This window comes from Aplidium turbinatum, chromosome 1 (genome assembly GCF_918807975.1).
Source record: "Aplidium turbinatum chromosome 1, kaAplTurb1.1, whole genome shotgun sequence".
NCBI lineage: Eukaryota > Metazoa > Chordata > Ascidiacea > Aplousobranchia > Polyclinidae > Aplidium > Aplidium turbinatum.
Genome location: NC_137472.1, coordinates 51,803,654 through 51,875,742, shown reverse-complemented (window position 1 = coordinate 51,875,742; position 72,089 = coordinate 51,803,654). Strand labels below are relative to the sequence as shown.

Here is a 72,089-nt window from a genome sequence, read left to right as displayed (position 1 = left end):
GTTTTTTATAACTTAATTTGTGTGTTTGTGTAACTTAATTTTTTAATTGTTAAATTTAGCCCTAACATTTAATATGTCTACACTCGGTGGCGACAGGGACTCGACCGCCGTCGACTCGACTGAGTTTAAGCCTGATGATGTTCTTTGCGGTCGGGCAGGCCATTCTGGGGAGGGACCCATTAACGATGAGGCTAAGTCAGTTCGAGAGGCCCGGCATCTTAGACGGGATATTTTGACTCAAATCGGGAAACTTTCTGTAGCCCTAGGTTCTTTGAGTGATAAGCAGGAACTGTTAATTTTTCGATCTAACTTATCTACTTTAGAAGAGGAATTAAGGCATTTCCATGCTCTTTTGAGTAAAATTGTTAACTCTGCAATCTTGGCAGAACTTCGTGATAGGGTAGATCCCGAATTTAACTCGTTAAAAAATAACTTCGAACAAAAAGAAAGTGAGTTCTCAGATAGGTTGGATGCTGACATACATCCTGAGGATAGCGCCTCAAATGTAAGCACTAGGATGTCTGAGAGCTCGTCACGGATAGTTGCACAAATTAACCTACAGTTAAGACGAGAGGAGCTCCAGATCCAAGCTGAGGCCGAAGCTAGAGCTGCTGAGGCCATCGCAAGAGCTGAGGCCATACGAGCTGAGGCCATACGAGCAGAGGCTGCCGCGAGAGCTGAGGCCGAACGAGCAGAGGCTGCCGCGAGAGCTGAGGCCGAACGAGCAGAGGCTGCCGCGAGAGCTGCTGAGGCCGCCGCGAAAGCTGAAGCTAGAGCTGCTGAGTTCGCACTCAAAGACGCTCAGTTGAGGGCCGAACAACGTAAAGAGGTAGTTTTAGCTGAATACCGTTCTGAGTTGGGCTCCCGGCGTAGCTCTAGGAAGGGCTCTTCTAGGCATTCCAGAAGTGAACATCAATCGCAGTTTAATTTACCTAACCTTTTCCAGACGCCTGTTCAATCTGTAAGTGGACCTGTACAATCCACATGTTTTCCAGCTGTTTCAGGAGGTCTCGGGGCCGCGGCTAAGGGTCTTCCCAAGGCTGTAGAGCCAAGGTCTGCAAATTACAACCGAACTCCTCCCCCAGAGCGTACAGGTCACGGGGCCGCCATTAGCAGTAATGCTTTGCCCCCTTCAAAGTTTTCTGCGCCGCTAGTTGCTGATCGCCCAGCTACACGTAATTTGGGTGGTTGTGAGAGGCGTATCGTGTCTCCTGATTTTAACGTGTTTGAGGATCGTGATCGGGCTGTGCATGTGACTGAGCCCACTCAGCCCCTTAAGGGATATAGCTTGTCTTCTCCCGCTAAATCGAGTTCTCAACAGCAGGATTGCTTTTTTGAATACCAAAATAGTAGGACGTTCTTCGATAAGGCGGCCTTGATTGGTTACGATGGTAATAATATGCCATTTGTCTTCTTTAAAAATCGTGTTATGGCCTTGATGGCAGCTTCGCCCTTCAAGGGAACTCGTTTGACTTTGTTGCAAGCAGCTTGTGTTAGAACAGCTGCACAAACGATTGCTAATTTGGTTTCCGACACTCCTGGCTTGTCAGAGGAAGACAGGATAGAAATGTCGTTAGCTCGCTTGTCCCAGCGTTTTGGGGTTCGTGGAGGTCTTTTTGCAGAACCAGAAATTAGAAAGTATCGCTATGGTAGCAAATTGACTTCTATCTCTTCCAGTGATTTGAAAGAGTTTAAAGATGAATTGTCGCAGTGTTTGCTTTACGCGAAAGCTTATGGTCAGCGTGATAAATTAGAAGGACGTTTTGTTTTGGATTTGGCTAAGCGACTCCCGTTTGACGCTAAGCAGCGTTATCTTGACTTTTTAGGTGATCAGTATGGTAGCACTGAGGAACCTACTTTTCAGAGTTTGTTTGAATTTGTAGTACGGGAGGAAACGCGCAAGTCGACTGATTTTAGCATTATGCTAATGGGCGATTCTGGGGAGTCGCAGCAATTTAAAAAGTTTGGCAAAGGAAAATTGCCTTCATGTCCGGTTAGGCAGACGTCTGTAAAACCCCATGATATTGTCATGTCAGGAAGTTCGCAGTACTCGACTGCTGTTGGCGCACCGCGCGGTGGTGAGGCTAGACGTAAAGACCTACCGGCATGTTTTTGTTGTTCGTCACGTGGTCAAGTTGAATATCATTTTTTGTCTAATTGTAAAGAATTTTTGCGCTTGACACCTAAAGATCGGAGAGATGTCATTGTGAAAGCTGGCAAATGCTTGAATTGTTTGCGCCAGCATATGGTTAGAGACTGTAATCATGCAAATAACTGTCGTAAGTGTGGACCCACCAACGATAGGAAACACTATTTTCTTCTGCATGATTTTTATGTGACGTCACGTGATTCTCTGGATTTGGTCGGTAAAGATGAGGCTGGTGCCAGAGTTCCTGTGCGTAATGTTAAGATTGGAAATGTTAAAGCAGCCTTTAACCGCGTTACTGCTGCTCGTGTTTTGAATCCAATGACTGGCAAATCGAAGTTGGTGTATTGTCAGCATGATCCTGGTTCGCAGTTGACCTTTGTTTCGAGTGACTTGGTGTGCGAACTTGGTCTTAAACCGTATGATAAAGCGTCGTTTAAAATGGATACTCTGGCTGGTCAGAAACCTACTTGTGCTGACCTTGTTAAACTCAACATCCAGTCGTTAGAGACTGATGAACTGTTTTGTGATATAACCTCGGTGGTTAACCCAGCTTGGGCTGACGATGTTAAGACTTTACCACATAAGCAGGATTTAAGTAGTTTCCGTCATTTTCATGACGTGAATATGTTTCATTTGAATGATTGTAGTACTGTAGATGTACTGATTGGCAATGACAACGCTTATTTGATGTGGGCAAAAGAAGAACGTGTTGGTGAAAATCGTAGTGAACCGCATGCTTTACTCACTCCTCTCGGTTGGTTGGCTTGTGGTGGTAAGTCACCCTTAGTTGAAAGCGTTGCTAAAGTGTGCAGAGTGCAGACGTCTTCAGAGTCGGATGTCATCTCTGGCTTTCAGCGTAAAATTGAGTCTCGCGATATGGAAATAGCAGACCTGAATAAAGTCATTCAGGATTTGACTTTGCAAAATGAAACCTGTGAATTGTCTCGCAATGATATTTTGGCTAGAGAACTTGTCGAACCGAATATTGAGTTGAAAGATGGTCGATTTGAGATACCTGTTCCGTTGAAGGAAGATATTGATCTACCTAACAATTTTGTGTTGGCGTCAGATAGAGCTGCTGCTTTAAGAAAGAAAGCTTTAAAACAACCTGAACTTCGTGATTTCCTTACTGACACCATGAAAGATCTTAAATCTAATGGCTATATTGAGCGCGCGGGTGAAGCAGGAAATGTCAAGGGATTTGAATGGTATTTACCATACTTTGTGACGTCACAATTAAAAAAACGCATTGTTTACGATGGCAAGTCTGAATTTCGAGGAACTTGTGTTAATGATGTAATGTTTTCGGGTCCTGACTTGTTAAACCCTCTGGTAGATGTCTTGGCTAGATTTCGGCTTGGTAGATTTGGTCTCATGGCTGATGTGACTAAATGCTTCTTTCAAATAAAGTTACCTGAGTCGCAAAGGGATTTGTTTCGTATATTGTGGTTTGAAGATGATGACCTTGAAAATGGTAGGATGGTACCATTTCGTTTTTGTGTACACCCTTGGGGAATAAAGAGTAGCCCGTATATCGCTTGCTTGGCTATAAAGAAAATGATCGAGCAGAATCCCAGCAGTGCTGGTGAATTGACTCTCTGCAATATTGCAAATAATATGTACATGGATGATTTTATATTTTCGGCTGATAGCTTAGAGGAAGCTCAGCAAATCACTCATGAATCAATTGCTTTGTTTGATAGCCGTGGGTTTAAACTTGTTAAGTGGAGTGCTAACAAGGAGTCTATGATTGTCTTGTCAAATTTGGAAAATGAGATGCTTTCACCTTTGATTCGTGACATTGACTTTCAGACTGAAAATATGACTTTGCCATCAGCGAAGACATTGGGTTGTGTGTGGCAAACCGAGTCTGACGAGATGCGTATCGCATGTTCCTTAAAGCCCTTAGCTAAACACACGCGCCGAAGTATGCTCAGTCAGCTTGGACAAAATTTTGATCCGCTAGGCTTTGGAGCGCCATTTTTTCTAAAAGCACGCCTTATACTTCAGCAATTGGCGATAGACAAGTTTGATTGGGACACCGAGGTCCCTGATAGCTTTGTTAAAGAGTGGGAGTCGTGGCTTCGCTCTTTGGACCTGCTTAAGGATTTTTCGTTACCGAGATGGTATTTTGCAAACTCTGGTGTGTGCAGTCCGGATGATATTGTCTCATATCAATTGCATGGGTTTAGTGATGCTTCGAATCAAGCTTTCTCTTCTGTTGTTTACTTACGTAGACTGGTTAATGGAGTTCCGAGTGTGTCTTTCGTTCTGGGTAAATCTACCATTGTTGTAAAAAATCAGTTTTCTTGGCCGATAGCTAGGAAAGAGCTTGTTGCCGCTTTAAATACAGCAAGACTCGTGAAGCAGGCCTACGAGGCATTGAAGATGCCCGACTGCAGTAAGTATTTTTGGTGTGATTCTCGGACTGTGTTGCAGTGGGTTAAGAACCCTGATTTACGTTTGAATAAGTTTATTACGCGTCGAGTTGAGCATATTTTATTGTTGTCTGGAGCCCAGGATTGGCGTTTTTGCCCTACCGATATGAACCCAGCTGATGTTGGCACAAGGCCAAATCTTATTACAAAGAAAGAGTTTCGAGAGTTGTGGTTAAATGGTTCTAGTCTTCTCTATCAGTGTGAAGAAATTCCATCTGTAGAAAACCCCACTCCAGTACCTGTCCATAGCCTATATCTTCGTGACGAAGAGGGGTCGCTTGACGTTGCACAGGGTGGCCTTCACAGATTGATCGAGGCCGCACCTTCTTTGTATGTTATGAAAAAGAGAATTGCTTATTTGGTTGCTTTTGTTGAATTTTTGTGCTGTAAAACGAGAAAGCGTAGCTTTATGAAGCCAAAACTGGACGCCTCTTATCTTAATAGAGCCTTAGACTTAACTGTGAAGTTTGTTCAGAAGAGCGTGTATGGCGATGTGTTACATTTAATGACCAAACGATCGCCGGATGCACTTGAGGAAGTGATAAAGCGGGGTAGTGTTGGCGCTTCGCAACGTGAGAAGGAACGCTTGAAGGAATTACGTTCACTTAAAAAGTACAGACCTTGTGTAGATGATGCTGGTGTAATCCGCATTGAAGGGCGCTTAAGTAATTCTCCCGAGATTTCTCTAGAAGCAAAGCATCCGATTGTTTTGCCTTCGAAGCACCCCTTCACTAGGCTTGTTGTACTGTCGCATCATAATCGAAATGCGCACTGTGGAGTACAGCACACTTTGTTGTCTACGCGACAGAAGTTTTGGATCGCTAATGGTAATGCTTCCGTGAAGAGGTATCTTAATGATTGTGGTGTATGTGCGATTGAGAAAGCTCGGCCTATAAGGCAGCTCATGTCTGATTTACCTTTGTCTCGCACAACTGCCCATAGGAAACCCTTTTTTGATTGCGGCTTAGACTATCTTGGACCATTGACCTTTGTTGAAGGTAGGAGTCACAAAAAAGCTTGGGGACTCTTATTCACATGTATGGCATCTCGCGCTATTCATGTTGAGCTGGTTACGTCATTGTCGCTGAGTGATTTTTTACTTGCCTTTACAAGGTTTACAGATTTACGTGGGCAGGTTAATGCTATCTATTCCGATAATGGAAGTACCTTTCAGGCAGCATCTAAGAAGTTACCCGAGTTGATAGAATCAGCTGAATTTCACAACGCCCTGAGACAGAGAGAGATAAACTGGGAATTTATACCTCCGTATGCTCCGGCGCAAGGTGGCGCCTGGGAGGCAATGGTAAAACAATTTAAAATCGCATTTTTTCACATTTTGGACTCTTCAATACGTAAGCCCAGTTTTATTGAACTGCTTACGTACACAGGTAGTGCCGTTCGGATCGTGAACGAACGCCCTTTGGTACCTTTGAGTGACGACCCTAGGGATTTTACTGTCATCACCCCTGCCTCACTTTTGACCCCATACTTAGACCCATACTGTGCTGTTGGGCAACCACATGATCGTGACCAATTAAGAAGGGATTATCGGTTCAATTTGTCACTTTCTCAGCAGTTTTGGAATAAATGGATCGATTTTTACTTGCCAGGTCTTCAGGGCCGGAAAAAATGGCTAAAAATGGCCGAGAATTTGGAGCCTGGTCAACTTGTAGTGGTAGGTTCTCTCCAAGACATTGGTAAACGTGGGAAGTATCAACTTGGGAGGGTGCATGAGGTAGTTCCACAAATTAGGAAAGGGAAGCCTGTGGTTCGTAGAGCCAAAGTTGCCGTCTGCAACTATGATGAGAGTACGGGGAAAGTGAAAGTAGACTACGTGTTGAGGGATATTTCGTGCCTCGCCCCCGTAAAGAACACCTAAGTGTTAGGGTTTGAGCCTGGTTTGTCTGCGGCGGCCGATACTTGTCTGAGCCCGGAACAGTCGGTTATTATCGCAACTATTGTATATAGCGTCATTTAGCGTGTACCTATGGTACCAATTTCATGTATCGTCGTGTTTATTCTTATTGCTGTTCATTCTTTGCATGCCCTTTGTATTTGCGTATTAACTTAAACGTGAGTGATTCAAAAAATTTGTGTATCGTGTGTTTTATTCATTGGCTCACGATTGTCCTTCAATTCTTTTTTAGTTATGCCATGTTAGACTGTCATAACTAGGGGCCGCTATGTTACGGCCAATCTCTGTACAAATCAAACGTCATATAAAACCGTTCAAGTCTACTGAATATTACGTCATGGAAGTTGCTAGAAAATGTGCCAAAATTGCACCATCGTTCATAGACTTGTGTCAAACTTGTTAGGACTTGTTTGGGCCTGTTTAAACATGAATGCATTGGTTCACTAGCTTTGGACACCTGTTTTGAATTGCGTGACAATTGATTTCACTATTGCGTCACAGTTACTTTCTACGTGAATTTGAGATATTGATATCTTTTCTGATTCATTCGTAAAATGATTGCTTGAAAGTTGGCCGCTCATTTAACTGTTGGCTTAGTGCTTGCTAGCTGGACAAAGGTTCCGTCTTTTATCCAATTAATCTGTATTGTAGTGACAGTTTTTTTAGAGGTGTAGGCGTTACACCTATTTTCGATAGCCTCGGGCTAATTTTACTGGAATACACTGTTTGAATAGACGTTTCGAAAGTGTGTTTATTTTTGGGTCATTGCATGCAGACGAACGGATTTGGGAATCTTACGTTACAATTTTCCCACGAAGAGATTATGGTTTACCGCTGTGACCAACTAGCAATAGTCAACATGGGTGGTGGGCATTTGAAAGGAACATTAACCTAAACCTTTTCTGACAAATGCACTTACTTTTGAGAGCTAAAAATATCAGTGATAAGATCTCTTGCATTATGTCACAAATGATCTGCAAGAAGCATCAATGACAAAGTGTCTAAGACCTTACAACACACGAAAAGAATACTTCTGTTAAGCTATCAATTAAAAAACATGTTTAAACAAGCTATTGGCAATAGCTTGCATTAGTAAATCACCACAAACAAGGTAATGTGTGTTCTGAATAGAGATGTAAATGCAAAAAAAACGAACCGTTTTTTTTTAAAAAAAAAACGTGTTTTTTTTCAAAAAAAAACTTGAGCCAAAAAAAACACTCGTTTTTTGTTTTTTTCATATTTTTCTGAAAAGGTTGCAATTTTTTTGCAATTTACAGCTTAGTTTCATTATAGTGCTCTTGAAAAACATTAAATTACTAAAAATAGTTTTATTGGTGTGCTGAAATTCCTAAGTGTTTGTGTTTGGCAGCATATGTTCTTGCATAGTCCTATGAGAACCTATGTTGTTTCGTTTTCTTCTTCATTCTCTGGCATGTTTGTGGCAGTAGACCTGACAAACATTGAATTAATGAAATTTGATACATGACATAATGTAGATGAGTTAATTTCTTTTTCCTTTTATGGAAGTTAGCCTATGATGTTAGTATACTGTGGTACTGGTTATTCTTGTACACACTCAATGGGTTGACGAAATTTTGACAAAACAAGGTGGCAGTATTCAGTACACACATTTACCTTGTTTGTGGACGTGGTAATTTACTAATGCAAGCTATTGCCAATAGCTTGTTTAAACATGTTTTGTAACTGATAGCTTGCCAACGATGTATATGCTTTATAAATGTTGACACAGAAGTATTCTTTTCGTGTGTTGTAAGATCTTGGATTGGACACTTCGTCATTGATGCTTCTTGCAGATTATTTGGGACATATAATGCAAGAGACCTTATCACTGATATTTTTAGCTGTCAAAAGTTAGTGCATTTGTCAGAAAAGGTTTAGGTTAATGTTCCTTTCAAATGCCCACCACCCATGTTGACTATTGCTAGTAACTACCATTCTACCAACCTTGAATGAAGAAATTTTTCCTTTAAAGTGGAGTTTTTTAGCACTGCTCAGTGTTCACATAGTGAATAAATGCTTTATAATGCTTTTCCTGACAAGAATAAAGTTTTACCCATATTCCCACAATGCAGGATAAAGATACAAAACAAACATCAAAGATGAAAACTTATTTTATTTGAGAACTAGGCCTACTGTTTTTTGAGATAAAAGAAATTGACCTCTTGTCGTTACGCACCAATAAAACCATGATGCAAACTTTAATTTTTTTTATTGGGCAGAGGAAAGATTGACGAAAAGTTAGGCAAAAACAAAAAAAGTGCTAAAGTCTCAAAGTTCTGCAAACTAGTTCAAATTGGATGGATTAAGTGCAACCAATAACCATAGCCTACTTCTTTTAAACATGTCTATGACTAGGGTTACCATATGTCCTCTTTTAGGAGGATTTGTCCTCTTTTTTCATAAAAAATGAATTGTCCTCCGAGGACACTTGAAAATGCTCAAATGTCCTCTTTTTTCCATTGCTATCATTTTCAACAATGTTTTATTTTTATGTGACCTTGGCGAAAGCTAAATAAGGCTAAGCAACAATAGCCTACCAAAAGGAAAAGATGTTTTCTGTGAGCTGTGGCAGAAGTAGGCTATCCTTGTTTAAGAAAAGTGTTTACTGACTTTGAAGTTGACAATACATTGCTTGGTGGATAGGCTACATTTATTTCTGTGGCAAACGAAGAAAGTGTTACTCGATGACCATGTCAGATGTATTATGATTGTTTGACTCTTGCGTTGCCTATTTGGATGAATAGACCACTAATTTCATTTTCCGTGTTCACATCCTTTGATTGGATGCTTATTCTGTCTTACACCAAAGAATAGGATAACGCCTTTCAGCGGTGTGTGAAGTATCTGTCAGAGAAAAATGTTGGCATTGATGATGCTGAACTGTTCGATCTATATCAAAGCTAGTGCAAATGTGTCTTTAAACCTGATAGTTAGCTTGCATTAGCTTTTTTTAAATGATGGCACATTAGAAAATGAACAGAATAGTTTAAACACTGAAGAACTTTTTTAATAAATTGTTAAAAATCGAGCAATTCTTCGTCTGCAACCAGACTAAAGCTCAAAATGCAAAACTCTTTTTTCTGTGATGAAAATTGAACGAACAGCAAAATGTTCGTCGACTGAATCTGACAAATAAATATGTTATGTCTTTAGTTGCCACTTTTTCTACATAGGCCTATTATAATCATCTAAGAAAATGTAAAATTTGTTTAAACCTAAAAATCCACTGGCATTTTACTTGCTTACTAAACATGTCCTCTTTTTGGGTGATGAAAATATGGTAGGCCTATCTATGACAGCACAATGGTGTGATTAAGGGAAAACAAACATGACTATGACGTCACAAAGGATTATTGAATCTCTTCAGGGAAAATAAAAAAACATTAAAACGTTTCCATCTTTCACTACATTTAAATGTGATTTGGGCTAAAAGTTGGGACTTTAGCACTACACTGCTTTTGCCAAACTTGTCATCAATCTTTCTTCTACCCAATTATTTATTTTTTAATTTACGCACCATGGTTTTATTGGTGCGTAACGACAAGAGGTTAATTTCTTTTTAGCTCAAAAAGTAGTAGCCAAAACTTGTTTTAATATTCATAAACAGATAGCCCACCCCATAAAACATGGGGGTAGAGCTAAAACTTATGTAAATATGTTGAGCGGTTCTTGAGATATGGCCGTTTTTCTATTGCTCCTTATCTATAAAGCCACTTAGTGGCTAAGGTTATTTCACTTATAACTCGAGAACCGCTTGTGTGATTTTCATCACGTTTGCACCAAATGCACATCAACTGGAACAATCTCTTGACGTTGTAGATACTGGTAATGGTGTGGTGTACTGGTGAAAAGTGCCTTTGTGAAGTAGAGAAACAGGACCCTGACCACCTGGTCCTAACTAGAGATGTAAAAAAACGGTTTTTTTTTGTTTTAAAAAAAAACGAGCTCGTTTTTTTTGTTTTTTATCGTTATTTTTGTTTTTTATTCGTTTTTTTTGTTTTTTTTATCTAGTTTGACATTAAATGTCACAATATGCAGCAATTAGGGTAAACTCATTGCAATAGCGTCTCTTTCAACAAAGAAACAGTCTCATAACTCGTATAACTTACTTTAAATCAGACTATATGTCTGGTATTGGCCTATTTTTTCATTGCAATTTTGTAGATCTCAAGTCTCGAGTCGACACACGAGCCATAAAGATTTCTCACCGTCTCAAATAGCAGTAACAGTGTCCTATGGTTGGCACATCTCAAGTATTGTCTGTAATTTGGTCGAGCCAGTTGTTAAATGCAGTACCACACTCGTGTACAGTTTTGAAGCCACCTGGGATTTTGGTTAATGGGCATGTTAGGACCAGGTGGTCAGTGTCCTGTTTTTTTACTTAACAAAGGCACTTTTGACCAGCACTCCACACCTTTTCCAGTACAACGTCAAGAGGTTGTTCCAGTTGATGTGCATTTGGTGCAAACTTGATGAAAATCACACAAACGGTTCTCGAGTTATAAGTGAAGTAACCTTGGCCACTAGGTGGCTTCATAGATAAGGAGCAATAGAAAATGGCAATATCTCAAGAACCGCTCAACATATTTGGATAATTTTTAGCTCTACCCCATGTTTTCTGGGGTGGGCTATTTGTTTATCAACATTAAAACAAGTTTTGGCAACTATCTTTTCAGATAAAAAGAAATTAACCTCTTGTCGTTATGCACCAATAAAACCATGATGCGTAACTTTAAAAAATAAATTTTTTTTAATCGGGTAGAGGAAAAATTGATAAAAAGTTTGGCAAAAGCAGTGTAGTGCTAAAGCCCAACTTTTAGCCCAAATCACATTTAAATGTAGTGAAAGATGGAAAAATTTTGATGTATTTTATTTTCCCTGAAGAGGTTCAATACTCCATTGTGATGTCATAGTCATGTTTGTTTTCCCTTAATCACACCATTGTGCTGTCACAGACATTTTTAAAAGAAGTATGGTTGCACTTATCCATCCAAATTGAACTACTGTAGTTTTCAGGACTTTGAGACTTTAGCACTTTTCTGTTTTTGCCAAACTTTTCATCAATTTTTCCTCTACCCAATTAAAAAAAAAAAAAAATTAAAGTTACGCATCATGGCTTTATTGGTGCGTAACGACAAGAGGTCAATTCTCACTCCTTTTTACTCCAGCGTAGTTCCCAAATAAAATAAGTTTTCATCTTTGATGTTTGTTTTGTATCTTTATCCTGCATTGCGGTAGCCTAATATGGGTAAAACTTTATTCTTGTCAGGAAAAGTATTATGAAGCATTTATTCACTATGTGAACACTGAGCAGTGCTGAAAAACTTCACTTTAAAGGGAAATTTTCTTCATGGTTGGTAGTTACTAGCAATAGTTAACATGGGTGGTGGGCATTTGAAAGGAACATTAACCTAAACCTTTTCTGACAAATTCACTTACTTTTGACAGCTAAAAATATCAGTGATAAGATCTCTTGCATTATGTCACAAATGATCTGCAGAAAGCATCAATGACAAAGTGTCTAAGACCTTACAACACACGAAAAGAATACTTCTGTTTCAACGTTTATAAAGCATATTCATCGTTGTTAAGGTGCACGGTCGTTTGGTCGACAGGACGTTTGGTCGACAAGACATTTGGTCGACAGAACGTTAGGTCGACAGAACGATTCATTTTTGGGTTAGGGTCAGGGTTAGATTAGGGTTATGGTTAGTTAACTAACCCTAACCCTAAAATAAATCGTTCTGTCGACCTAACGTCCTGTCGACCAAATGACCGGGTACCGTTGTTAAGCTATCAGTTAAAAAACATGTTTAAACAAGCTATTGGCAATAGCTTGCATTAGTAAATTACCACAAACAAGGTAATGTGTGTTCTGAATACTGCCATCTTGTTTTTGCCAAAATTTCGTCAACCCATTGAGTGTGTACAAGAATAACCAGTAGGCCTACCGGTATACTAACATCGTAGGCTACCTTCCATAAAAGGCACTTCCATAAAAGGAAAAAGAAATTAACTCATCTACATTATGTCATGTATCAAATTGCATTAATTCAATGTTTGTCAGGTCTACTGCCACAAACATGCCTGAGAATGAAAAAGAAAGTGAAACAACGTAGGCTATAGGGCTATGCAAAAAACATATGCTGCTGTCAAGCACACACACTTAGGAATTTCAGCACACCAATAAAACCAATTTTACTAGTTTAATGTTTTTCAAGAGCACTATAATGAAACTAAGCTGCAAATTGTAAAAAATTTGCAACTTTTCCAGAAAAATATGAAAAAAAACAAAAAAAAACCAAAAAACGCGTGTTTTTTTTGGCCCAAGTTTTTTTTGAAAAAAAACACGTTTTTTTTAAAAAAAAACGGTTCGTTTTTTTTGCATTTACAACTCTAGTCCTAACGTAACATGCCCATTAACCAAAATCCCAGGTGGCTTCGAAACTGTACACGAGTGTAGTACTGCATTTAACAACTGGCTGAACCAAATTACAGACAATATTTGAAGACAATACTTGAGATGTGCCAACCATAGGACACTGTGTTACTATTTGAGACGATGAGAAACCTTTATGGCTCGTGTGTTGAGACTTGAGAGACATATTGTCTCATTTGAAAGATGTTATACGAGTTATGAGACTATTTTTTTGTTGAAAGAGACGCTATTGCAATGAGTTTACCCTAATTGCTGCATATTGTGACATTTAATAAAAAAATAGGTAAAAAAAAAACAAAAAAAACGAATAAAAAACAAAAAAAACGATAAAAAACTAAAAAAACGAGCTCGTTTTTTTTAAAAACAAAAAAAAACCGTTTTTTTACATCTCTAGTTCTGAATACTGCCATCTTGTTTTTGCCAAAATGTCGTCAACCCATTGAGTGTGTACAAGAATAACCAGTAGGCTACTGGTATACTAACATCTGAGGCTAACTTCCATAAAAGGAAAAAGAAATTAACTCATCTATATTATGTCATGTATCAAATTGCATTAACTCAATGTTTGTCAGGTCTACTGCCACAAACATGCCTGAGAATGAAGAAGAAAGTGAAACAACGTAGGACTATGCAAAAACCATATGCTGCCAAGCACAAACACTTAGGAATTTCAGCACACTAATAAAACCATTTTTACTAGTTTGATGTTTTTCAAGAGCACTATAATGAAACTAAGCTGCAAATTGTAAAAAATTTGCAACTTTTCCAGAAAAATATGAAAAAAAAACAAAAAACGCGTGTTTTTTTGGCCCAGTTCTTTTTTTTGAAAAAAAACGGTTCGTTTTTTTTGCATTTACAACTCTAGTCTTAACACCTTAGTCAAAACAACAATACCGTAATCAACTTTATTTTGTGTCCATTGTTATATCATAGTAGGCTACACACAAGCTTACGCATATACGCATTGCAAAGTTAGAAGCAGCGGAGGGACGTGTTGTCATCGAGTTGTCGTCAGCTGATACCAATTAGTTATTAGGCATAAATGTTTCATTCACGGCAGCAAATCCGCGTGCTCTGGAGCGGTGTCAAACCAACCTCCTTTCGAGCGACATGCAGTCCAATACAAATTTGTGTCAAAAACGAAACGAAATGGAAACAATGTTGGAGTACAGCTTTTGACAGAAAGAACAAACTTGATTGATTACAAATTGAAGGTTATAATGCGCTTGATACCGAAACAAGACAGTCAGTTTAAAATATGGCACGATCGCAACGTCAGAAATAAAATCCATCAATATTTGACATAATATGTACATAATACGAAATTTGAATAAGACCTTCTGATGATCCGTTAGGTGAAACAATTTGTAAAGGCTTCAGATAGTAATAACTATATTTGATTTAATACGAAATTCCGATATAATATCGGAATTTCGTATCCAGTTAGCATCACCAGTCCTTTCTACATTGTTTTAACATCTGCAAACGCAAAACCAACGTAAAAACGATCAGTAATGCAAAATGGACATCAAACCAACTGATCTTAACTTTACGCAAATATTGTAATTCTGATCAGATTTAAAAAAAATGTTGGAATCTCTAAAGTCCGACACAATTTTGAAAAACTTAACATTGCTAGTTATCTATGTCTGAACAGATATAATAGGCCTATCAATTTTACAGAAGTCTTAAAATAAAAGTAAAACACAAGGCATTTTTTGCTTTATTTATAACATCATGTTTTTTTAAAACCACCAAACTGCAAACACAGTGTGTTAAGAGTCTAAATGTTTCTCTGAAATCTTCACGTTCTCTTCTACAATTGAGTTCTGTGGTGGTACAGTATTTATAAAAAAAAACAACTATAGGTCTACAGTGGTTTGTAAGGTACAATAAAATTAAAACGATTATGATAAAAGCCAAAGATCCATTCAGACAAACGCAAGCATAACAAAACCTTTTTTTGTATTTTGAGGTTGTTTGTTATCACAATGTTCTTTGTTATCACAATGTTCTTTGTTATCACAATATAATTCAATCCCTAACGAAAACCTTCAATGGGAAAAGATAGAATAATATGCATGTAGGCTACTACCACAAATCATCGAGGAAAAAATACGAAGTGGTTGGTTTTGAATCTTTATCATCGGACTGCACAAAGCCTTGATAGGTTATTCCTGGTGGTTTCGAATACTTGCATGAGCTTTTGCCGCAGGGCCGGTTACCGAGATTGGCAGAGTGAAGTTTTCGATTATTGTTACGTTGCTGCCGGGGAATTATTTCATCTACATCTGTGTAAGATCAATGTGGCTGAATTGACATGTGTAAAATGAATAGGAAAGTGAAGAGCAGCTACAAATGTAAATACTAAAGGTAGACCACAGATATTCATACTCAAGATAAATTACGCATGCAAATAATAGATTTTCGAGAAACTAAATTGAAGTACTGTAACCTGTTTGTGGTACTGTAAAATCATAGCGATACGCAAAACCTTCACAATCATAAAGAAAAAATGCCTTTTTATGTTTCAATGAAACAGTGACAACAAAATTAACGTTGCATAATATCGAAGCAGCGTCAACATGAAAAGTTTTCGATCTGTTGACTGTATGACGTTTCACCGCGACGCACAAACACAATAAGATATGTACCCTTTGTTGAACGCTTGAATCCAAAAGATAAACCACAGCAGGAATGTATTGAAGTTCTGTTGACACAATGGCCTTGTAATCACAGTGAAATGACAAACACAATTGCCATGTTTGATTTTCGTATTGCTCCACCTTTTCTTGAAGTTTCCACACTGTGACCTCAACGATTCACGTGTGAAGGTGCTGGATGGGAATCAGAAAGATTTTTCGCAGACTTCCGGGCAAGAACGGTCAACTTTTTTCGCAATACATTCACAAGCCGTTCGAGTCTGCACAAATTAAGCCAAGTCACTCCAATTCAGTGATGCTTTTTATTGTGTCACTACATTCAAATATTGCAGTGCCAGTGATTCAACAAAAAAAAACTTCAACGACATTTTAAACTAACAATAACGCTTACAAATGGTGATATCTTGAAGGTTTAGAACAGGGGTGCCAAAAGTTTTTTTCAGCAACATGGTGCATTCCGCGATTCTTGGCGGCCGCATTCAAATTTTCACTCATTTTTTTCATTGAAGTTCTGCCTACACTTTAAGATTGTATATTTTAGAGCCCAGACGGGGCCGCAGATATTGTTTCCGCGGGGCGGAATGCGGCCCCCACTTTGGACATCGCTGATTTAGAATGAAGCAACATCTATTTTCTGCGTTTGATATATTAAGCCTACTATGTTTTGACATCTGTATTTTCTAAGCATGGAAAAACGTTTTCACAGCATTTCAGTGTAGTAGGCTTTGTGATAATTTCTCTATCAATTAATATACTTATAACTTAGTCAAAGTCATGAGGAATATTTAACTAACAGACTGTTGGAAAATCAGAAAGTGCATTTGTACAAAATGTTTTTTTAATCTGGAAAAAAACTACGCAGAATTTCGCTAGCCATGGCTTCCGATTAGACATGTCAAAAATGTGGGACTTTAGATCACTAGTAGGCTAATGCGTAAATTTTGACTACAGTACATGTATCATTTAATTTTAAACTGTAAACTTACCACTTAGTCTGGGAGCCTACGACAGAAGATTTCACCCCATAAGGTACAAAAGGTTTGACCCCTTGAAGTTACCTGGGTCAACCATGTCACTCACAAAAAGTATGGAAGATTGACCGCACCGGGTGGATCTGGTCCCTAGAGCCCCCTAAAAAGCCCAAAAAAGGGGGTTAATTTCACCCCATAAGGTACATGGACCAAACTTGGTCAAAACGAAGTTCTATGTCAGGACATCACAAAAATATCAAATCTAACAATATTTTCGAGTGGAAAGGTGATGTAAGACCCCCCCGAAAGTGACCCCCCGGGGGGTTAATTTCACCCCATAAGGTACATGGACCAAAGTTGGTCAAAACGAAGTCTTATGTCAGGACATCACAAAAATATCAAATCTAACAATATTTTCGGGTGGAAAGGTGATGTAAGATGCCTTCAAAGTGATTTCCCTTAATGTGACCCCCTCGGAAGGTTTATTTCACCCCATAAAGTATACATGGACCAAACTTGGTCAAAATGAAGTCTTATGTCTGGACATCACAAAAATATCAAATCTTACAATATTTTCGGGTGGAAAGGTGATGTAAGATGACTTCAAAGTGACTTCCCATAATGTGACCCCCTCGGAAGGTGTATTTCACCCCATAAAGTACATGGACCAAACTTGGTCAAAACGAAGTCTTATGTCAGGACATCACAAAAATATCAAATCTAACAATAGTTTTTGGAGGAAAAATGATGTAAGACTCCCCCAAAGTGACCCCCCAGGGGATTAATTGCACCCCATAAGGTAGGCTACATGGACTAAAGTAGGTTAAATCGAAGTCTTATTTCACAGCATAACAAAAATATCAAATCTAACAATATTTTCGGGTGAAAAGGTGATGTAAGATGTCATCAAAGTAACCCTAAGAGGGTTTATTTCACCATAGCGTACATGGACCAAACGTGGTCAAAACGAATTCTTATAGGACACCACAAAATATCAAATCTAACAATACTCTCAGTTGGGAAGATGATGAAAGACCTACCCAAAACTGAATCTCCTCCTGTAATTTAATTTACTTCATCCCTTACTCGAACCAACCTTAGTGTAACGGAAGTGCTATGCCAGGACAGTACCAATGGATTAAATCTAAAAATATTTTTATTTAGGTTTTGGTGAAATACATACGTACACAAGCTGTCCCATGATGCATGAAATGGAACTATAGCCTACTTTACAAAAAGTTTTTGTATAAATCATGTTCAGTCAATCGAAAAAAGGCAACAGGACATGACAATACATGGCTTTGTAACACCAAAAACAGAAAGTACATGAGAAGCATATAGGCTACAGTAGCCAGAAAATTGATCGAAGATCTTGATACGACCACTAAATGTTGACTTAATCGAACAACTGACTATCCAAATCAAAACGTTTCGAAATGAATCATTTGGAACGTTAATTCAGGCAGTAATAAACATTTTCCAGCTGCTACAATAAATAACCCAATAAACCCAATGTAGTAAATTTTTGTTTAATGCCATTTGCTTCATGTCTCCAATCAGTTATTGTAACTGTTCATTCATAAACAGAGATTGTTTGTGTAAATGTAAACGGTTGTTTCTTTATTCTTCATTGTCACTGCTGTCGCTTTCACTTTCTTCGTCTTATTCTTCGTCTTATTTGGATAGTCAGTTGTTCAATTAAGTCAACATTTAGTAGTCGTATCAAGATCTTGGATCAATTTTCTGGCTACTGTAGCCACGGGCGCCGATCCCTATAGGACAGTGGGGACATGTCCCCACCATCTTTTTACATGTCCCACCATCTTTTTACATGTCCCCATCATCTTTTTACATTATTTTTGTAACGTAAAAGGGAAAATATTACCCGAATGTCACAATTTTACCAGTCAAACGTTTAAAATATATTGAAAGGAGGGGACAACATTTTTGTTTTATGCGAGGAAGCTCCAACCGTAGTAGAAATGTTTTATTAGGCAGAGAAACCCTGGTGTAACTCGCAAATTGTATTTAATTTGGTTACGCCAGGGCCACACAGTGCAGAGTTTTAGAATTACTTTGAAAGAGTCGTACAAGCATGTAGTGCAGTAAATGTAGCTTGTGTTACTTTTGTATAAGAAAAAAGCTATTTTTTCAGTTATTATTACATTGAGGTTACATTGAAGAGCTGCTGAAATGTCTTTACCGGTTTGGCAAAAAATTGTATATAGGAAAATCAGCAGTTGGAAGGCTGGCAGGCAGCTTTTTTTCAATAATTGAAAAAACTCTTACCCTACCCAATTTTTAAAAGACTTGTCACGTTTCAAATCGTCTTCAGTATGGACATGGCCATGGTCAACCTCCTAAACTTCAAGATCGATCGGTCAGAGTATTTTGCAGTCATTGACAGCTCGCAGCAAAATCTTACTGACTATTTCAAGTCGACCGATCTTGAGTACTACAAAATTCTACAAGAATCACTCTTCAGTGGAAAGCTACAATCACATTTGGTAGACGATTATCTTCAGTTCTTTGACACAGAGTCCCTTGCACAAGATTTTCGAATGATATTCAAGAAGATACCATCCGCTGTTCGGCAAATGTTTCCCCAAGTGGAACTTTTGCTCATATCACCAGCCCGCTCGTGTTCAGCTGAACGCTCATTATCAACTTTGCGACGTATCAAAACTTTGTTACGATCTACCATGACACAGAAACGGCCAAATCATGCAATGGTCTGCTATGTGCACAATAAAGTTTTGAATTCGATCAACCTTCATTACAAGCCAAGGATCAACCAAGGACTTCGTTTTTAATTCGCCGGAGACTCGTTGCCGAGTTGCAGTGTTTGGACTTCTGCTGTCCAATGCTGACACTGACAATTAAAATACATCACATTAGACTTGTAGCCTATCTACTGTAGGCCTATTTGTTTGTTCGTTGAACAGACCCCAATCTTTCAGCTCGCTTCGCTCGTCTGCCCTTTCTTTCCTAGTAAATGTCCCCACCAATCTTAGAGAGCGATCGGCGCCCATGACTGTAGCCTATGTGCTTCTTAAGTACTTTCTGTTTTTGGTGTTACAAAGCCATGTATTGTCATGTCCTGTTGCCTTTTTTCGATTGACTGAATATGATTTATACAAAAACTTTTTGTAAAGTAGGCTATAGTTCCATTTCATGCATCATGGGACAGCTTGTGAATGTATTTCACCAAAACCTATATAAATATATTTTTAGATTTAATCCATTGGTACTGTCCTGGCATAGCACTTCCGTTACACCAAGGTTGGTTCGAGTAAGGAATGAAGTAAATTAAATTACAGGAGGAGATTCAGTTTTGGGTAGGTCTTTCATCATCTTCCCAACTGAGAGTATTGTTAGATTTGATATTTTGTGGTGTCCTAGGACCTATAGGACTTCGTTTTGACCACGTTTGGTCCATGTACTCTATGATAAAATAAACCCTCTGGGGGTTACTTTGATGACATCTTACATCACCTTTCCACCCGAAAATATTGTTAGATTTGATATTTTTGTTATGCTGTGAAATAAGACTTCGATTTAACCTACTTTAGTCCATGTAGCCTACCTTATGGGGTGCAATTAATCCCCTGGGGGTCACTTTGGGGGAGTCTTACATCATCTTTCCTCCCAAAACTATTGTTAGATTTGATAGTTTTGTGATGTCCTGACATAAGACTTCGTTTTGACCAAGTTTGGTCCATGTACTTTATGGGGTGAAATACACCTTCCGAGGGGGTCACATTATGGGAAGTCACTTTGAAGTCATCTTACATCACCTTTCCACCCGAAAATATTGTTAAATTTGATATTTTTGTGATGTCCAGACATAAGACTTCATTTTGACCAAGTTTGGTCCATGTACTTTATGAGGTGAAATAAACCTTCCGAGGGGGTCACATTATGGGAAGTCACTTTGAAGTCATCTTACATCACCTTTCCACCCGAAAATATTGTTAGATTTGATATTTTTGTGATGTCCAGACATAAGACTTCATTTTGACCAAGTTTGGTCCATGTACTTTATGAGGTGAAATAAACCTTCCGAGGGGGTCACATTATGGGAAGTCACTTTGAAGGCATCTTACATCACCTTTCCACCCGAAAATATTGTTAGATTTGATATTTTTGTGATGTCCCGACATAAGACTTCGTTTTGACCAACTTTGGTCCATGTACCTTATGGGGTGAAATTAACCCCCCGGGGGGTCACTTTCGGGGGGGTCTTACATCACCTTTCCACTCGAAAATATTGTTAGATTTGATATTTTTGTGATGTCCTGACATAAAACTTCGTATTCACCAAGTTTGGTCCATGTACCTTATGGGGTGAAATTAACCCCCTTTTTGGGCTTTTTAGGGGGCTCTAGGGTCCAGATCCACCCGGTGCGGTCAATCTTCCATACTTTTTGTGAGTGACATGGTTGACCCCAGTAACTTCAAGGGGTCAAACCTTTTGTACCTTATGGGGTGAAATCTTCTGTCGTAGGCTCTCGGTCTAACTGTAAAGTAAGTTAATCGACACCAATTATGTAACAATTTTGAGTCACAAAATACCCATAAAAGAAATTAAAATAACGCTAAAATTTTTCAAACTTGTTTTTGTGTTTCCGTAGCTGATTGCATTATTATTATTACATTGCTTACTTTTGGATTGTTTTAGCACAAGTTTTTAACAGCTATTAAAAGTGTTTCTATAACTGAATTATTGCTGACATGTTTTTTCTTATGAACCAAGGTTTTCCTTATGATGATTTTGAAGAAGGGCCAATGAACTCCATCAACTTTCTTTTGCAAACGTCAAAGTATAGGGAATTTATGATGAAGACCATTCAAAATCCAATTGTGGACGTAATCGAGGTTCCAGGAATTGGAAAGATTAGCGCAAAAATATTGCGTAACCAAGGCTATGTTGCTGCAAGTCAGCTATATGGTGCTCTATTAATGTTCAATATGAATCAAATAAATTTTGTAAATTGGATGACAAAAATTGGAATACTCCACGGTTATGCTTTCAGAGCTTATTGTGCTTTGATGTTTTGGTACGAAGCCAATATTTCAAACAATGTCAAGACTGAACCTTGTCTTATGTGGAGCCAAGGGCCTCCAATTGGTCCTAAAGTCCCCTTTGGCTGTTTGCTTGATCACAATGATTATATCATTGTGATCAAGCAATTATCAGGGTGTATCAAGCTATTATCAGGGTGTATCCTTTTACCACCCCAGGTGCCCTGTGAGTTGCGGTCTCTGATTGTTGCCATTTGCTTCATTAATTTGAATTACCAGGACTCATCACGAGGAGGTTGGCAACATGAGTCCTGTTCTGTGTAACTACATTACCAACAAACCCTTAATTAATACAGAGTTGATTTTCTCTGACGTTACACAACATTTGGAATTGCTTTCTGCACACTTTAAGAAGTACTTTTTAAAAAAGACATGAGGATTTTGACTGGATTTTAAACCCTTTTGTGGTTACAAAGACTTTTTTTCTGTCAGGACGCGAAGAAGAAGAATTAGCCAAATTATCATCTGATCGAACTTTAATGCTTAGTTTCAATCAAACAGCTATTGCATCTTTCTGGTTGAGTGTCGTGGAGGAATACCCATTGCTATCGCAAAAGGCAACTAAAATTTTATTGCCTTTTGCCACGACCTACATGTGTGAGACAGCATTTTTAGCTCTTACCAACATAAAGACAAAATATAGGTCCAGACTTTCCGTGGACCCTGACTTACGAGTTTGCCTTCCACAAATAACTCCGAGAATTGATGACTTATGCAATCCCATCCGGCCCATTGATGTTGTCAGTTTTTTAAATAAACAAAGTGTGGGTTTTATTCATTTTTACCTTTGTATTGGGGTCCACAAATAAACAGATTCACAAATAGTGGTCCGTGGCCCAAAAAAGGGGAAACCCTGGCTTAAATGACCTTGAAAGGGCACCATTGCCTCCCCTCGCTTCCGGCGCACCTGATTGCCAGTGATCACGTAAGGTCATGTGGTTGTTGCAGATGTCCAGGCAATAAAAAACAGATTTGAAGGCGAGTGAAACGAAAAAACCTGGTTGGTCCAAATTACACAATACACATGGTATCAAATTACACAGGTTTTTGATTATTGCACCACAATAGTTTAATTGTGACACGAACTAGTACGAAAAAAGTATCACGAGAGCCAGAGCGCAGAGATAAAGGAGCCGCAGGTTGCCGACCGCTGCCTATATGACATACATCGAGCCTGGCTATGCTGTCGCGCTTTCAACATGGCAGAATTCATAAAGATACTTGGAAAAGTTAGTATAAAAAGTGATTTTTTGACGTAGCTATATTAGTGTAGGTACCTGTAGGCTGTAGGTGTAGCCATACTAGTGTAGTAATGTAGGCATTGCGTAAATTTTGACTATCATTTAATTTTAAACTGTAAACTTACCACTGTAAAGTAAGTTAATCGACACCAATTATGTAACAATTTTGAGTCACAAAATACCCATAAAAGAAATTAAAATAACGCTAAAATTTTTCAAACTTGTTTTTGTGTTTCCGTAGCTGATTGCATTATTATTATTACATTGCTTACTTTTGGATTGTTTTAGCACAAGTTTTTAACAGCTATTAAAAGTGTTTCTATAACTGAATTATTGCTGACATGTTTTTTCTTATGAACCAAGGTTTTCCTTATGATGATTTTGAAGAAGGGCCAATGAACTCCATCAACTTTCTTTTGCAAACGTCAAAGTATAGGGAATTTATGATGAAGACCATTCAAAATCCAATTGTGGACGTAATCGAGGTTCCAGGAATTGGAAAGATTAGCGCAAAAATATTGCGTAACCAAGGCTATGTTGGTGCACATCAGTTATATGGTGCTCTATTAATGTTCAATATGAATCAAATAAATTTTGTAAATTGGATGACAAAAATTGGAATACTCCATGGTTATGCTTTTAGAGCTTATTGTGCTTTGATGTTTTGGTACGAAGCCAATATTTTAAACAATGTCAAGACTGAACCTTGTCTTATGTGGAGCCAAGGGCCTCCAATTGGTCCTAAAGTCCCCTTTGGCTGTTTGCTTGATCACAATGGTTATTTTATTAAAACCGAAGCTTAGAAAGTTTAATTCTGCGACTGTAAACGCACTTGGCATCGGTGGTAAACCAATTATTGGCATTTGCATTGTTTTGGAAAAAAACTTCATCGAGCGGTTATGTTTGAACGACGATTGCTCAATTTGTACATTAAATATACAGTAGATGTGAAAGTTTCCAGGTGAATAAAGTGCGACATATTTTTCAGTTTGTGTTGATTTGATATTTTTACTGTACAATTTGAATTGCTGAGAATTAGCACAAAATAGAAAAGTTTAAGTTAGCGCTTGATAAACATAATGCATATTTTGGACTTGCAAATATTGAATTCAAGGATGCAGTGTCGTGTTTTCAACAATAGTAAAATTGTGACAATAGTAAAATTGTTGAAATCCAAGCAGAAATGAGCATCAATATCTTGGACTGGATCGTCATGCTATTGCCTGTTTTTTATCTATTTTTCTAACGTAATATGCAGAATTGGATTTTTTTTTACTTTTATTATGGTTTAACGTGTAAAACATACGATAACCCAAATTTCTCATATTACTGTGACATGCCACTACTACATCTCACCTAGCGATGCCTGTCATTTTTGCATTAATTTAAAGTTTGCTAACGTTGGATCGGTGTGGAGGTGACGAGTTTAGCTGACTGGGGTCTAAAATTATCGCTTTATCAACGCAAGTTTATATCAAAGCATGCATGATATCTTCAAGACATAACTTCCCTGGGTATAATTACTTCTGCAAGATGATGATGTTGTTTTTGCTAGTTTGTTTTATTTGTTTTTGTCATTGTTTTCATGTCGTCAAGTTAGCCTATAGCCTATCTATTTTGTGAGTCGTGCGAGGCCTGGTGCGTTGCGCTTGAAATGGCTTTGCCCGTGGTAGGATTTCTTTCGGGGTTTTCTTTGCCTGCCTTGCTCTTCTTTGCTATGAGCTAAACGCATCAAGACGTGTTCCCCTCACGACCATCAACACTCTTGATAACGCACCATGGCCGATCTTCATAGCAACTGTCTATACAAATCTTAAATATATCAACTAAAGTTATGTGGGCTGAAAAAGCTATAGCCTAAATATATGTTTTTTATTTTATTTTTTTGTAACATTTTCTTTTTTTTATTTTCCCTTTATATCTTAAATTTTTCTCAAGGTGTTGCGACCGTGCCAAATTTCTTTCAACTCAATAACTTATTTCGGTCACAAGCACGTTTTAACGTTCGCGTTTTGTCGCTTCTACCTTTTTCTCGACCTTTGCTATGTTGACGTGTATTGTTTTTGATATAATGGTCAGAAACAAAAACAACTGAACTGAACACTATTCACCTATCACAGCAAACGAACACTCGAAATTGATCGCTTTGTATTTGCATTGCCTTGGTAAAAGACTTCGTCGAGCGGTTACGTTTGAACAACAATTGCTCAATTTGCTGATAAGATATAAATGTGAAAGTTTTCAGGTGAATAAAACAAGACACACTCTTTTAATTTGTGTTGGTTTGGTATTTTTATTGTAAAAATTGAATTGGTGAGAATTGGAATAAAATAGTGAAGTTTAAGTTAGCGGTAGATAACTAGGCCTATAATGCATATTTTGGACTTGCAATCAATAGATTCGAGTAGATGCAATATCGTGCGTACAGTTTTCATGGACTTTGTCCGCCCCGTTAGCTCAGTGGTTCGATGGCGATCTGATTGGTCACAGCTGTAAACCATAATTTCTTCGTGGGAAAATTGTAACTTAAAGTTCCCGGATCCTTTCGTCTGCATATAATGACCGAAGAAACACACACTTGAACTTCTTTTCAAAAAGTGTATTTCTGTAAAAATTAGCCCACGGCTACCGAAAACGAGGGGGTGCAACGCGTACACCACTGAAAACTGTCACTACAGAACAGATTACTTGGATAAAAGACGGAACCTTTGTCCAGCTAGCAAGCACTAAGCCAACAGTTAAATGTGCGGCCAACTTTCAAACAATCATTTTACGAATGACCAGAATAGATAGCAATATCTCAAATTCACGTATGCAGTACTGTGACGCAATAATGAAAGACAATTATGAAGTCATTCCAACAGGTGTTTAAAGCTGATGTAATATTTCCTGTTTAAACAGGCCCAAACAGGTTTGACACAATTCTTATGAACGCTGGTGCAATTTTGGCACATGCTTTAGGAATTTCCATGACGTAATATTCAGTAGACTTGAACGGTTTTTATATGACGTTTGATTTGGTGAAAATTGTCGGGAACATAGCGGCCCCTAGTTATGACAGTCTGACATGGCATAACTAAAAAAGAATTGACGACAATTGTGAGCCAATGAATAAAAACACACGATACACAAATTGTTTGAATCATTCACGTTTAAGTTAATACGTAAATACAAAGGGCATGCAAAGAATGAACAACAATACGGAATAAACACGATGATACATGAAATTGGTACCATAGGTATTAGGTACACGCAAAAATGACGCTATATACAATAGTTGCGATAATAACCGACTGTTCCGGGCTCAGACAAGGGTCGGCCATCGCAGACAAAACCAGGCTCAAACCCTAACACTTAGGTGTTCTTTACGGGGGCGAGGCACGAAATATCCCTCAACACGTAGTCTACTTTTACTTTCCCCGTACTCTCATCATAGTTGCAGACGGCAACTTTGGCTCTACGAACCACAGGCTTCCCTTTCCTAATTTGTGGAACTACCTCATGCACCCTCCCAAGTTGATACTTTCCACGTTTACCAATGTCTTGGAGAGAACCTACCACTACAAGTTGACCAGGCTCCATTCTCGGCCATTTTTAGCCATTTTTTCCGGCCCTGAAGACCTGGCAAGTAAAAATCGATCCATTTACTCCAAAACTGCTGAGAAAGTGACAAATTGAACCGATAATCCCTTCTTAATTGGTCACGATCATGTGGTTGCCCAACAGCACAGTATGGGTCTAAGTATGGGGTCAAAAGTGAGGCAGGGGTGATGACAGTAAAATCCCTAGGGTCATCACTCAAAGGTACCAAAGGGCGTTCGTTCACGATCCGAACGGCACTACTGGTGTACGTAAGCAGTTCAATAAAACTGGGCTTACGTATTGAAGAGTCCAAAATGTGAAAGAAGTATTTGGTCATATCGGCCACGAAACCAAATCTTTCAAGCCGAAATCTAGCCAAGACATCTGCCAGAGGGTTTAACAAGTCAGACAAGTCAAGACAAGAAGACATTAAATCATTAACACAAGTTCCTCGAAATTCAGACTTGCCATCGTAAACAATGCGCTTTTTTAATTGTGACGTCACAAAGTATGGTAAATACCATTCAAATCCCTTGACATTTCCTGCTTCACCAGCACGCTCAATATAGCCATGAGATTTAAGATCTTTCATGGTGTCAGTAAGGAAATCACGAAGTTCAGGTTGTTTTAAAGCTTTCTTTCTTAAAGCAGCAGCTCTATCTGACGCCAACACAAAATTGTTAGGTAGATCAATATCTTCCTTCAACGGAACAGGTATCTCAAATCGACCATCTTTCAACTCAATATTCGGTTCGACAAGTTCTCTAGCCAAAATATCATTGCGAGACAATTCACAGGTTTCATTTTGCAAAGTCAAATCCTGAATGACTTTATTCAGGTCTGCTATTTCCATATCACGAGACTCAATTTTACGCTGAAAGCCAGAGATGACATCCGACTCTGAAGACGTCTGCACTCTGCACACTTTAGCAACGCTTTCAACTAAGGGTGACTTACCACCACAAGCCAACCAACCGAGAGGAGTGAGTAAAGCATGCGGTTCACTGCGATTTTCACCAACACGTTCTTCTTTTGCCCACATCAAATAAGCGTTGTCGTTTCCAATCATATTCACGTCATGAAAATGACGGAAACTACTTAAATCCTGCTTATGTGGTAAAGTCTTAACATCGTCAGCCCAAGCTGGGTTAACCACCGAAGTTATATCACAAAACAGTTCATTCGTCTCTAACGACTGAATGTTGAGTTTAACAAGTTCAGCACAAGTAGGTTTCTGACCAGCCAGAGTATCCATTTTAAACGACGCTTTATCATACGGTTTAAGACCAAGTTCGCACACCAAGTCACTCGAAACAAAGGTCAACTGCGAACCAGGATCATGCTGACAATACACCAACTTCGATTTGCCAGTCATTGGATTCAAAACACGAGCAGCAGTAACGCGGTTAAAGGCTGCTTTAACATTTCCAATCTTAACATTACGCACAGGAACTCTGGCACCAGCATCATCTTTACCGACCGAATCCAGAGAATCACGTGACGTCACATAAAAATCATGCAGAAGAAAATAGTGTTTCCTATCGTTGTTAGGCCCACACTTACGACAGTTGTTTGCATGATTACAGTCCTTAACCATATGCTGGCGCAAACAGTTCAAGCATTTTCCAGCTTTCACAATGACATCTCTCCGACCTTTAGGTGTCAAGCGCAAAAATTCTTTACAATTAGACAAAAAATGATATTCAACTTGACCACGTGATGAACAACAAAAACATGCCGGTATGTCACTACGTCTGGCCACACCGCCGCGCGGTGCGCCAACAGCAGTCGAGTACTGCGAACTCCCTGAAATCACATTATCATGGGGTTTTACCGACGTCTGCCTAACCGGACATGAAGGCAATTTTCCTTTGCCAAACTTTTTAAATTGCTGCGACTCACCAGAATCGCCCATTAGCATAATGCTAAAATCAGTCGACTTGCGCGTTTCCTCTCGTACTACAAATTCAAACAAACTCTGAAAGGTAGGTTCCTCAGTGCTACCATACTGATCACCTAAAAAGTCAAGATAACGCTGCTTAGCGTCAAACGGGAGTCGCTTAGCCAAATCCAAAACAAAACGTCCTTCTAATTTATCACGCTGACCATAAGCTTTCGCGTAAAGCAAACACTGCGACAATTCATCTTTAAACTCTTTCAAATCACTGGAAGAGATAGAAGTCAATTTGCTACCATAGCGATACTTTCTAATTTCTGGTTCTGCGAAAAGACCTCCACGAACTCCAAAACGTTGGGACAAGCGAGCTAACGACATTTCTATCCTGTCTTCCTCTGACAAGCCAGGAGTGTCAGAAACCAAATTAGCAATCGTTTGTGCAGCTGTTCTAACACAAGCTGCTTGCAACAAAGTCAAACGAGTTCCCTTAAAGGGCGAAGCTGCCATCAAGGCCATAACACGATTTTTAAAGAAGACAAATGGCATATTATTACCATCGTAACCAATCAAGGCCGCCTTATCGAAGAACGTCCTACTATTTTGGTATTCAAAAAAGCAATCCTGCTGTTGAGAACTCGATTTAGCGGGAGAAGACAAGCTATATCCCTTAAGGGGCTGAGTGGGCTCAGTCACATGCACAGCCCGATCACGATCCTCACACACGTTAAAATCAGGAGACGCGATACGCCTCTCACAACCACCCAAATTACGTGTAGCTGGGCGATCAAAAACTAGCGGCGCTGAAAACTGTGAAGGGGGCAAAGCATTACTGCTAATGGCGGCCCCGTGACCTGTACGCTCTGGGGGAGGAGTTCGGTTGTAATTTGCAGACCTTGGCTCTACAGCCTTCGGAAGACCCTTAGCCGTGGCCCCGAGACCTCCTGAAACAGCTGGAAAACATGTGGATTGTACAGGTCCACTTACGGATTGAACAGGCGTGTGGAAAAGGTTAGGTAAATTAAACTGTGATTGATGTTCACTTCTGGAATGCCTAGAAGAGCCCTTCCTAGAGCTACGCCGGGAGCCCAACTCAGAACGATATTCAGCTAAAACTACCTCTTTACGTTGTTCGGCCCTCAACTGAGCGTCTTTGAGTGCGAACTTAGCAGCTCTCGCTTCGGCCTCAGCTCTCGCGATGGCCTCAGCTCGTATGGCCTCAGCTCTCGCGGCGGCCTCAGCAGCTCTTGCTTCGGCCTCAGCTCTCGCGGCGGCCTCAGCAGCTCTCGCTTCGGCCTCAGCTTGGATCTGGAGCTCCTCTCGTCTTAACTGTAGGTTAATTTGTGCAACTATCCGTGACGAGCTCTCAGACATCCTAGTGCTTACATTTGAGGCGCTATCCTCAGGATGTATGTCAGCATCCAACCTATCTGACAACTCACTTTCTTTTTGTTCGAAGTTATTTTTTAACGAGTTAAATTCGGGATCTACCCTATCACGAAGTTCTGCCAAGATTGCAGAGTTAACAATTTTACTCAAAAGAGCATGGAAATGCCGTAATTCCTCTTCTAAAGTAGATAAGTTAGACCGAAAAATTAACAGTTCCTGCTTATCACTCAAAGAACCTAGGGCCACAGAAAGTTTCCCAATTTGAGTCAAAATATCCCGTCTAAGATGCCGGGCCTCTCGAACTGACTTAGCCTCATCGTTAATGGGTCCCTCCCCAGAATGGCCTGCCCGACCGCAAAGAACATCATCAGGCTTAAACTCAGTCGAGTCGACGGCGGTCGAGTCCCTGTCACCACCGAGTGTAGACATATTAAATGTTAGGGCTAAATTTAACAATTAAAAAATTAAGTTACACAAACACACAAATTACAGTAGTTATAAAAAACTTAACTGCAAAGACCGTAAAAATACAAAAAAGAATTTAAATGCACGATACCGTAGCTGTACGAGTATGTGAAGTCCAAACGTCCACAAAACTTGCTTGGATTCTTCCACTTGAATCTTCAAGCACAGATGGATTGCCTTTAATCTTCTTTCTTGCCAATAAATGTCAAAGTTATTTTTCTTCTGTACCAAACTGAGAAGAAATGTCTTTACTTTTTAGCTTAAAGTTCTTCAGTTGCCTACCGAGAAGAAATGTCTTTAATTTTCTTTGCTTCTTTAGACTACCAACCAATAAGATCTTCTTTTATTATTTCTTTGCTTCTAAGTGCTTCTTGGCCTACCAACTAACTAACTTCGTCTTTTATTTTTTATGGTCACAGCTGTAAACCATAATTTCTTCGTGGGAAAATTGTAACTTAAAGTTCCCGGATCCTTTCGTCTGCATATAATGACCGAAGAAACACACACTTGAACTTCTTTTCAAAAAGTGTATTTCTGTAAAAATTAGCCCACGGCTACCGAAAACGAGGGGGTGCAACGCGTACACCACTGAAAACTGTCACTACAGAACAGATTACTTGGATAAAAGACGGAACCTTTGTCCAGCTAGCAAGCACTAAGCCAACAGTTAAATGTGCGGCCAACTTTCAAACAATCATTTTACGAATGACCAGAAATCCAGAATAGATAGCAATATCTCAAATTCACGTATGCAGTACTGTGACGCAATAATGAAAGACAATTATGAAGTCATTCCAACAGGTGTTTAAAGCTGATGTAATATTTCCTGTTTAAACAGGCCCAAACAGGCCCAAACAGGCCCAAACAGGTTTGACACAATTCTTATGAACGCTGGTGCAATTTTGGCACATGCTTTAGGAATTTCCATGACGTAATATTCAGTAGACTTGAACGGTTTTTATATGACGTTTGATTTGGTGAAAATTGTCGGGAACACTGATAACCCACGAAAAACAGCAGGAACGCTCAATTATCGAAATTTCCAGTGATATTTCGGCCTGTTTTTGTCTGTGAATTATTCTATCCACGAAGTAGCCTAGCACTGGTTAATGGAGAGCAGTGTTTAAGATGGAGGCAGGGCCGTAGCAACAAAGAATGTGGCCCCCTCCGAACATAAGTCCAGGGTCCCTTCCAACGCAGAAACTGGAATGTGTTATTTATTTTACACAACATGCAGGGTTTGTATTATGTAGGCCTATAGCCTACACAGTAGAGGGCACAGTTCCGCTAATTATTGAAGCTAACGCTTTGGTTAGCGGATTAGCATTTTTACTAATATTTAAAAATTTAGCGGACTCGTTAGCGAAAGTAAATTTATTGGAAATCCGCTGATTCCTTTGTTGAAAGCTAACTTTTACATTAGCTGCGCCCACCACTGTGTATACATAAGTCTACAGTGACAGTGTGGACCAAGGCCGTAGCCGGACCACAGAGCAAGGGGGCCAACTTTTTTTAGAGGGGGTGAAAAAATTTAAATGGACAAAATAATTATAATTGTAGCTGTTGCTCGAGAATGTTGGGATTTTTCCAGAGGTGGAATTTTTTTTTTCAGGGGGGGGGCGAGGTTCCTTTGGCCCCCGGCTGGCTACGGGCCTGGTGTGGATAACTGGACATATATTCCATAATAACGCAAAGCGCTTCTTTCGAGCCTTGTTCTGCGCAAATTGTAATGGGTCATAGTCCATAGGGATTTGGCAATCTTGTTTACGATGGTAATTGATGCAAGAGCAGAAAGCCTGCCATCTGCCACGGTTAAACGCAGGATATTCTTGATCAGTTTCATTCTGCTGATGGTCCTTTCAGTTCAGCATTGGCGACAGTAACTGGTGTGGTCAGTCAGAAGAATTCTGGTGCAAATGCAAATATTCGGATATAATCTCCTGAAGGCTGTTTTGTACGTTAAAAAAATGCTTGCGGTGACAAGTCCTCTTTCTTTCTCGATGACATAAATAAAACGATTCAATTCCATTATTAGTTCGTTGGCATCAATGTTTCCCTTTTTTCTTTTAATTTTTTCACAGTGATCAGTTCCATGTCCGCCCCATTAGCTCAGTGGTTACGTGCCCGCTCAAGACCATGCGGCGCAAGTTTTGCTCTCGGTGTGTGCGCTTGAGCAACGCATTTCAGGACTGCTCTCCATTCAGCGGCACCTAGTGAATGGATTAATTTCCTGGCAACAACACTTTAATGATCGGAAAACTCCACTCTGCCAATATCGGTAACCGGCCCTGCGTCAAGAGCCTCTACAAGTAGGCTTATGCGAAACTACCAGGAATAACTAATCAAGGCTTTATCAGCCCAAGGATAAAGATTCAACAACCAACCTACCCAACCATTTTCTCTGAGACACTTCTTCAGGCTGCTAGCGTTGTACAGAAATTCAAACCACTTGTACCACTCCGCGAGTTGGTCAAAGCGCAAAGAAACAGAAGGCGTGGCCTGATGAGAACAAGAGAAAATTGCGATTTGAATTTTTCTTCAGCAAAAAGACGACTCGAATCATCAGCACATTCGTAACCAAACATTCTCTTCCTACGTCGTACCATGTTGTTTGAAAACACCTGCTCAATACCAATAAGCTCTGCTATTTCGCGTGCGTTTGTGACCACGTGGTTAGCCTATATCCTGTATTTCGATAGTCTTCCAAAAAGTTCGGCGGAGGGGCCCTCATTCCTTGCGGGGCCCCCTCCGATCGGAAGGCGGTTGCTACGCCCAGTGTTGTACGCGTCAATGAAATAAATTGACGGCGTCAGCGCTAATTTCTAGCGCTATTTTAGCCAGGGTCTCACAAAACGGAAGTATTGCAACCAAGTTTAGGCGAACAATGGCTATAAATAAAGAGCAAGTTTTATGTTTTGAGACTGTAGGCCAGTGGTTTTCAACCTTTTTGGTGGAACGGAACCCAATGAAACATTCCAAAAGCTCGAGGAACCCCTGTTCATTAATTTAATTGCCTTATGCAAAAAACATCTTTTGATTAATGAAATTAAAATACTCCTGTTCAGATTTATTTATGTACAATAAAAATACAAACTGTAAAAAATTACAATTATTCTCATAAAAAATTCGATGAGAAACTTGAGTCATGTAATAATAAAATGGACTCTCGGATTTGAATGTAAACTTGTGGAACCCTGGTTGAAAACCACTGCTGTACGCCTATTGCAATTAGCTGCTTAGCTTATTAGTTATTTAATTGCAGAAACACAATTAGCATTTCAAAACGTTTGTCTGACAATCTGCTGCGTTTGGGACGCATAATGTCCTTTCCAAGCGAAAACATGTGTTCCACAGCAGCGCTGAATGGTATTGGTGTGTTGTATTTCATAAACAAGTCTTGAAAACGTTTACTCGGAAAGGGATCACTGTTCCAAGCGTGCTGTAATGGCTTATCTGCTTAGCATATATAAATCTTTTAACGAGGTCCACTGCGCCAACGTTGCTGTTTTGAAGGGCATAGAGCTCTTGAAATAATGTATCTTCAACCTCCGCGATGACATTCATTGATTTTCCTCTTTCTCTCTCTGATCCCTCGTTCTCGATACTGCTCACGATATGAGTGATCACCATTTGGCGAACTTCTTCCGCTTGTATTCCAGGTAGCCATTCCAACCAACGCGAAAGCCGGTAATTCGGATGAGTCGCGCTGGCCAGAATACATCGTGAAACTCTGATTGTGAAACGAGATTTTCCATGAAAACAAAAAATGACGCATAGCGCTTGACGCTTAAAATTGGCAAAATATTTGACGGCGCTATCACTTCCGCCAACTAAAAAATAAACTAACGGCGCTAGCCTCAGCGTCAACGTACAACACTGGCTACGCCTCTGGATGTAGGCTATTGCTGAAGCGCAGACATTGAGAATCGAACCAGTGCTGCTTTGTCTGGTGGCTTCTTGCTTTGTGCACAAAGTCGAGCGTTTGATCTGCTGAGGCGGATTGATTTCTCCATCGCTGTTTCAACATTGAAACTATGTTGTGAATAGAGATGTAAAAAAACGTTTTTTTTTGTTTTAAAAAAAAACGAGCTCGCTTTTTTGGTTTTTTATCGTTTTTTTTTGTTTTTTATTCGTTTTTTTGTTTTTGTTACCTATTTTGACATTAAATGTCACAATATGCAGCAATTAGGGTAAACTCATTGCAATAGCGTCTCTTTCAACAAAGAAACAGTCTCATAACTCGTATAATTTACTTTAAATCAGACTATATGTCTGGTATAGGCCTATTTTCTCATTGCAATTTTGTAGATCCCAAGTCTCAACACACGAGCCATAAAGATTTCTCACTGTCTCAAATAGTAGTAACAGTGTTCTGTGGTTGGCACATCTCAAGTATTGTCTGTAATTTGGTCGAGCCAGTTGTTAAATGCAGTACCACACTCGAGTACAGTTTCGAAGCCACCTGGGATTTTGGTTAATGGGCATGTTAGGACCAGGTGGTCACTGGTCAGTGTCCTGTTTTTCTACTTAACAAAGGCACTTTTGAGCAGCACTCCACACCTTTTCCAGTACAACGTCAAGAGGTTGTTCCAGTTGATGTGCATTTGGTGCAAACTTGATGAAAATCACACAAGCGGTTCTCGAGTTATAAGTGAAATAACTTTAGCCACTAGGTGGCTTCATAGATAAGGAGCAATAGAAAAATGACAATATCTCAAGAACCGCTCAACATATTTGGATAATTTTTAGCTCTACCCAGGCCTGGATTAACCATTGTACTAGGGTGTGCTAAAGCACAGGGGCCCCGCAGACAGAGGGCCCCACTTTTCCTAAAAATGAAATAAATAAAATAACAAATTTTTCCTGGAAAAAATTTTCAAGAAAAAAAATTAAGAAAGTGGGGCCCCTCTGTCTAAAAAAGTAACACATTTATCAATAGCTAGAAAAAAGTCGTTCGACTGAATTTCATGTTAGTTTTCTAAATCCTATTTACTTAGTTAGTAGTGAAGGAAAGAACAGTTTAGAATAAAAATTCAGAATAACCTTAATTTCATTTTGATTTGCAGTGTAGTGTGCAATACTAACAGTGGTCCCTTGCTACAATGTTTTCCCTTGCACGGTTTCGTTGATTTAATGTGTGTGATTTTGCATCCATTATAACGTAAACATTGTTGACTTAATTTGCACATGCTTATTTAATCCTCGATCACGTGCTATTTCAAAGTTATCTAACTTACCTAAGCAAGGCTCGGTTTCCTCTGCAAGCAAAACCAGCTTACTTCCATTACGCTCCACGTAAGCTGGTAAGGGCCCCCATAAAATTCATTAGCACAGGGGCCCCATTTGACGTTAATCCGGGCCTGGCTCTACCCCATGTTTTTTGGGGTGGGCTATCTGTTTATGAACATTAAAACAAGTTTTGGCGACTACTTTTTCAGATAAAAAGAAATTAACCTCTTGTCGTTACGCACCAATAAAACCATGATGCGTAATTGCGCAACTTTAAAAAAATTTTTTTTTTTAATTGGATAGAGAAAAGATTTTGAAAAGTTTGGCTAAAGCAGTGTAGTGCTAAAGCCCCAACTTTTAGCCCAAATCACATTTAAATGTAGTGAAAGATGGAAACATTTTGAAGTTTATTTTTTTCCCTGAAGAGGTTCAATACTCCTTTGTGATGTCATAGTCATGTTTGTTTTCCCTTAATCACACCATTGTGCTGTCATAGACATTTTTAAAAGAAGTATGGTTGCACTTATCCATCCAAATTGAACTACTGTAGTTTTCAGGACTTTGAGACTTTAGCACTTTTCTGTTTTTGCCAAACTTTTCATCAATCTTTCCTCTACCCAATAAAAAAAAAATTAATGTTACGCATCATGGTTTTATTGGTGCGTAACGACAAGAGGTCAATTCTCACTCCTTTTTACTCCAGCGTAGCTCCCAAATAAAATAAGTTTTCATCTTTGATGTTTGTTTTGTTTCTTTATCCTGCATTGCAGTAGCCTAATATGGATAAAACTTTATTCTTGTCAGGAAAAGTATTACGAAGCATTTATTCACTATGCGAACACTGAGCAGTGCTGAAAAACTCCACTTTAAAGGGAAATTTTCTTCATTCATGGTTGGTAGTTACTAGCAATAGTTAACATGGGTGGTCGGCATTTGAAAGGAACATTAACCTAAACCTTTTCTGACAAATGCACTTACTTTTGACAGCTAAAAATATCAGTGATAAGATCTCTTGCATTATGTCACAAATGATTTGCAGGAAGCATCAATGACAAAGTGTCTAAGACCTTACAACACACAAAAAGAATACTTCTGTTTCAACATTTATAAAGCATATACATCGTTGTTAAGCTATCAGTTAAAAAACATGTTTAAACAAGCTATTGGCAATAGCTTGCATTAGTAAATTACCGCAAACAAGGTAGCCTAATGTGTGTACTGAATACTGCCATCTTGTTTTTGCCAAAATTTCGTCAACCCATTGAGTGAGTACAAGAATAACCAGTAGGCCTACCGGTATACTAACATCGTATAGGCCAGGGCTTCCCAAACTTTTTTGCTCGCGACCCTTTTTAAAGTCCTAAAATTTTCCGCGACCCTTTACAGTTGACATGATAAACAGTAGGCTACGAAATATGCATTTATGATATTTATTAAAAGGCTTAATTCGAACGAAACTAGAGTAGCATCAAGCTACCGATACTCGAAACCTGCTACTTTACACGTAACCCATTGGAAACAAGACACAACCGAAAACACATTTATTCAGTGTGATGAGTGCGACTGCTTTCTGCTGCAAAGCAAATCCAATCGTTGCTCAATGTTTGTTACTGCTGGTCTCAAGACGGTTTTCATGTTGCTTAGTCTGGAACGGTATTTTCTTGCGATTGTCGTCAACTTTGATAACGTTGACTCGTACAGACGCGTGAACACAAACGGCAAGAGTGCAGTGGCGTAGCCAGAAAAAAAATTTTGGGGGGGGGGGCAAATATTTGATGAATTGAAGAGAACGACAAAGTATTTAATTTAAGACATATGCAGTAGCGTTTCCTGGTGGGTTAAGAAAGAGAAGCAATAAAGCTGATGGGGGGTTAGAGTGTGCCGAAGGCACGCGTATACTAGGGGGGTCCGGGGGCATGCTCCCCCGGAACATTTTTGCAAAATTACACTCAAATAATGGATTATAGCGCTTTCTGGAAACACTTTCAGAGAATATTTGTATGAAATTTATAGACAGATAAACAGCTATTAACTTATTAAAGGTAGCTGTTACACACAAACGGGCAAAAATTGCGGCTAAAATTAGAGAACACAAAAAAACTTAGCTACACAAAAACTACAAAAAAAACCAACAGAGTAAGCGATCCTGAAGTTGCTTCCACAGATTAGTTAAAAGAAGCGTAAATCGCGTAAACTTTGCGCGATTTACGATTTGCAAAACTCATTGGTGTCTTTCTGTGTGTCTAAAACAAGTCCTGGAGGGTGTTAATAGCCAGATGTCTTGGAAAACAATATAAATTTATACAAATTATATTTTCAACAAAGGGTTCAACTTCGGAATCCAAACTTTGAAAATTTGGGGGGGGGCCATGGCCCCTTTCGCACCCCTTGGCTACGCCTATGCAAGAGTGCAGTCACTGCTGAGTGGGATAATTAGGCCTATTATTCCGCTTTACCCAGCCAAGAAGTGTGAAATTTTTTCCAGAAAATTATTGTTTAATTTTGGAAGAAAATACTTTTAAAACTGCTTCAACAGATTTGACAAAGGTTCCATAACCACAGGCTTAAACAGTTGGTTCCATATCACTGTTAGTCAAAAACTCTACAGTAGATGAAAAAATTTCAAATGAATCATTTTCAACTTTTTTCTAGATGTTTAAATTTTTAACGAACGCTTCAAGTTTTGATTTCTTGATTTCAATGTAAAAACATTGGTGTTTTTTCTTTAGATGGATAAATTAAGTTCTTTCTATTTTTCAAGCAAATCTCAAAAATAGCATAATTTTGAAAGTCAGATGTCATTGCAGAAATGATGGATCAAGTTTGATTTTTTTCCGTTGGAAAAACCACGACTTTATTTTTCAACGTTAATAGCATTTTTAAAGTTTTGTTTTTGAGAGCCATCTTACTTCACAATGCAGTAAAAGGGATTTAAACTGAACTCTCATTACATTTCACCATATTAACTTGCAAAAATACGGGTATTGAGTGCGCGACTCAAAGTTAATATGTTTAAAGCATCTTGCACAATAGCATTTCGATGAGGTCATGTTCTTTTTAGCTATAAAGGTCTCGCAATGAATCATAGCCTATAGTGTGTAAATACGATATGTGTTGGCCTATCACTCGCAAATCGCACTTTTGTATGAAACCCAGGTGTAGCCTATGTCCTGTCATTGCAGAAGCTCCCTCAGTAGACATGCCAACACAGTCCTTCCCAAATAGCTCCAGTTCCGTGCAAAAATTGACGAAATTACCGTTACCTTCGACTTTTTTGAAACCAGCTTTCGATTGATTCGATTAGTTTTACTTTTTCAATGTTTAGCTATAGCAGGGGTGGGCACACTTTTTGAATTAGGGGCCAAAATTATTTTGTTCTTAGACTGGCGGGCCAAGTGATCGAGCCGCCACTTACATATAGTTTGTCACACGAATAACAAAGGGACAAAAAAAACGGAAGATTAAATTAACAAATAACTGAAAAATACAACCAAAAAACAAAATCGAATTTAAATACGACGTCTGACAGGATTGTCAAGCTTTATTTTTTGCCAAAGCATCGAAATTTGGCATCATTTTGGTTGTGGCGATAGTCAGGATAGATTTGAGGTGCGCATCACTCAGCTGAGACCTGTGGCTAGATTTGTTAAAATTCATCAAGCTGAACGTCTGTTCACAAATATATGTGGAACCAAACAATACCAGCATTTTTTGTGCCACCTTTCGAATTTCTGGAAATCTGGTGTTGCTTAGCGATGCGTAAAACTCATTTAGCTTCAGGGCTTCGAATTTCTCCTTTAAAACGTAGTCACTCTGAAGATCGATCAATTCCAACTGCAGTTCTTGTGGTGCTGTTGCAGCGACTTGTGAAAGTGGAGCCGAATAATCTGAAATGGTTTTTGGAGTTTTTCGAAATCAAGAAATCTACGGCAAAATTCGTGGTGCAAATCATTTAGTGATTTGCTGTATTTATTTGCATGTTTAGGGGCTTCTTTCATCGTCAGTAATGTGGGGAAATGAACAAAAGAATTGTTGGACATTTGTGCTGAGAATAAAGCCAATTTTGATTTGAAAGCCGTAACGCTTGTGTACATATCGTGAGCGAAGAGTTCTTTCCCTTGCAGCTTTGCATTCAGCTCATTCATATGTGTTAATATATCGACAGAAAAAGCAAAATCACAGAGCTAATCTCTGTCCTCCAGCTCAGGAAATTCATCAGCTTTCCCGATTGACTTCAAAAATGAGGTAATTGCCTCTTTAAGGTTCCAGACTCGTTTACATGCTTTACCCAAGCTTAACCAGCGCACATGAGAATGATAAAGCAAGTCCTGGTGATCAGAATCAATTTCCTCAAGAAACTTGATAAATTGGCGATGGTGAAGTCCTCTCCCTTTTATGTAGTTGATCAGTTTTACTACTGCCTTCACTACATGATTGAGCTGCAGTACAGATTTACACAGGGCTTCCTGATGGATAATGCAGTGCAAAAAAGTTATATCCACCCCAGCATTTTCCTCATTCATCTTATCTTGAAGTCTTTTTAGCAGTCCAACATTTTTTCCTGTCAAATTTGGTGATCCATCAGTGGTGACATTCGTAAGTTTGTTCCATGGTAATTTAAACCTGTCGATCACACTAGTGACTTTAAGAAAAAGGTCCTCTCCTCGAGTAGTCCCTTTTAACGACTCCATTGCTAAAAGTTCTTCTATTATCTCAAACTTGTCATTAATTCCTCTGACGAAAATCAAAAGCTGTGCCGTGTCTCTTACGTCATTACTTTCGTCCAGCGCTAACGAATAAAATACAAAAGAATCTGCTTTTCCTTTCAACTCGTTAGCTAAGTGCTCATCAATTTGTTCTATACGGCGAGTTACAGTTCTGCGTGATAAACTGATTTGTTCATATTTGCTTTTTGCATCTGGACACAAGAGACTTGCTGTCTCTACCATGCACTGCTTGATAAATTCTCCATCGGAAAATGGTTTGCTTGCTTGTGCTATTTTGAAAGCCAGTAAAAAACTTGCCTTGGTGATTGACTCAGAAACTGCACTCTGCTGAAAAAGAGTGCTTTGCTGAATCCGAAAATTTGCCACTAATCTCTGAGAAACGTCCTTTCTTTGCTGAGTTGACAGGCTGCTATGATGGTTTGCATGATTGGTGTCAAAATGGCGGCGGATGTTGTATTCTTTCAAAACAGCAACGTTTTTTTGGCAAATAAGGCATACCGCAGTTGATCCCACTTCGGTAAAAAAGTATTTCGTCGTCCACTCCTTTTTGAACACTCTGCGCTCACTATCGACTTTACGCTTCTTCGCTGCACTCATTTTAACAATATAATTTATTAACAACTTAGCAATGTCTATTTCGCTTAGCATTCCACACTGACGAAACTGTTGATAAAAACACTAAACTAAGAAATATGGTACATTACTGGTTAAATTGACTAATAAAACTTTCTGTTTTTAGTGAACCTCCCAGCAAACTGTCCACTTGAAGCGGTTGACTGTCTCTTATCTATAGTCTCGTTCTGTTGCTCAACACAACAAACAGTTTACCAGCCTCATTTTTTTTAAAAAATGAGGCTGGTAAACTGTTTGTTGTGTTGAGCAACAGAACGAGACATTACTGGTTAAAAGCAGAAAGCACTGTTGCGTCAAGCGACGCACAAATGTACCTGTGACATCATAATGCTCTACATTCTACATTGTATCGCTATTTAGAGACAAGAGGTATCTAATCCTCCTATTGAAACTTCACAATAATAAAACTTGCAACATGTCGATAACATCCGGCGGGCCAGAATACAAGAGCCGGCGGGCCGGATTTGGCCCGCGGGCCGTAGTTTGCCCATGTCTGAGCTATAGGGTACTAGCACGCAGTCCTTAAGCTAGCCTACTACCAGGGCTAGAGGCCTATTTACGTAGAATCTACAACTCGGTTAAAAATAATGTTTTGAACAGTTATATTAGTTTTAACAACTGCGTTATAAAATAAACGTCTAAAATGTACCATAGGATAATATGCACTACTTTATGTAAAATTGGTGTACTCTCTGCGACCCCTGAAGTTCGTTACGCGACCCCTCGCGGGGTCGCGACCCCCAGTTTGGGAAGCCCTGGTATAGGCTACCTTCCATAAAGGGCACTTCAATAAAAGGAAAAAGAAATTAACTCATCTACATTATGTCATGTATCAAATTGCATTAATTCAATGTTTGTCAGGTCTACTGCCCCAAATATGCCTGAGAATGAAGAAGAAAGTGAAACAACGTAGGCTATAGGGCTATGCAAAAAACATATGCTGCTGCCAAGCACACACACTTAGGAATTTCAGCACACCAATAAAACCAATTTTACTAGTTTAATGTTTTTCAAGAGCACTATAATGAAACTAAGCTGCAAATTGTAAAAAATTTGCAACTTTTTCAGAAAAATATGAAAAAAAAACAAAAAAACGCGTGTTGTTTTTGGCTTGTTTTTTTTTAAAAAAAACATGTTTTTAAAAAAAAAAACGGTTTGTTTCTTTTGCATTTACAACTCTAGTTGTGAAGCTATTTTTCTGCTTCAAACATCTCAAGAAAATCGCATGATATCGCCAGCCTCTGCTTCATGTTCATCATCGTTTTTACAATTTGGTATTGCATGGATGCTATTTTGCACCAACTAGTGTAAAATAAATTATTATTATTATGGACAGGGCCGACGGCTTCATTCGCTAGTCCTATGCAATATGTGAAAAACCAATAGTTCATTTATCAGTTCAGTTTGTTTTTATTTCTGACCCTCACAACGAAAAAAAAAAACGGTATGTGCCAAATATAGCAGAGGTCTAGAAAAAAGTAGAAGAGACAAAACGCGGACGTTATAACGTGCATGATACTAAAGGAGGACAATCAGTTTAAATGTGGCACTGTCGCAACACCTTAGTCAAAACAACAATACCGTAATCAACTTTATTTTGAGTTCATTGTTATATTATAGACTACACACAAGCTTACGCAACGCAAAGCTAGAAGCAGCGAAGGCACATGCTGTCATCAGCTGATCCCAATTAATTTAGCCATTAGGCCTGAATGTTTCACAGAAGCAAAGCCGCGTGTTCTGGAGCGATGTCAAACTAACCTCCTTTCGAGCGACATGTGGTTCGATATAAATTTGTGTCGAAAACGAAACAACATGGAAACAATGTTAGAATTCAGTTTTTGGCAGAAAGAAAAAATAAACTTGATTGATTACAAATTGAACGTTATAATGCGCTTGATACCGAAACAAGACAGTCAGTTTATAATATGGCACGATCGCAACGTCAGAAATAAAATCCATCAATCTTTGACATATATCGGAATTTCGTATCCAGTTAGCATCACCAGTCCTTTCTACATTGTTTTAACATCTGCAAACACGTAAAATCAACGTAAAAACGATCAGTAATGCAAAATGGACATCAAACCAACTGATCTTAACTTTACGCAAATATTGTAATTCTGATCAGATTTTAAAAAATGTTGGAATCTCTAAAGTCCGACACAATTTTGAAAAACTTAACATTGCTAGTTATCAATGTCTGGACATATAATAGGCCTATGAATTTTACAGAAATCTTAAAGTAAAAGTAAAAACACAAAGCAATTTTTTGCTTTGTTTATAACATCATGTTTTTTTAAAACCATTAAACTGCAAACACAGTGTGTTAAGAAAGAGTCTAAATGTTTTTCTCAAATCTTCACTTTCTCTTCTACAATTGAGTTCTGTGGTGGTACAGTATTTAAAAAACAAACAAATATAGGTCTACAGTGGTTTAGAAGCTATAATAAAATTAAAACGATTATGATAAAAGCCAAAGATCCATTCAGACAAACGCAAGCATAACAAAACATTTTTTTGTATTCTGAGGTTGTGAGTTCTGTAATTCAATCCCTAACAAAAACCTTCAATGGAAAAAAATATAGGACAAAGCCTTGATAGATTATTCCTGGTGGTTTCGCATACTTGCATGGGTTTTTGACGCAGGGCCGGGTACCGAGATTGGCAGAGTGAAGTTTTCGATTATTGTTACGTTGCTGCCGGGGAATTATTTCATCTACATCTGTGTAAGATCATTAGATCAATGTTGCTGAATTGACATGTGTAAAATGAATAGGAAAGGGAAGAGCAGCTACAAATGTAAATACTAAAGGTAGACCACAGATATTCATACTCAAGATAAATTACGCATGCAAATAATAGATTTTCGAGAAACTAAATTGAAGTACTGTAACCTGTTTGTGGTACTGTAAAATTATAGCGATACGCAAAACCTTCACAATCATAAAGAAAAAATGCCTTTTTATGTTTCAATGAAACAGTGACAACAAAATTAACGTTGCATAATATCGAAGCAGCGTCAACATGAAAAGTTTTCGATCTGTTGACTGTATGACGTTTCACCGCGACGCACAAACACAATAAGATATGTACCCTTTGTTGAACGCTTGAATCCAAAAGATAAACCACAGCAGGAATGTATTGAAGTTCTGTTGACACAATAGCCTTGTAATCACAGTGAAATGACAAACACAATTGCCATGTTTGATTTTCGTATTGCTCCACCTTTTCTTGAAGTTTCCACACTGTGACCTCAACGATTCACGTGTGAAGGTGCTGGATGGGAATCAGAAAGATTTTTCGCAGACTTCCGGGCAAGAACGGTCAACTTTTTTCGCAATACATTCACAAGCCGTTCGAGTCTGCACAAATTAAGCCAAGTCATAAACTGAAAGAAACAGTTTGCAAGCTCGTGACAAGAACCTTGAAGTAACAACCATGGATGGGAAAAAGTTACATGGCACTCCAATTCAGTGATGCTTTTTATTGTGTCACTACATTCAAATATTGCAGTGCCAGTGATTCAACAAAAAATGATTTCAACGACATTTTAAACTAACAATAACGCTTACAAATGGTGATATCTTGAAGGTTTAGAACAGGGGTGCCAAAAGTTTTTTTCAGCAACATGGTGCATTCCGCGATTCTTGGCGGCCGCATTCAAATTTTCACTCATTTTTTTCATTGAAGTTCTGCCTAAACTTTAAGATTGTATATTTTAGAGCCCAGACGGGGGCCGCAGATATTGCTTCCGCGGGCGGCATGCGCTTTGAGCACCGCTGATTTAGAATGAAGCAACAACGATTTTCTAACCTCTCATTTTTATCAGTTAACCTTTGTATTTCTGCTTGGTGTCTGTTGGCATTAGATTCCTGGACTTTATTGTGATCCTGGGCAACTCTGAGAGCCTTGACAAGTCGTTCCGCATCATCCTGTTCTGCCTGTTGCGCCGCCATTTGGCCACTCCGCACCAGAGACTTGTGCAAACTAAAAAGGGAGAGGCCTAACGTAGAAACATGCAGCAATTTCCATCATTACCTTTCAATGAGTCAACGTCATCGACATCAAGTCATTTTATAAATACATATTACACATGAATAGGTCTCAACCCCCACCGGCCATGGTCACACTCACACCATATGACAATATTATCACACACCACAGCACCAGCCCAAGCAAGAAACAGTTACTTATGTTGAATACGACTTTTTAAAATAGAAACATACAGCAAATTCTATCAATACCCTTCATTGAGTCAAGTTTGACTCTAGATCACATAATAATTCAACTTCGTTAATTCCTCAACCTCCTAAATGGTTTTACATAAACATTATAAACAATGACAACACTTTGTCTAACTGCCAAAGTTTTGGATGTTTGCTTTTCCGTGACATTTTTTTGGGCAATTTTGTTTTCGTTATGCGACAACTTGAAAAACAATGCAAATTAATCCAGACACCCAAATTTCTAAACTTTCACAATGGACAAGGAACAATATTCAGCCTTAAAATTGAAACGAAATAATAAATGCCTGTAATAAATGCGAAGAGTTTCCATTTCTTCTTGTACAGCACAGAGTTTCTGGAGGGCAGCATCTCGGTCTTCTTGAAGAGATAAAAGATCCATCTGCATGGAAATAAATTTTTGTTTGTATTTTAATTTTATTAACAGATAGTGGGCAATGGGCAATAGATTGAATACAAAATACAGTGAAGCAAAGATATTGCACCAGTAAATCAAGACAAACGTAATGCCACAGCCCACAATTAACGCAACTACTAATGCGTAAGCTCCACTATGTAGCCTTTCGCCTAGCTTTGAGCACAAATTTGTAGTCAGATTAGTGTCGAGAATTATTGACATGGTAAGCACTAGATCTTGTGCTGACAGCTCTGAAAAAGGCCACGTGTTGCCGCGATCAAAAGCGTTTGGTTGCTTTTTTCCTTCAAAAAGAAGACAAGAAAAAAAGTCCAGAAAGGGACATTGGCAACGACTAGGGATGGGCAATTCAGAATAATTCACTATTCCAGAATTATTCCGGAATACTAAACCGAATCCAGAATCGAATCCAGAATACTGGATCCTATTAACTTCCAGGCTCCAGCAACACAAAAAGTAAAAAATTTCAGACACAAAAGCTACACAATCAAAGTAAATGTTTGTTGCAATGCAACACATTAAGGCATTCTAAATGACTTCCAGCCAAATGGGAGCAGTGTTGCCAGATGATGGAAGCCGCTTGGCAACAAAAAGTAACTAAAATTTCACCAGATATTTAAAACACCCTAAACAGGCCCGTAACCAGCCGGGGCCAGGGGGCATCGCCCCCCGCCCCTGAAAAAAATTCGCCCCCCCTGGCAAAATCCCAACATTCTCGAGCAACAGCTACAATTATAATGATTTTGCCCAAAAAAATTTTTCGCCCCCCCCCCTTGCTCTACGGTCTGGCTACGGCCCTGACCCTAAATAAAGCAATTTCGCTTAAATACAAATAGTTTTTAAGACATAAGACACTGCCATCATCCATATGCAAACCTCTTGCAAAAAGTTTTCTATACGAGCAGGGATTATAGCCTATTGCTAAAAAGTTTAAAAAAATTGAAAAAACTTTCTTGAAAGAAATTGAGTAGGGAAAATTTCACCAGATTTCACCAAAAAGTTATCTGGTTCCAATGTCAAAAAGCTTAGCAGTAAAGACCTGTAAATTTCACCAGAATTTTTTAATTTGATATTCTATTTCCCCATCTGGCAACGCTGAACGGGAGCGCAGCTTAGTTTCCGTCAAGCCGCGGTCGAAAAGAATCGCTCGGAAGATGCTGATGTGGCAGGTATGCTGAGGTGTTTCAGAGCCAACTCCTTTAGCAGGGGGCATCTGCTCAATGTTGTTACGCCCACCGGTCAAACTATCGCAGAGTCGCATACGCAGTACGCACGTGGATTGAAAAAAAGCATTGCACGATTGTGCATTTGTACAAAGCGTGAAGAAAATTGCACGCTTAGCTTCTTTGATTGCTCATGCGAGCGAGTGACGTAGAGTTGCATGCGCCGTGCGCGCACAACGCGTGCACAATGTTTTCGAACGTTTGCGTGGGTAAACCACATTTTTTTTAGTTCACTGTCTCCAGCTGACAGCTTGCACAAGACTTATGCATATCTTTAAAACCGAATCTTATTACCCGGTTTTATTGCCGTTTTGGATTCGGATAGTTTAGGATCCGAATCCTTCTGGATTCGGTATTCTGAATTGCCCATCCCTAGCAACGATCTGGTGAGAAGCGCAGTACTGTACTGATGAGCCACCTTGGCGAAAATAGTATTCTCCAGCGTTTTATTTTCTGAAGTCGACAGAGGATATACTATTACTAACATGCTACCAATAGTCGACCTGATCGGAAACTTTCTTCTTGCTTTCGGAAACAGATTGCATATCAGCTAGTTTTGTTTTGATTGATTTCACTTCTTCATTGAGAAGACGACTCTATAAACAAAGAGATCTAGTTTACATCCAGGGCTGTAAAATCGGAAGAATATTGGCATGCCCGCAGTCGGAGTTGTTAAAAAAGGCCGACTCCGACTTAATACAAAACGATGAACAATAAAACTTTTGTTTGCAACCTTTTTTCAGAATATTTTTTCTTGTTCTCTACATTGCGCTCTTAAACTTTACCAGAAAATAGAAATGTTTGTTCTTGCCAGTTTTTAGAAAAATCGTCCTTTCTATTTCAATCGCAATTTAAGTGAAATTAAATTTAAAAATAAAAAAAATCTGGCAACATTGAAGCAGGAGTCGGCTAGTTGTAAATCGAGGAGTCGGAGTCGTACAAATTTCGCCCGACTCCACAGCCCTGCTTACATCACAAACTATGATAAAACAATGACATAATAACTGCAATAAATATATACATGAAACAACGACATAATGAAGTCCTACAACCATAATCATAAAAAGCTGCTCATGAGCACAATTTTTCTCTATGCGCAATAACATTACTTTATGAAGAGCATTGTCCCTCTCTGTGATAACAGCAGCCATCTCTTCTGAGGTTATCCGGTCACGTTCATGTTTGAGCTTGACGACGCGCTCAATCACATTTGAACCATGCTTCTCAGTCGCTCTGCCAGACTCTGCTTCGCATACAGTATGCAGCAACTCCCCTAGCGTCTTTGCACAAAAACAAGTTTTCTACTCATGATTTAGAAAAGCTAAAGCCAAAGTTGCGTGACTTCTTCTTCGTGGGTCACACGGCCGTAGCCAAGAGAATCAAAAACTTAACCTATGCACATGGTTGTAACATTTTTTATTTTTTTATTAGAACCGATTTACGTTTTACTGCGCATATGGGACACACTGTGCTTAATGTCCATTTTTAAAACAATCAGAACCTTTGTTATTGTCTCAGCTGTTAAGTCACTGGTTCACAAGACACGTATTATAACTACTATACTCAATTTAAAGTTTAGAGTGGACATATAAAAAGTTCTTTTGTTTTTTAATTGTTACCGGTAACAATACGTTTATAACCGAACACATGTATGTTAAAATGACATGTCATAATATAGAGTGTCACTTACAGAATCATCATCTTCATGAATAGTATTGCGTGATATCGGCCCGAATCTAGAGAAAGAAATGAGACGATCAGAAATGTATCAATCGTGAATTTTGAAAAAAGTACTCTGGTTTGAAAGTTATAAAAGAAAACAACCAAAGACGCTGGCAGAAATTGTTTCCAGCTACTGGTGGTACCTTGCATCTTTCGAAATTGCTTTAGCCCTCAGTATGGCTTCATCTCGTTCTTGTACAGCAAGTTTAAGTCGTGCAAGCATCGCGCTTTCCCTTTCTTTCTGTGCGTGGTAGATTTCATCAACAAGACCTGTTAGAATTTAGAGCGTGAAAACACTACTACAAAATCGTTTATGTCAACTTGAAAACGTGCGAAATGCACTGGTGCATTTCTAACTGCTTTCCATCTAGTGGAGACTTTACTGGCAAGCAAAATAGAAGTTTGAAAAGCATTGACAAATCATTTAACATTGAAAACTAACACATGCTTTTAAAATGTTTTTTTACCAAATATATATTAACCGTGTTGCATAATCGTTACAGAAACAGCACACCACCACCAGCCAAAAATGAAAATAAATATAATACACAAATTAAAAACATAAAAAAGCACGAACATACGTTGCACTGAACTTACTAGAAAGCTTGCCAGTTTCAGATTCAGTCTGTTTGAACTGTTCCAAGTCAAATTGGATCTTGGCAGCGGAAACTTCATTTTCTAAACACTTGATACGGTCTTCCAGCTAAACATATCAAAAGCAAACTTTAACCAGATTAAACAATTAACCGAAAAAACTTTAACCGAACTTTAACGAAAAAACTTTAACAAAAAAACTTTAACAAACTTTAACCGAAAAACACTATTGTTGATTTCTTTCTAAACTTAACTGCTGCATTCTTAAACTGACCTACTGAAGATTTTACTATGCCTGTTATAAAGTTGTGCTGAAGAGAATTTATTATTCGAAATCGCGATACACAACAAGATAACTTGACATCAATTGGACTAGTCGTACATTTGTCTTGAATTTTTAACCAGATTGTTGATTATTTTATATAATCAGTGTCAGCAACAAAAATAGGTACACGGCAAGACGTCGGTTGGTACAGTTTTATACTCACTGCTTTCTTTCATTATAAGTTAAAACTTATATATAACAATTTCATATAAAAAAAATTAAATAAAAACTAACAGTTTTCTTCAAATTTTGGCCTGTGGCTTAAAAAAAAAAAAACGATTTTCAAATAATATCCTTCTATATTATGATATACTTGTTAGAACAGTTGATTGGTGTTACAAAGCTTAAAAAATTGCAAGTAGAAGGTTGCACAATGCACATAGCTCGAAGCTGCAGGAGTTAACCTCAGAATAAAATAAATCTAAATGTGATGAAGTAGCCTATTTAAAGTAGAGGAAAAACAAAATGTAAATTTGGCTAATCAGAAGAATTCAAATTAACGAAGGAGCTTAAGCTTAACCTAATTTGAATTCTTCTGATTAGCTAAATTTACATTTCGTTTTTCTTCTACTTAAAATACTCCATCACATTTAGATTTATTTTATTCTGACATTAGCTCCTGAAGAGAGCCAGACAAAACCTGCAGCTTCGAGCTATGAGCAACCTTCTACTCGCAAATTGTTAAAACGTAATCTTCTACCATTTTGTTTTTCCTTTTCTGGTTGTTAAGTTCAGATACAAGCTTTGCTATTGTGTACACAGTGTGAGATTGCGAGCCATCAGAAAGCTCATCATCTTCACATTCAATTTTTCTTCTTCGCGTCTAAGTAAAAACAAATACAACGATTTAACTTCACATCCATCAAACAATGCTGCAGATAGACAATCCACCTACTACACAACAAAGCTTATAGTTATATTTATGTTCTGCAAAATAGCATTAAAACTTCTCTTCCTCTTTAACAATACCACAAAATGATTTTACAACAAAAAAAGTGATTAATTTTCAAAGTAGAAAAAATGTGATCGTTTTCTTTCTTTTAAAAGCATCATAGAGGCAGCATAATAGGTGTGGAAAAATACAAAACTGCCCTTCATGTTAATTTTAGCACATTATAATTATTTTGCAACCACACTCCAAATTGCATACATTTGCAGCTTGTTGAATTTTAGGAAGAACTGCTTCAACATGATGAAAGTCACCAGCACAGCTTTCTTGAGAAACAGCAAATGCAACAGGTCTAAAGAACAAAATTGACATCAGTTGCATAAATGTATAGAAAACAAGAAACATATTATGACATCTTACTCAACAATCAGTTTTTCTTGTTAAATGAATACTTAAATTGTTGCTAGTAGGCTAGCAGTTGCTGGAACCGTTTACCTATTTGTAAAAGAAAGCTGAAATTTCAAATATATAAATTTAAAACTTGCTTGAAAACAGCTAATTTTAATAAACACGATCACTGGCTGTATTATTCATCATCATCGTCATGCACAGCACCCTGAAGCATAGTTTGAACTGTAAACTGGTAGATGTTGTTGTTTTTACTGTAAATTAAGTTCTGCAATGCTTGTTAATGCAGTATTGCTCTGCAGTTGCAATACAATCAAATAGAAAATTAACTTCATGGACCAACTACTAAAAATAAATCTAGATTCATCACGATTGTGGCAATAAAAAAGTTACGGTATCTAAATAGGCCGAATGAATAAACACTACCATGTCTTTGGATAAATTCAAAATTTTCTTAAAAGAACGCAAAATAACAGTTCAATATATACTTGGTTTCTACACTCCACAATTCTTCAGAATCACTATTTTTTCGGAATTTTCCAGGTGATTCCAAGTCAGCATTCCTTTTAAAACTTTGTGCTTTGCGATGTTTTGAAGCAGCATTTGGTGTACTCGTACTGCCAGATGTTTGAGAAGAGAGAAGGTGATGAGAAAACTCAATTTCTTTTAAACCGGGTGTTTCATTCTCAAATAATCTTGTTTCACTTTGAGTATAAGTGTTTTCTGCTAATCTTGTATCATCACCAGCGTGAGCTGGTAGGGCAGCATCAATTCTGAAAGATGCATAATTTATAACTATCGACTAAAAACTATGAACCTAAAATCGCATTAACACCACCGTCCACCAATGGGAAAAAAAATAAATGTGATGCAACATACACTCAAGTTATATAAAATATGTTTTTGCTTTGTCTAAATCAGTGGTTCCCAACCTGGGGGTAAATTACCCCCGGGGGGTAATTTGCCTGTTTTTGGGGGGTAACGAGACCTGATTTAAAATCAGTGAAGGTTGTAAACTTTATAAAAGCGAAGGAATTGAACACCCATCTTGCCAAGGAACTGTGCAAGAAGATGGGAGAAAGATACGAAGCATTACTGTACCACACAGAAGTACGATGACTGTCTCGTGGCGAAGTGATAACCCGCCTGGTCAAACTTCGTGAGGCTGTCCATGTTTTTCTGCGGAATGGCCCGTTTCGGCGAGTCCGATTCGGCGAGTCCGATTCGACTAGTCCGATTCGGCGAGAGCCTTTTTCGGCGAGTGCCCTATTCGGCGAGTTTTTGAAATTTTTAAAAGGAAATTATCGGGTACCGTAGCCTAATTGCAATTGCCGTTTTTACATCGTTTTAACGTCGCTAAACGTTGAAATCGTGCAGAAAGGAATAAAAATAAAATGTTTGAACTATTAAATTAAAATTCGTTATGTCAGTTCAGTTATTTTTATTTTTGACCATCATATCAAAAACAATACACGTCAACATAGCAAAGGTAGAAGCGACAAAACGCGAACGTTAAAACGTGCTTGAATTCGTCATGTCAGTTCAGTTATTTTTATTTTTGACCATCATATCAAAAGCAATACACGTCAACATAGCAAAGGTAGAAGCGACAAAACGCGAACGTTGAAACGTGCTTGAATTCGTCATGTCAGTTCAGTTGTTTATCTTTCTGATCATGGTATCAAAAACAATTCACGTCAACATAGCAAAGGTGTAGAAAAAGGTAAAAGCGACAAAACGCGAACGTTAAACGTGCTTGTGACCGAAGTAAGTTATTGAGTTGAAAGAAATTTGGCAAGGTTGCATCACCTTCAGAAAAATTTAAGATATGAAGGAAAAATAAAACAAAGAAAATGTTACAAAAAAAATAATGTTTTTATATGTCTATAAGTTAGTACTTTTGAATAGTTAAAATCATAGGCGCCTAACTATTTTTTTGGCCGTGGGGGCGAAAGCGTGTTTCATCAGCAGCAACGTAAATTCAGCGAAATGTCACGCAGATGGATGACGCAATTATGTCGCCACACTAGGATTGCTTTTATTGCCACACTCGGAGTTATCGCTACGTTCGACCTACCGTTCAGTGGCGTAGCCAAGGGGGGGGTTTTGGGGGTTACAACCCCCCCCTTAGGCAGGCGTGTGACGTCACGATATTGAGAATGATGCTTTCAGTCTAAAAAAAAATTGCCTAATTTTAAACAAAATTGCATTAAAACAGCGAGTTTTGCCAATACCAAACATTCAAACATCTCAGCCAGGAATTAGCAACAAGAAAACACAGAGACTTAGCTTTTTTTCCGAAAAATGCCGAAGAAAACATGATCTTATCCTTTTGCTATGCTACCGGACAGCACCATTTTACAGGAATATTCGTACCCACATTTTTGTTGAAAATGCTCTCAGAATGCACTAAATTCAAAGTAATTTTTCAAAATTTTCTGGGGGACGCCCCCCAGACCCCCCGCCGTTGGGTGGTCAAAACCCCCCCCTTTCAAAATTCCTGGCTACGCTACTGCTACCGTTAATTATTATAAACAAAGCTCGACCAAAACACATGCTATGCGTCTGCGTTGGCTAGCGGTTGATGGACTGCGACTCTTTAAGCTAAGCGCAACATAAAGTTTAGCAACAAACTAGATTTATTAGCATGAAACAAGAGACGAAAAGGTTTACTAAAAGGTATACTGTAAATGGAATGAAAATACTAACTTGATCATATGCTTGAAAATATACCTGTTGAAAGCAAAATCATTCATGTTTACAGCAATTCAACAGCACGTCACCTTTAATAAATTTAAAAGTTGCTGACATCCGTAAACAGCCCTTGAAAAATAGTTACAGAGAGACGTTTGATTAAGTTTTTGACTTGACATTGCTCCCTTTTCACTACAATATCGCAACTTATGGCTGACCAGCTTTCAAGTTTCAATTCGCTGTAATACGCCCGTTTTCGTGTTGCAGATGAAACAAAAGATGCGCATATTCCCCGCCTTTGATCGGGTTTCTATGGCAACGGACGTGTGTGCGCCATGCAGTTTGCGCGAGGCCGTTGTTGTGTTGATTATGCCGCTTGTGCGACTGTGAGCAGTGCGGTTTGTACCAGCCCTTGTTACGTTGGTTAGTGGTAACCTCGGGCCGAGACTTCAAGTTCATTTTCACAGCAACCGATTCACTGCCGCGACAATTCTCTGCAGAGGTTTCAACTTTTCAAAGCGACAGCGAGGCTGTTTGCAAGCGCATTAAGTTAAACGCACGCTGCGTCAACGTAGCAAATTATGTTGTTTTTGGGTGCATTCAACATCTGATGACATTGAATCGACGCAAAATGGTAGATTTTTGCTATGTCACAGGCAGCAAAATTAGTCATTTTTACATTGATTCAACGTCTGCAGACGTTAAATCAACGTAAAAATGACAGATTTTTTTGTCTGGAGTGGGATTGTAGCATCGCTACTCATTCTAGTGATTATTTACTGCGAAGCTGTTGCGGTTTGCATTTAAAAATGTTTTCCTGCTGCCGATCCCTAGTTCATCTATTGTTTTATGTATCAATGCAGCATAAAAAGTTGCTCCCACGCGGAAATGTGCGTGGGGGCCTGGCCCCCACGGCTTAGGCGCCTATGATTAAAATGATTAGTTTGGATCAACAAATGTGTGACCTACACTCCTACAGCTTAGATTGAAAGGAAATTATCGGGTAGGCTACCGTAGCCTAGTTATCCCAACCAGCAAAAAATTGTTCCAAGAACACAGTTCATTTTTACATTGTAGTAACAGAATGAAAAGGCTAAACAAATGTGTGGCCTATCGTGTTAACGTCGCTAAACGTTGAAATCGTGTAGAAAAGGGAGCTTTTGCTGACTAGGATACTTTGAAACTGAGAAACATTCACAGAAGCCCTACGATTTGTTCCAAGAACCCAGTTAGCCTAACGGTTCATTTTTACATTGTAGTAACAGAATGAAAAGGCTAAACAAATGTGTGGCCTATCGTTTTAACGTCGCTAAACGTTGAAATCGTGTAGAAAAGGGTGCTTTTGCTGACTAGGATACTTTGAAACTGAGAAACATTCACAGAAGCCCTACGATACGTTGCATTTTTAAGATAATGTATTCAGACGTTGATTCAATGTACAAATGAAATGTTATGCTAAATGGGTTCTTGGAACAAATCGTAGGGCTTCTGTGAATGTTTCTCAGTTTCAAAGTATCCTAGTCAGCAAAAGCTCCCTTTTCTACACGATTTCAACGTTTAGCGACGTTAACACGATAGGCCACACATTTGTTTAGCCTTTTCATTCTGTTACTACAATGTAAAAATGAACTGTGTTCTTGGAACAATTTTTTGCTGGTTGGGATAACTAGGCTACGGTACCCGATAATTTCCTTTCAATCCAAGCTGTAGGCCACACATTTGTTGGTCCAAACTAATCATTTTAACTATTCAAAAGTACTAACTTAGTTACGGACATAAACATGATCTTTTTTTTTTTTTTGTAACATTTTCTTTGTTTTATTTTTCCTTCATATCTTAATTTTTTCTGAAAGTGTCGCGACCGTGCCAAATTTCTTTCAACTGAATAACTTACTTCGGTCACAAGCACGTTTTAACGTTCGTGTTTTGTCGCTTTTACTTTTTTCTACACCTTTGCTATGTTGATGTGTATTGTTTTTGATATCATGATCAGAAAGAAAAACAACTGAACTGACATGACGAATTCAAGCACGTTTTAACGTTCGCGTTTTGTCGCTTCTACCTTTGCTATGTTGACGTGTGTTGTTTTTCATGTGATGGTCAGAAATAAAAACAACTGAACTGACATGACGAATTTTAATTTAATAGTTCAAACATTTTCTTTTTATTCCTTTCTGCACGATTTCAACGTTTAGCGACGTTAAAACGATGTAAAAACGGCAATTATAATTAGGCTACGTACCCGATAATTTCCTTTCAAAAATTTCAAAAACTCGCCGAATAGGGCACTCGCCGAAAAGGGCTCTCGCCGAATAGGGAACTCGCCGAATCGGACTAGTCGAATCGGACTCGCCGAATCGGACTCGCCGAATCGGACTCGCCGAATCGGACTCGCCGAATAGTGGCAGACCCGTTTTTCTGATAGAAAAGAGGTCCGACTTGGCTGAATAGCCTACTTCTCTAATCAACAGTGGATTTCCCAGCTGTGCTACCTGGCTGATATCTTTGGTGAAATGAAGAAAGGCAATCTTTTAATTAAAGGCAAGATGGTAACTGTGATCGACACCAAAGTAGCCGTAGCAGCATTTATCGTAAAAGTTAAATTGTGGAACAAGCGAGTTGGAAGAGGCACAGTGGCGCAGTTTCAGACGCTTGACATGTACCTCAAAGGCAATGGACTTGAGTTGAAAGCGACGTTGAAGAAGGACACAGCTAACCACTTAAGGCCAGCAAGCCAAGAAGATCGACATTGGACAACTACTTTCCGACTTTAGACACGGCTAGTCTTCAATGGTGCATTGAGCCCTTCACATGTGATGACAGCCAGGTGGATGATGACGACTTTCCGGCCAAAGTAGAATTTATCACTCTCCGAATGAACGAAACATTGAAACTTGATTTCAAGGGGAAAGCTTGGAACCTTTCTGGATTGGCAGACTACAGGATACACCAACATTAGTGACACGGGCATTAAATATCGTGACATCTTTTTTAAGAACGTATGATTGTGAACAAGGATTTTCAACTGTCTTGGGAATGAAGACAAAGAAGCTCAATCGCCTGGGTGTCAAAAGCGACGAAAAAATCGCCCTCAGTAGCACAAAGCTGGCGGCTGAAGTCCAGGCCCCACCTTCGCATTGAATGTTTACCGCGCATTGTTATCTTGTATTCAGTATTGTATGACATTTTGATTGTCATAGTTAGCCCATTGAAATACATAGCAATAAACACTTTTGTTTTTGAAAATTGATCGTGGGGGTAATTGGCTCACTTCATGGTGGAGATTCGGGTAACAGCCAAAAAAAGGTTGGGAACCACTGGTCTAAATGCTTAGTGGTATTTCCACTCCAAATATTATTAGAACTTGTTTTGTGACATGAAAATTGTTTAAATCCGTTGTTAACCTCAGAACACCGTGTTTGACAAATTTGTCACACAAAGTTGCCATTGGAATTTGGTCAATATGCGCTAGCAAACTTGCTAAACGTCACTTGTGACGAATTTGTTTATTCTTTGTGCATCATATAAATCTCAATTCTGTCATCTAGTGGTAAACATATAGTAGTCAACCATTTTCAAAAATGACTGTTTTTTTGATTTTCACGTGTTGAAGGTCAGCTATTTTTCAAGTGAGAGTTTTTTGAAATATATAATCGCTCAATGCTTTCAAAAACAATGAAAAAGTTATCCAATGTTATCACTTTACACATACCGTACCTGTCATAATTTAGGCTAGTTCCTGGTCACAAGAGGCATTTTTGTTGGTGAACAAATTTGTCACACTGGTCGTTGGCAAAATGCCTGACTCACCTGCTAGCCTAGCCACTAAGTGCAAATCTTAAGAGTCGAACCATCATTGCTTGATTTTATTGCTTCTTTGTTTACAAAATTGTATTATTTAAAAACATCATCTAATTTGGGTTGTGACAATGTGAGATAAACAATCTACGGTTGACGACTGTGACGAATTTGTCACCAACTGTTGGAATAGACAAAGAAATATATAGTACATGGGATTAGTTTTTGCAAGCAAATGATAATGTCGGCGTTAGGAGGTTAAAGTTCAAAATACTTAACTTATGATGAAATATCAGCTTTAAGATTGCCAAAACTACAACAACAAAACTATTTTTAATCTACACACATAAGTGTAAGCTATACCTAAAATCATGCTGAGATACCGTACACAACAGTGAAGACATTTTGGATCACAGGATAGCCTGACTGCAACACAGAATGGCTTAGTGTTGCAGTTTTTAACTTGATTTGTTCACTAAAAAGTTTAACTTATACCAAGGATATTCAAATCAGACCTCAACAAAACATTCCCTTGCTTACTTTTTTTCTTGTGGTATATCATTTATTTTTTCTTTGAGTTCATTTGTGACATCTTGCACAAGATGCAGTAAATTGCTTGATTGATTTTCACACTCATCAATGTTTTCCATAAAGCTAAGATAAAATTTGAGCAGTAACAACTGTTAAATCCTGTTTGGTAAATAAAGAAACAGGTCATAGCTGAGAACTATGATTCGTTTTCTAGAAAATACTTTACGACAGCTTTTGTTTAAAATTATTTGTAGATAATCCTTTCATTTAGGCAAGAGTGACTGCCGAGAAACACATGCTTTTGGAAAAGTCTTGATGGCTGGTGTGGAGGCTACACTGGTTAGTGAAACACAATGCTCGCTGTTTATAGCCTAGTGAGTAGTCAGGGGGCAACACTAAAAGGCGGAAATAATCCGCGCGTGAAATGGCGTATTGTCCGCAGAAGTAGCGATTTAATGCCAATGTAGAAAACGTGGAAATACGATCTTGGCGTCCATATTGTTTAACATAGCGATAACTTCATCATGAAAGAATGAAATGTTGCAACATGGAAAAAGGCGGAAATGAGATTTTTAACAACAACTCACCACCGAACCTACTTTTATGTTGAAATATCATTGAAAGATATTGTTTAGAAGCAATTGTGAGGTCATTAAATACTTTGACTGTTTTAATTCCACAGTTATTGGAGTAAATTTCAAAAATTGAAAGGAATTTATTTAAACAGGAAAAAGGCGGAAATGCGATTTTTAACAACAACTCACCACCGAACCTACTTTTATGTTGAAATATCATTGAAAGATATTGTTAGAAGCAATTGTGAGGTCATTAAATACTTTGACTGTTTTAATTCCACAGTTATTGGAGTAAATTTCGAAATTTAATGGAATTTATTAAAATAGGAAAAAGACGGAAATGCGATTTTTAGCCACAACTCAATACAGAACATTTTCTTATGTTGAAATATCATTGAAAGATATTATTTAGCAATTGTGAGATCATTAAATACTATGACTGTTTTAATTCTAAAGTTATTTCGGCTTATATCCGCGTTTCCGCCTTTTAGTGTTGCCCGTATTCAGGTAGTGCTGACGCCAGGAAGATTGCTCTTTCTCAACAGACTTTTATTTGTTGGAAAAGACAGGCAATAGCCTAACTAAAAAAACAAAACAATTCAGGTTTATTGGCTGCTGCGAAAAAAGATGCACAACGAATCAAAACACAATGTACATAGCAAAAGAAAGAAAATGATGAAAGCATCACAACCGCGGGAGGCTGCAAAGTGACCATTCAAGGTCTTCAAGTCAAGCAGCCACCCCTTAACTCATCAACGATAACTTAATTATAATTGGCTAATTGAGAAAAAGACATACCTACTAATAAATAAATAACGGTGAAGCTGTTTAAGATGATAAGAAATTAAAAAAACAAAACAAAAAAAAGCATGTACTGTAGACCAGGGCTTCTCAAACTTTTTTGCTCTGCGACCCCATTTTGAAAAATATATTTCTATGCGACCCCATTTATTTATTTATTTATTTATTTACATCAGACTCAACATGGTCCATTTTACAATCAAACATAAAATGTAGAAACAAAGCAGATACTCAACTCCGAAGAGCTGAGTTGCATTGTACCACATACAAAGATTGATAGTAACAGTCTGTTGGCATTATTTCATAAATTCATTGATCGGAAAACAAGTTACATCGTGTTACAAACTGGTATAATTTTTACGAATGAGAGCTTGAAAAGTTGTGGAGAGCTGAGTTGCATTGTACCACATACAAAGATTGATAGTAACAGTCTGTTGGCATTATTTCATTAATTCATTGATTGGAAAACAAGTTACATCGTGTTACAAACTCAGGCCTCGAAATTCACGGCGGACACGGCGGTCATGTCCGCCGTCACAGCATGTGATGTCCGCGGGAAGTACCATCTAGATCGGTCATATTTGTCCGCCGAGAAAGAACACAGGAACTAGCGATACAAATCGTCATTGCATACCATGAACAATTGTTGCGAGAATATAATTTCCCTCGCATTCTAGCACGCATCTAGAAAATGTGAATATTGTATCGTATCTCTTAGTTTCCATTCAATCAGGAAAACTTTCGGTTTTTACGTTGCTTCAACGATTGATGACATTGAATCAGCGTAACAAAGGTGAATTCTTCGCCAAGAATCGATGGGAGTACGGTACTTCTACACTATTCACGCGCAACTTAGTTCACGTCTTACGTCACAATCTCTGGCTTTGATCTCCGAGTAATATTGATAAGGCAAGGTTGGTTACAACATTTTTTAAGCTTTGATTGTACAGTAAGAAAGAAAAGGCCTAGGGAAAATTCACTTTCGCTCACATGGCACGCAAAAATAAACCTAAAGAAAAAAGCCTAGTGAAACTTTGCACAGCAGAAAATAGTAGCGTTAGTGTAGAAGTTTTCCGATTCGTGCCCAGAGCATTGTGACGCAAGAACCCACACGACCTCGTTTGGTGGAAGTTAATCAGTTGTGCGGCGTATTAAGCAGCTACAGGGCGCTTTGACTCTTCAAGCGCAGGTCGTTGGTCTGATAAAAGCCTTTCAGAGTGACTTCACTGCAATTTTAACAAGCCTTCTAATCCGTAGCTATAGTTCTCAAATGGTAACGAATTATCAAGATAAAGTGATTAAGCATGACGATCGACGCTAAAACTGGTGTGTCCGCCGTGAGACTTAATTTGTCCGCCGAGATAGCTGCTCAGACCGGACACGTTTGTCCGCCGTCAACAAAAACGAATTTCGAGGCCTGCAAACTGGTATAACTTTTACGAATGAGAGCTTGAAAAGTTGTGGTATTGTTATCAACGAATGCAGAGGTGATGCTGCGTCGTCTCCGCAGATTAAACAACATTCTGCAACAATTATTGTATCCAACACGTAAGCGATTACTATTGGATGAAAGATAGTTGCACCATAGTTGACAGGCATAAAAAGGAATACAATAGGAACGAAACAACACATTTTTAACAGCAATCAAACATTTGGAAAACCTTGCTTTTAACATGTTTCCAGCACAATACAACGACCGTAATTGTCGTTTCGTGTCTTCATCATCGGATAGCAAGTCGTTAATTATTACTCCTAAATATTTCACTAGGTCTCAAAGCAGATACGTTTTTCATTTAAATATATGATCGGATTAAAGTCAAGTTTCAACATCTTGGATTTAAATAAAACACCAACAGTTTTGTTGCAATTAAAGTTTTGTTGCATTATGGGGACATCCACGTTAATGACATTAAAACGGATCATTTTGATCATTATATTTTCTTTTTCTTTCTGACTTATCAATTGTTTTCTTTGTGCTTGCAATTGTTACCGCATGAATCTACGAAACCTAACCACTGATCCATAGTCAATTAATCTTGTAACTGGTTCCTTCAGAAACTAGTTGATAAGCTACTCTGAAATCATAATGCGAGCGGTAAGGTTACTTTTGGTCAGCACGTTACAGCAATGATAGCGTAACAATGCATCAATATTGTTACGATTGATTATATTTTATCGTTTGACAGTTCGCACCGACGGTTGCGGTCAATTGACATCATGGCAAGACTACAACCCACCAGCACTAGAATTCCATTACGACCCCAAAATTTCATTACGCGACCCCATTTGGGGTCGCGACCCATAGTTTGAGAAGCCCTGCAGTGTAGACTATTATTATAAATTAGGCTAAAGTTTATCATCATTTGTCAGGTGCTGGTTAAGCATCGGCCGCCTTGGTTGGTGACGTCATGAAAATGTGTGACGTCATGCAAAAAACGCAACTACTTTTAGGAAGGGTGCAAAAACGCGGAATAGAAGTAAAACCGGAAAGGCTGTTGATTTTTAAATATTTGTAGTGAATAGTGCCTCCTAGCTTTCTCATTTTGGCTCGGATTTTAACAATTTTCCTATCGTTGGAAAGATCGTTGGAAAGCATGATGCCTCATCTACCCGAATGGATTAATTGCCAGTCTAAAGTAGGCATTACATTTATGTAGCGCTAACTTAAACTTTACTATTTTGTACCAATTCTCAGCAATTCATTTTTTACAATAAAAATACCAAACCAACACAAAATAAAAGATTATGTCTTGGTTTATTCATATGTTAACTTTCACATTTATATCTAATCCACAAAACGAGCAATCGTTGTTCAAACGTAACCGCTCGACGAAGCTTTTTTCCAATGCATTTTTCAAGGCGATTCGATCGTGGTTCAGTATAGGCTAAGCCGCCCACAGTTTGCAGTGGTCGGTGAATACTGCCTCCACCAAATGTGTTGTAGCTTTCTCATTTCTGCTCGGACTTTAACAGTTTTACCATCGTTGGAAAGCACGATACTGCATCTATCCGATTTAATTGGTTGCAAGATTAAAGTATGCATTATATTGATCTAGCGCTAACTTAAACTTTACTATTTTGTACCAATTCTCAGCAATTCAATTTTTACAATAAAAATACCAAACCATCACAAATTAAAAGAGTGTGTCTTGCTTTATTAACCTAACAACTTTCACGTTTATATGTTATCTACAAAACAAGAAATCGTTGTTCAAACGTAGGCTAACCGCTCGACGAAGCTTTTTTCCAATGCATTTTTCAAGGCGATTCGATCGTGGTTCAGTATGAGCCGCCCACAGTTTGCAGTGATCGATGAATACTGCCTCCACCAAATATGCTGTAGCTTTCTCATTTCTGCGCGGATTTGAGAAATTTTACTATTGTTGGATGGCATTATGCTTCATCTACTCAAATGGATTAATTGCCAATCTAAAGTATGCATTATATTTATGTAGCGCTAACTTAAACTTTACTATTTTGTACCAATTCTCAGCAATTCAATTTTTTAAATAAAAATACCAAACCAACACAAATTAAAAGAGTATGTCTTGCTTTATTAACCTAACAACTTTCACGTTTATATGTTATCTACAAAACAAGAAATCGTTGTTCAAACGTAACCGCTCAACGAAGCTTTTTTCCAATGCATTTTTCAAGGCGATTTGATCGTGGTTCAGTATGAGCCGCCCACAGTTTGCTGTGATCGATGAATACTGCCTCCACCAAATATACTGTAGCTTTCTCATTTCTGCTCGGATTTTAACAATTTTACTATCGTTGGATGGCATTATGCTTCATCTACCCGAATGGATTAATTGCCAATCTAAAGTAGGCATTACATTTATGTAGCGCTAACTTAAACTTTACTATTTTGTACCAATTCTCCGCAATTCATTTTTTACAATAGAAATACCAAACCAACACAAATTAAAAGAGTATGTCTTGGTTTATTCATATGTTAACTTTCACATTTATATCTAATCCACAAAACGAGCAATCGTTGTTCAAACGTAACCGCTCGACGAAGCTTTTTTCCAATGCATTTTTCAAGGCGATTCGTTCGTGGTTCAGTATAAGCCGCCCACAGTTTGCAGTGATCGGTGAATACTGCCTCCACCAAATGTATTGTAGCTTTCTCATTTCTGCGCGGATTTGAGAAATTTTACCATCGTTGGAAAGCACGATACTGCATCTATCCGATTTAATTGGTTGCAAGTTTAAAGTATGCATTATATTGATCCTCTAGCGCTAACTTAAACTTTACTATTTTGTACCAATTCTCAGCAATTCAATTTTTTAAATAAAAATACCAAACCAACACAAATTAAAAGAGTATGTCTTGCTTTATTAACCTAACAACTTTCACGTTTATATATTATCTAAAAAACGAGAAATCGTTGTTCAAACGTAGCCGCTCGATGAAGCTTTTTTGACAATTTTACTGACGTTGGAAAGCACGATACTGCATCTACCCGAATCAATTGGTTGCATGTCCAAGGTATACAGTACATTTATCTAACGCTAATTTAAACTTTACTATTAAAACATCAATTACTCCAAAAGTGATATGACATTTGGACAACACCATGAACTCCAAACAGACTTAAGCAATGATATCCATAAGCAGACAATAGGCAAAAAGTGTTTACTAATTCCCTTTAATTGAATCTTGCTTGAACATTTTTAATTATTCCAGACATGTTGGATCAATGTGCTTGGCCTACGCAGTTTTTGAAGTCAAGATTCAGTTGGTCAAGCAAAAATAGTAGGCTACACATTTAGCCAAACGCAGCAGCACCACTTTTCAAGATTGAACAATAGAAACCCTTTAATGATGCAGAAATCAGTAGTCTTAACAGCATCAAATTTTACGTCTTGAAGCAGTTTAACATCGCCTATCTTAATACGAGAAGTAGAATGGGGTGACTTTGGTCCAGTTATGAGACACCGCTTACTTTAATTTTACAATGGTTCTGGGAGAAAACTTTAATTTACCAATATTGAGGGCTATCAAGAGCCCTTACATGTTACCAAGTTTGAAGTCATTTGGTCCATGCGTAGAGTTTAAAAAAAAAAAAACTATAAGTGGTTTTCACTCCAGTGTTTTAAAAAAACTATAAGCAGTAATCTTTTTTCAAGACATGCTCATTGCCAACCCCAAAAAGGGGTGTCACTGGCCTCTTTCAGAGTTTTTAAAATACTTTCAACAATCAGCACTCGTGATTACGTATCAAATATCAAGTTGTCGATGTACCAATCAACAACTGCCTGCGAACTGTCACAGGTTGCCTCCGCCCAACTCCAACTGACTGTTTGCCTGTCCTTGCAAGCATTGAGCCAGCTGCACTACGGCGCCAACGTGCTGTTCTTTCCCTGAGCCGTAAAGCCCTAAACCCTGGCCATCCGCTACACACAACCACGCTGAGATATCCACCAAAGCAGCGGCTAAAATCAAGAAAGCCATTTGTACGCGCTGCACAAGACCTTCTGGCAGCCTCTGGTGGAAGCCCTAGTAAACAGTGGTGCCACGCGGCATGGTGTGAACAATGGTCAAGCAGCACGTCCCCACTTCGCCAAGTATTCAGATCCCCGTCCGAAAACCAGCTGGGACATGGCCTCTCTAGACTTGCCTCATCAAGGCGTAACCGTTTGCTCACCGGTGTTGGACGCTATGGTGCAGACATGTTGCGCTGGGGCTTGGCAGGGAGTGCTGCTTGTGAGTGTGGTGAAATGCAGACGGCAGCCCACATTATCAAGGATTGCCGGCTATACAGACCACCCCATGGTATGGAAGGCCTAATTTCCATCGATGACGACACCAGGCAGTGGCTAACCAACGGATGCCCTGACATATAGCGACAACACAAGAGAAGAGAAGAAATATCAAGTTAATCGAACGAAAACGTACCACTAATATATGGCCTGGCACCTGGTTTCCGTTTGTATTTCCTTTAGGTATGTCAATTTTTGAAATATTAATCTGCACTCCATCAAGCCAAAATTGAAGAAAATGGATCACTAACACAGCTAATATTCTGCAATAAACGATAAAAAGTGGATTAACATCATACAAAAGTGGCCAAAGTCACACCATATTTTCTACATGTCAAGGGGTGACTATATAGCCACCTAGGTGAAAGAAGCAAATGCCTAGCAGCCAAATTACATAATTAATACTGAACCTAGAGCTAAGACCTACTTTCTGTCAATGCTTGGCATACCCAGTATGGTCAGGCACTGGCGTGCCAGGTAAAAGTTTGCAAAGAGTATTTTTTGGTGTTATTTGGCGGCCATATTGGATCCTCCAGAGTGAACAACTGAATTCACATTTTTCTTAAAAAATTCTGAAAACACACAAAAGAGGATATTTACAAACCTATGCAAATGACCAAAATATTGCAGAAATATTTTAAGTTGCTCAAGTTAACAAGTAACCTTTTTTTTGTTTGGTACAAAGTCACCCCTGATGGCCAATGTCAACCCATTTTACGGAATGATTTGTTCTTGATGAGAAACATCTGAAGTAGCATCTATCCATGATCGAAAAATGTTTGGAACTGCCTATTTCATCCAAAAATTTGTTAATTTTTTAAGTTGGTACACTATCCCAGCCAGCAAGCCCATATGGGCCCCACATGGGGACCCATATGGGCTGATGTACGGGCCCCATGTGAGCTGCCCATATGGGGCCCATACACATTGTGTCTGCGGGCATCACATTGCCCCCATATAGGCTGCCCATATTCATGTATGGGTTTCATGTGGGTTGCTCACACTCAACCCACAAATCTAATATGGGCTGCCCATATGTAACTCATAAATCTAATTCAGGCTGCCCATATGTATATATAGATAACTGCAGACAGATGCTAAAGCGCTCAAACTGCAAGCAGTGAACTTTGCGCAATGCATAGCAAGGTGCCCCCAGTAAAGTGCTCAATCAGCGTAAGCAAAGAGCGTCTACAGACAGTGACTACCGTTTATTTATAGACTAAAATGGCCATGAAAGTATATATACCTCCATGTGACATTTTCCTATTTGTGGTACGTAAGCACCAAAAATAGTATTACTGGCAACTTTGCCAAAGTGCTCCAACTGCAAGCAGTGAGTTTTGCGCAATGCATAGCAAGATGCCCCCAGTAATTTTGCTTGTTCAATTTCATTTTGTGTTTGTTTAAAAGATCTCAAAGTCTAGACAAATGCTGATCGAGGTGTAGGCCTATATCATATTAATATGGGTTGCCCACAAACCTTTGAATCACTGTGTGGGTAGCCCATGGTCTGCCCATAAAAAATGTGGGCAGCCCATGGTCTGCCCATAAAAAATGTGGGCAGCCCATGGTCTGCCCATAAAAAATGTGGGCAGCCCATGTTTTGCCCATAAAAAATGTGGGCAGCCCATGGTCTGCCCATAAACAAAGTGGGCAGCCCATGGTCTGCCCATAAACAAAGTGGGAAGCCCATCAATATTTCATGCTTAGCCCATGATCAATAATTTTATGTGGCTAAATTTATTAAAATGCATTTATATGATCACGCATTTGAAGACTGGAAGTTTTACATTCCACCTTGTCATTTAGCAACACATTCTGCAAGAAAGCCCATATTGGGCACATATGGCAAAAACACAAAAACCCACATAGAACCCACATGCCCACAAGCCCATTAAAATAGTATATGGGGCCCATATGGGCTTGCTGGCTGGGATAGTTTTTGTGGCAAAAAGGGACCCCTTCAAACTTAAATAAACGAAAAACTACTCGTTTTTCCTTTACAGTGCTTTGCTAGGGAAGAAAGTTGCCCGACTTTCCCCCCCCTCTCGGAGCACCTGCTCGGTACCCATGAGATTCGCGGGCCCCTAATCAAGGCACTTCTAACAAAAACGCACTTTGTATAAATATATGACTTAGTTTCTTCAATTTCCCGGACCTCTCGGAAGGGTTGCCGGACCCTCAAATTATCTCGGGTCCGAGTCCAAAAAATATACCTCCTTGTCAATGTACTGATTATATATCTCGGCTTTTGTTGTATTGCATCTGTGATGTGTCATTGTCTGTACAGTGTTGTCGCTAGGTTGTCGCAACGCGTTCAAGACAAAAGTGTTACAGTATAAATGTCATAATGGGACAAACTGATGTTTCTCACAGCTAGAGCAAGAGCAAGACGCTAGCCGTTTTGGTAACTCGGCTAGCGTCTTGCTCTTGCAGCAATGTCGGCAGCAATGGCCGAGTGGTTAGCGCGTTGGGCTCGCAGTCGAGAGCCTGCATGTTCGACTCCAGCCACCCGCACTTGCTGTTGTTTCTCTGGGCAAGAAACTTTACGATAATTGCCTCTACCCAGTGATCGATTTCGAGTAATGGGTAGTACCAAATTTAAGTCATAAATAGAGTAGACAACCGGAAACAGACGTTGCCGTCGGCTGCAGCGTGGGTCAGGTGTACGTCGGAAGGCGTACACCGATGCATAGCGCTCAAGTCCGCTTTCCCGCAATGCAGGATAAAGATAAACTACGATCGAATCGCCTTGAAAAATGCATTGGAAAAAAGCTTCGTCGAGCGGTTACGTTTGAACAACGATTGCTCGTTTTGTTGATTAGATATAAATGTGAAAGTTAACATATGAATAAACCAAGACATACTCTTTTAATTTGTGTTGGTTTGGTATTTTTATTGTAAAAATCGAATTGCTGAAAATTGGCACAAAATAGTAAAGTATAAGTTAGTGCTAGATCAATATAATGCATACTTTAAACTTGCAACGAAATAATTCGAATAGATATAGTATCGTGCTTTCCAACAATAGTAAAATTGTTAAAATCCGAGCAGAAATGAAACAGCTACAGCATATTTGGTGGAGGCAGTATTCATCGATCACTGCAAACTGTGGGCGGCTCATACTGAACCACGATCGAATCGCCTTGAAAAATGCATTGGAAAAAAGCTTCGTCGAGCGGTTACGTTTGAACAACGATTTCTTGTTTTGTAGATAACATATAAACGTGAAAGTTGTTAGGTTAATAAAGCAAGACATACTCGTTTAATTTGTGTTGGTTTGGTATTTTTATTGTAAAAATTGAATTGCTGAGAATTGGTACAAAATAGTAAAGTTTAAGTTAGCGCTAGAGGATCAATATAATGCATACTTTAAACTTGCAATTAATTAATTCGGATAGATGCAGTATCGTGCTTTCCAACGATAGTAAAATTGTTAAAATCTGAGCAGAAATGAGAAAGCTACAACACATTTGGTGGAGGCAGTATTCATCGATCATTGCAAACTGTGGGCGGCTTATACTGAGCCACGATCGAATCGCCTTGAAAAATGCATTGGAAAAAAGCTTCGTCGAGCGGTTACGTTTGAACAACGATTGCTCGTTTTGTTGATTAGATATAAATGTGAAAGTTAACATATTATTAAACCAAGACATACTCTTTTAATTTGTGTTGGTTTGGTATTTTTATTGTAAAAATTGAATTGCTGAGAATTGGTACAAAATAGTAAAGTTTAAGTTAGCGCTAGATCAATATAATGCATACTTTAAACTTGCAACTAATTAAATCGGAAAGATGCAGTATCGTGCTTTCCAACGATGGTAAAATTTCTCAAATCCGCGCAGAAATGAGAAAGCTACAACACATTTGGTGGAGGCAGTATTCATCGATCACTGCAAACTGTGGGCGGCTTATACTGAACCACGAACGAATCGCCATGAAAAATGCATTGGAAAAAAGCTTCGTCGAGCGGTTACGTTTGAACAACGATTGCTCGTTTTGTGGATTAGATATAAATGTGAAAGTTAACATATGAATAAACCAAGACATACTCTTTTAATTTGTGTTGGTTTGGTATTTTTATTGTAAAAAATGAATTGCTGAGAATTGGTACAAAATAGTAAAGTTTAAGTTAACGCTAAATCAATATAATGCCTTCTTTAGATTGGCAATTAATTCATTCGGGTAGATGAAGCATAATGCCATCCAACGATAGTAAAATTGTTAGAATCCGAGCAGAAATGAGAAAGCTACAGCATATTTGGTGGAGGCAGTATTCATCGATCACTGCAAACTGTGGGCGGCTCATACTGAACCACGATCGAATCGCCTTGAAAAATGCATTGGAAAAAAGTTTCGTCGAGCGGTTACGTTTGAACAACGATTGCTCGTTTTGTGGATTAGATATAAATGTGAAAGTTAACGTATGAATAAACCAAGACATACTCTTTTAATTTGTGTTGGTTTGGTATTTTTATTGTAAAAATTGAATTGCTGAGAATTGGTACAAAATAGTAAAGTTTAAGTTAGCGCTACATAAATGTAATGCTTAGTTTAGACTGGCAATCAGTAGCGTAGCCAGGAATTTCGAAAGGGGGGGTTTTGACGACCCAGCGGCGGGGGGTCTGGGGGGCCTCCCCCAGAAAATTTTGAAAAATTACTTTGAATTTGGTGCATTCTGAGAGCATTTTCAACAAAAATGTGGGTATGAATATTCCTGTAAAATGGTGCTGTCCGGTGGCATAGCAAAAGGATAAGATCATGTTTTCTTCTGCATTTTTCGGAAATAAAGCTAAGTCTCTATGTTTTCTTGTTGCTAATTCCTGGCTGAGATGTTTGAATGTTTGGTATTGGCAAAACTCGCTGTTTTAATGCAGTTTTGTATAAAATTAGGCATTTTTTTTCTAGACTGAAAGCATCATTCTCAATATCGTGACGTCACACGCGTGCCAAAGGGGGGGTTGTAACCCCCAAACAGTGGCTCCGAGAGGGGGGGAAGTCGGGCCAGTTTCCCCCCTAGCAAAACATTGTAAAGGAAAAACGAGTAGTTTTTTGTTTTTGCACTTTTGAGGGGGGCCCATTTTTAGTACTAAAGTAAAAATGTACGTACCAACTAAATAATCAACAAATTCTTAAATGAAGTGCGTAGTTCCAAGTATTTCTCACTCATTGTAAATGTCACTCTCGATGCTTCTCATCAAGAACAAATCATTTTCGTGTTATGGTAGGCGATGTTGAACACTAACAGCTTCAAGACGTAAAATCTGAAGCTGAAATGATTTCTGTATCACTGAACGGTTTCGATTGTATTGATAGTTTCAACTTGAAAACTGGTGCTGTTTTAGCTAAGCGGGAACTACTTTTGCTTGACACCTGAACCTTAACTTCAAAATCTGCGTTGGCCAGGCATAGGATGTTGTATCCAACATAAGTTATCTGGGAAAGTTAAAGGTATCAGTCCAAGCACGATTAAAGAAAGTAAATCCTGTATATTTTTTGTTTATGGATCATCATCAGTCGTCATCTCTGCCTGCAGCAGATTGCGCATCATCATGAGTTATTTGCTTCCAAGAGTGGCGATTTTGAGCCAGCTCTCCCATTGTCGCCAAGTTGAGTCCGGTCCACGATTGGATGTTGTCTTGCCATCGTTTTGGTTGTCTGCCGCGTTTTCTTTTTTCTTCTACTTTTCCTTCTGTGCAAACTTTGCTGATTCCGAATTGTGATCTTTTTGTGTGGCCGAACAGTTTTAAAACTTTTGATTTTATTGTTGCTGCAATTGGATGTAATTTTGTCATAGTTAATATTGATTGATTGATTGATTGAATCTTTATCCTCGGACTGGGAAAGCTTCTTGCAGAGCTTAATCCTGGCAGTTTCGCATACTTGTAGAGGCTAATAGATCTTCTGTTTTCGTGTGGTCAAGTAGCCTTTTGGTGGTCATGCTTTACATGATGTGATTTTGGAAGGTATAGTGAGTTTTTTCTCTATTTGAGTTTTTTGTTTATGGATGTTATTGTTTGGCTAAATCTAATTGGAATTCATAATGTTGCCTACAGACAGCGTTGTTCAAATGTCTTATCATTTTTGGACTGATTGATTATCTGTAAGATTGTGGCATATTTAAAGTTATAGCCCAGTCAGAGAAAAAATTCTGAAAAATCTAAAGAAAGCTGTCCTATCATCTTGCAAAGAAAATTGACTTCGAGAGGGTAATCAAGACGTGGTGCAGTCAAACCCAATGCTTTACATTACCCTTTTGCAATTGAAGCTCTAAAGACATTTCTTAAATGCATCAAGTTGGAACCAACAAGAGCTTGATCGGAAGCTGAGTCAATGCTAAAGTAGCCTACAACTAGTAGTTTTAAATTTGTGACTGCTTTGCATTATGTGGATTACGGTCCTAAACAAGATTCACTGATGAATTTAATGACATTAAAGGAAGATGTAATCTATATAAGAGAAAGCTGAGAAGAGTAGGCTACTACTCGCAAGCTAAAGTTGCCTTGGCAATTATAAATTTAAAAGAAAATGATTTTCTTTTCCTGAGGACAGAACGCTTTTATAACTCCACTTAACTAGCTGAATCATTCGAAGGAAATGCATTCTACCGTACATTGTAAAGGATTCGATAGTTGTTGGAATTGACAAATGTATCAACAAACTCAAACATATCGTCGATGAGTTTGAAATTCCATGAAAATTTCATCGTATGTCTGTTGTGCAGTTGCGGGCATGTGGGACAAATTTAAACCATTTGTAGGCTACAACAATGACATTTTTCAAGACATTTTGGATGAGTTGGTACTTTTGACAGAACGCCACACAGCAAACTTCAGCTGCAAACCAGAACGAACCACCCCATAATCTCTACACAAGGAATTATTGATTGCAAATTTCGAAAGGTTTTTCCAAATAGTTTTGTTATGATTTTTTTTTGTGTTCCAATAGCTACCTCCAACGGTTGCGCTTTGAGAACGTGGTTTTAGCAATTACTGAAATTTGTAAAGAATAGTTTGCGCTCCAGTAGGCCTATGACTCGAAACGGATTGAAAAAACTATACATGTTGTGCATCAATTCAAACGTCGCAAAATTTTATTATTTGATGCTGTGATCCGTAACTTTGCATTGCAAAAAGTCCAAAAAGGGTTGAATTAAATCAGGGATGTCCAGCCCACGGGCCAACTCCGTGTGGGAAAAAGTTTGGACACTCCTGAATTAAAAGCTTGGTTGAACTATTTTCGTTGCCTGTATTG

The 72,089-nt window shown here is 38.6% G+C and overlaps 2 protein-coding genes across 2 annotated transcripts; both read right to left on the bottom strand.

Annotated features, from left to right (window-relative positions):
- Positions 1-39,665: 39,665 nt before the first annotated feature.
- LOC145766985 (general transcription factor II-I repeat domain-containing protein 2-like) lies at positions 39,666-40,805 on the bottom strand. Its single transcript, XM_082578712.1, has one exon. It carries the CDS (start codon positions 40,803-40,805, stop codon positions 39,666-39,668), a length of 1,140 nt encoding a protein of 379 aa, XP_082434838.1.
- A 1,492-nt stretch (positions 40,806-42,297) lies between these two features.
- On the bottom strand, positions 42,298-57,840 carry LOC145774059 (mirror-image polydactyly gene 1 protein-like). The gene is made up of 12 exons (XM_082585207.1): positions 57,697-57,840; positions 51,153-51,437; positions 50,518-50,608; positions 50,068-50,190; positions 49,046-49,151; positions 48,592-48,718; positions 48,417-48,462; positions 47,836-48,006; positions 47,230-47,322; positions 45,376-45,470; positions 44,658-44,831; positions 42,298-44,206 (listed from the first exon to the last, which is right to left on the bottom strand). Exons 1-12 carry the CDS (start codon positions 57,804-57,806, stop codon positions 44,098-44,100), a joined length of 1,530 nt encoding a protein of 509 aa, XP_082441333.1. The 5' UTR covers positions 57,807-57,840; the 3' UTR covers positions 42,298-44,097.
- Positions 57,841-72,089: the final 14,249 nt, after the last annotated feature.

What these genes read in the sequence shown, in the direction of transcription:
- LOC145766985 (XM_082578712.1), bottom strand. Translation starts at nt 40,805, where the DNA reads ATGAGTGCAGCGAAGAAGCGTAAAGTCGATAGTGAGCGCAGAGTGTTC.
- LOC145774059 (XM_082585207.1), bottom strand. Translation starts at nt 57,806, where the DNA reads ATGGAAAACATTGATGAGTGTGAAAATCAATCAAGCAATTTACTGCAT. An exon ending in TTGTGGAGTGTAGAAACCAA is followed by an intron (nt 50,609 to 51,152) that starts GTATATATTGAA and finishes TTTGTTCTTTAG; the next exon opens with ACCTGTTGCATTTGCTGTTT. An exon ending in AAATTCAACAAGCTGCAAAT is followed by an intron (nt 50,191 to 50,517) that starts GTATGCAATTTG and finishes GTTTTTACTTAG; the next exon opens with ACGCGAAGAAGAAAAATTGA.